This window comes from Epinephelus lanceolatus, chromosome 24 (genome assembly GCF_041903045.1).
Source record: "Epinephelus lanceolatus isolate andai-2023 chromosome 24, ASM4190304v1, whole genome shotgun sequence".
NCBI lineage: Eukaryota > Metazoa > Chordata > Actinopteri > Perciformes > Serranidae > Epinephelus > Epinephelus lanceolatus.
Genome location: NC_135757.1, coordinates 22,402,817 through 22,474,090, shown reverse-complemented (window position 1 = coordinate 22,474,090; position 71,274 = coordinate 22,402,817). Strand labels below are relative to the sequence as shown.

The 71,274-nt window shown below is 40.8% G+C and overlaps 4 protein-coding genes across 5 annotated transcripts in view; 3 read left to right on the top strand and 1 right to left on the bottom strand.

The window, feature by feature from the left end:
• The first annotated feature begins 27,676 nt into the window (after positions 1–27,676).
• LOC117249777 (uncharacterized) lies at positions 27,677–36,940 on the top strand. The gene is made up of 5 exons (XM_033615493.2): positions 27,677–27,742; positions 28,016–28,302; positions 35,759–36,025; positions 36,119–36,271; positions 36,362–36,940. The coding sequence occupies exons 2-5, from the start codon at positions 28,029–28,031 to the stop codon at positions 36,526–36,528; spliced, it is 861 nt and encodes a 286-aa protein (XP_033471384.1). The 5' UTR covers positions 27,677–27,742; positions 28,016–28,028; the 3' UTR covers positions 36,529–36,940.
• Positions 36,941–41,281: 4,341 nt separating this feature from the next.
• Positions 41,282–60,501, top strand: gart (phosphoribosylglycinamide formyltransferase). Of its 2 annotated transcripts, none has more exons than XM_033616283.2 (23): positions 41,282–41,418; positions 41,613–41,708; positions 44,071–44,220; positions 45,628–45,723; positions 47,645–47,819; positions 48,469–48,580; positions 48,994–49,062; positions 49,796–49,921; positions 50,020–50,107; positions 50,238–50,323; positions 50,404–50,572; positions 52,933–53,164; positions 53,401–53,495; positions 53,727–53,836; positions 55,016–55,214; positions 55,362–55,613; positions 56,035–56,187; positions 56,521–56,724; positions 56,827–56,985; positions 58,716–58,846; positions 59,028–59,169; positions 59,258–59,373; positions 59,469–60,501. In XM_033616283.2, the coding sequence occupies exons 3-23, from the start codon at positions 44,076–44,078 to the stop codon at positions 59,664–59,666; spliced, it is 3,057 nt and encodes a 1,018-aa protein (XP_033472174.2). In that variant the 5' UTR covers positions 41,282–41,418; positions 41,613–41,708; positions 44,071–44,075; the 3' UTR covers positions 59,667–60,501. The 2 variants fall into 2 exon arrangements, with proteins under 2 accessions (XP_033472174.2, XP_033472175.2); XM_033616284.2 differs by lacking the exon at positions 41,282–41,418 and adding an exon at positions 41,430–41,453.
• Positions 60,502–64,360: 3,859 nt separating this feature from the next.
• On the top strand, positions 64,361–67,271 carry LOC117249839 (THAP domain-containing protein 2-like). Its single transcript, XM_033615624.2, has 7 exons — positions 64,361–64,507; positions 64,961–65,153; positions 65,471–65,578; positions 65,677–65,906; positions 66,105–66,190; positions 66,350–66,484; positions 66,760–67,271. The coding sequence occupies exons 1-6, from the start codon at positions 64,428–64,430 to the stop codon at positions 66,364–66,366; spliced, it is 714 nt and encodes a 237-aa protein (XP_033471515.1). The 5' UTR covers positions 64,361–64,427; the 3' UTR covers positions 66,367–66,484; positions 66,760–67,271.
• Positions 67,272–69,661: 2,390 nt separating this feature from the next.
• The window catches only part of hemk2 (HemK methyltransferase 2, ETF1 glutamine and histone H4 lysine), a 2,097-nt gene continuing 484 nt past the window's right edge, over positions 69,662–71,274 (bottom strand). Inside the window, exons 2-6 of the mRNA XM_033615596.2 lie at positions 70,680–70,766; positions 70,472–70,562; positions 70,306–70,389; positions 70,087–70,228; positions 69,662–70,014 (exon numbers count right to left, since the gene is read on the bottom strand). Of these exons, the coding sequence (XP_033471487.2) occupies positions 69,908–70,014; positions 70,087–70,228; positions 70,306–70,389; positions 70,472–70,562; positions 70,680–70,766 (511 nt within the window). The 3' untranslated portion in view covers positions 69,662–69,907. The remainder of the gene's footprint in view (positions 70,015–70,086; positions 70,229–70,305; positions 70,390–70,471; positions 70,563–70,679; positions 70,767–71,274) is intronic.

Genomic DNA, 71,274 nt, shown 5'->3' with positions numbered 1-71,274 from the left:
ACATCCAACATTGTAACATTACATTTATGACAGAAAATAATGAAAAGCCTAATAGATCGCCTTTAATTAATATATTAAAGAATAATCACTGTGTGACCTGGCAAAGACATCAATAGTAATCGATGTTATTTAGATTCGAATCATGTCTATTCAAGTAACCTGTTCACTCACAGGCCAACACCTAAATGTTTTTACCTTCAAGGTATGTAGCTGTCTGTCGGAAGTGACAGTGGGTGAGCAGGAAGCGGTTCAGTGTCTCGCTGAAGGACATTTGGAGAGGATAAACGGCTTTTGATGGATACACACTGGCTGTCGGCTGGGATAGAACTTGTGACCTTTCCGATAAAGGAAGGTCTCTGTACCCACTAGGCCACCCGGCCACCTCATTTCTTTTTTATAGACAAGAACCAAGGTCAAGAACATGGGAATGTTACATCTGCAGTGCGTGAGCATGTCAAATTGAGGTAATGTGGGATTTTAACACGGAATCTGGCCATGATCTCTGCACAAATAGGAGGGATGACTTTAGGCAGAATGACTGTCTGTCCAGGTTTGATAGGATAGGTGTTAATTACCAGTAGTGGAAAATAACTAATTCCAAGAGTTCTCTTGATATAAATTAAGTGCTTGTTTCATGCACTTGTATTTTTAGAGTACACATTACTTCAACATAAGTACATTGACCCTTTCATTATGACCATATGTAACTTAGCATGGCCAGAGCTACTTTTTTGCTACTACAGGAGTAGTTTTCAACAGTAGTTTTGCTAATAATGACATTGCACTGACAAATATAACCTTTATGTCTAGTGTAAGTGTGTTAAAAATTCTTGCTTTCTACAATATCTATACCTGGCAACCAGGAGTGGACTGGGACTGAAATTTAGTGCAACACATTAAGATGTTGAGGCCTTTTGTTAGTTGTAATTTTAACACTTACACAGTTTTTATGGTATAAAAAGAATCTGATGACACTTCCAGATGTCTTGCCACCTTCCACCTGACACCTGCCTCCTCAGTTTGTATCTCCAATTAACCTCACAGTCACACAGTATTATGTTCTGTAGTGCACCTGCACATGGATCTATGCTGGTTTCTGCTCCCTCCTCCTGTATCCTTTTCTTTTTTTGTTCAGCGCCATGTTCACCTGTGGAGTAAGTATTTAGCAAATTATTTTTATTGCTGGGCTGGCTATCAGATATTATAAGTGTTATAGACTAGAATCCAAATCCTGTAGACATTACTGCTGAAAGTAATATGTTATTGGTCAAACCTGCACACATGTAACCCCAAGGTTAACAAAAAACATGTTGTTCTTTAGTTAGTTCATTTAGTTAGCTCATAGTATGTAAGCATGGCCCCGCACCTGCTGTTGGCTGCTCACTCTTCAGATGTTTCTGCCTCAGGCTCCTCGCGACTGTCCTCATCATCACCTGCTGCTGCTGCAGACTGCTTAAATAATTTGGTTACCTTTAAGCAATCTTTAAGCAAGCAAAGCTTTTTTCTGTCTTTGGCGCACCTTCTCTGCACCACATGTCGTTGTTTTTTTTTTTTTCTTTCTGTCCATGTTAACAAGTGCAAGATAGCCTACAAACTGCCATAGCCCTAGTAGTAACATTACTGTACTGGACCTGTTTTAGTTGGGATGGTAACTGGCCACTACCTGCTATTACAGATTGCAGCAGCCGTGTCATTGCTGCTGCTGTATAATGCTGGAGTCTATACAGTCAGGTCCTACAAATACCAGCCCACCAGAAAATTCCTCAAACCTTCCATTGGCCTGTCCGCGACTGATGGCAACTAACATATGGTTAGAGAAAGATTATGGTTATTGAGAATAAGCCATGGTTGTACTTTGGGAAGATTGTGGTTACAGGTAAAAAAGCAAGAGCCAGACATGCTGGATTCCAGGTCTGCAACATGGTGTGCTTCCATCGTTGCCTGATAGCAGACAGAATGAACTTCATTCCATCTTCAGTAGAACATTGTCTTTACCGATTTTCATGGGGCAGGGGGATTTGATTTCCCTAATCAGTCGCTTGAGACAGACCATAGCCTGAATAGCAGCCTCTGTCTTGTCTCTAGTGCTCACAGTTGTTGTTGTTACTTCTCATTGATTCCAATGCACTGCTTGACATTGCTTGACAGTGGCGTTAGTCCAGCTCATGTTGCTGATGGGCTCATCATTAGTCTTCCCCCAACACTTATTGGATTGATTGTTTTTCAACCAAGAAACTGATGTTTAATGTCACGATGCCAGAAGAATCTAAAAAACAAAACAAAACAGATGAATCAATCAACTTGATGAAGTGGGCAGATTCAAAAGTTTAGACCCAGGCAACGCTGATCCACCACCTTGACTTCCACACCATTACGCTGGGTTCCATTGACCTCCGAAGTTGGAGGTCAGAACGGGAATGATGTCACACCCAAGCTGACCACACTGCAGCACAACAAGTCGGAAAACCAAGATGTTGTTAGCAATACCAGTTGATAACAATGCATCACACTGCATTTTGTGCATACAGACCCTTAGCAACATGTCCACAGATAGAAGTTGGACTCAGTGCGACCCCCAAGTGCCCCTGAAGTGAGAAATGTTACCAACAACAAAATGTTACCATAACCAATGGAAATGATGGCGAAGACCATAAAAAATAGACCCTATCTGTAATAAACCAGTACTTTGAGAGGGATAATTTAGTACTCCTTTCACTCAGGATCATCATTTAAGACACCTTGATAACTTTGACCTTGAGGACTTGCTTTTCCCGCTCATACTCTGTTCTTGGAGGGAAAAAAAAAACTGCCACTCTGTGAAATGATCATACAGTCCCTATCTATGGGTATTCTGGTGACTCATTCTCTCACACACTTGTACTTGCAGGACATTTTAACTGACGACAATTGAGCTCTACATGCATGATTTGTGATCAATCACATCTTTTATAGTATCTCTCTGTGTTGATTATTTAGAAGCCTTATGATGCAATGCCTGATGGAGGCCAATAAAAGTCATAGATTATAGATGAGACTCATGTACAGAGTTTTGAAATGTCCATAGGTGAGTATTCCAGCAGACTCATCCCTCACCTGCTCCTGCACCGTAATGAGACACCCAGTGAGTGGAAAGGGAGGCAGCAGGGAGAGAGACAGCGCGCAGCAATCTTCCACTGAGCCAGAGATCTCAGCAGCACCCTGAGAGGCCTCACTCTTCTCATGCTTATTAATCCTGAGAATGAAATGAGGTTAATGGCGCTGAGTGGCTCAGAAACAGCCATCAGCGGTGTGGTGTGATTTTGATCCGCGGATAGAAGAGACTCTTGAGTTTTTGAGATTGTGACAAAATCAGAGAAGACTTGCGAAGCAAGATATCCGTGATTTGTTAAAGAGGAAGTGACATGTATTCTTCAAAAAGACTGACAGCACCCGATTAAAAGATGTGGTTATAGATCCCCCTCTTTTATTTGACAGATACTTGCAGCATCGTATTTACTTTTATAGCAGCCCAGTCACCAGGAGAAAATGTTGGCATTGCACATTTCTGCAAACCAGATGCATTGCATTTGTGTGTTTCATACATATCATATAAATGTTTCTAAAGTGACGTAGTTCTGCTGTATATGAGGTGATAGCTACCAAGCTGCAGGCCACTGTTTGAGTAAGACATCAGTGGCGTTTCCAGGCATGATTGTGCCACTAAAAGTGGGTATTTTTAGCAAAACACCCTTCACATTTCCAGCAGTTAAAGCCACCAAAGTCGGGTGTTTTTGGGTAAGACATCTGTTTCCTTTCCAGCTGTGATTGGGTAACCCGGAGTCGGTTGTTGTTGAGTAATTTCCAGAAATGATTAAGCCACAAAAATTGGGTGTTCCGCTTTTGCAGCTGTTAAAGCCACCAAAGCTGAGTATTTTTAAGACATTGGTGGCATTTCCAGCTGTAATTGGGCCACCCAAAGTGGATGTTTTTAGCAAGACATCTTCTGCATTTCCAGCTGTTAAAGCCACCAAAGTTGGGTGTTTTCAGCTTCAAGTGTGCCACTTAAAGTGTGTTTTTAGCAAGACATCGGCTGTGTTTCCAGTAGCAATTATGCCACTAAAAGTGGGTATTTCAGGCCAAAACCTGATCTTTTCCAAACCGTTTTTTGTGCTTTAACATTACCACACATTAACCACAAAGTTGTTGGAAAGCAAAGGAATGTTAAGTTTCAACATATCTGCTACATAATAACATACAAATGTTAAAAACATACAATGCTGACATTAATTGTGGCAGTTGGATTGCGTGTAGTTTGGTCTGTATCTAGCATTTTAATCTAAAATACATTCTCACCTCAAGGTGTTATTTTGTAGTGTCTGATCCTATCACATGAGCTTCATCAGCTGTTTCTGAGGTGAAGGATGAACTTTAGGGGCCCTATTTAGATGGTCTAAAACGCGATGCGCCAGGCGTGCGGCGCATGGGCGTATCCCAGTCACTTGATAGTTAGACAGCACGTTTTTAGACTGTGTGCCATGGCAGAGAGTCTAAAAGGGTTGGACTTACTCTGTGAATTAGTCACGGGTGTGTTTTGGGCGTATCATTCAATAAGCCAATCAGAGTGTCACCTCTCATTTCCTTTAAAAGAGGCGCGATTGGAGCGCATGGCAGAGAGCTAGTTAGATGGCGGACCTACCAACTGGAAAGAGTTAGAGCTTAGATTCTCTGCCCGAGCCCGGCCCGACCTGGCCCTCGAGCCCAAGCCTGGTCGGGCCGGGATCCCCCCACACCTCTGACGGGCCGGTCAGATATGACGTTTTTTTTTTTTTTATATATAGCTATGATTTGATAATGTTATAGTTGTAGCGACCCTGCAGTAAATGTTCTGTTATAATGTCAGTGTTCTGTGAGTTAATGGCATGTTTGGGATTGAATGAGGTGACGGGGATGAGGGCTGTGTGAGTGCGCGTGCTGGTGTGTGTATGAGCAAGCTGGAGGAGAAAGCAGCAGTGCACAGTTGGAGTTACAGCTAAGTTGTTGTTTGTTGGTTGTTTTGGCGTGGTTACGGCCAACAGTAACATAAGGACAGAGGGATGTTGTATGCTGTAAAGCCCTGTGAGGCAAATTGTGATTTGTGATATTGGGCTTTATAAATAAAATTGATTGATTGATTGAACAGTAACCTGTACTGTTCAGTAATAAACGGTGGTTTAATTGCCGAATAACTGTGTCATCCTTTCCACAAGTTCTGGCGGACGCTACAGTATTATAAAACGTAAAATTAAACCACACTTTGTATGACCCATAAAGTTACAACAAAGTTAGTTACAATGTTGCAACATTGTGCGCGCACAGCCCTTCACCACCTGGATCCTAAAATAAACACCTGTTTTATTAGCTACATAGGCTAATCATGCTTCCGTGTTGCGCCATTCATTAAGTTAATTATAACAGCCAACTTATTGAAAAATGTCGGGTTTAAATCAGGCTCGAGCCGTTAATTACAGTTAATTGGACGGGCCGGGCCAGTCCCGGACATAATGTGCATGGGCTCGGGCCGGGTCGGGCTGGATTTTTTGGGCCCAATCGCCCGATCTAAGCTCTAGAAAGAGTGAGAGTTTTACAGCTGAGGAGACGGATCTCCTTGTTTAAATACCTATGTGTGTTGCCATAATTGGTCAGATAGTTTCACAATTTCATTTGTCATTATTACAAATTATGATGATCATTATTACTGCGATTGGATCATTCTGATTAATGACTGACCATTAAGACGTGTTTCTGATAAATATTGTAATGTGCACAATAATAACCTTTCACATTGTAATCATATTTTTATTTGTTATCTTTTGCATATGTGTGGCTGCTCCGTGTGTGTCTGAGCAGAGTGCACGCGCATTGTGCACCCGCCTAGAGACGCATATTACTAACTTGTTTAACAGCGAAATACTGCACCGTTGACTTTAGACCAGGTTTTTGTTGGTCACTGGCGCATTTGCTTTTTATGTCATCTAACTAGCAACGCGCCATGACTGCGCCTGATCACTCCTTTTTAGACCAACACACCCAGAGGAGCACAAGTTCATTTGCTAGTTAGACGACGAGGGCGCAGGGCGTGAAAATGACAACTGCACCTGCATCTAAATAGCAATGACACTTGCGACATGGATTATGCACCCTCCGCCGTCTGCTTTAGACCATCTAAATAGGGCCCTAAATAAATTTTTAAGCCAAAATAAATGAGATGTTCCAAAGTACTATGTGACACCTGGGTGACCTCAAGACCTCTGAATTACAGCATACATCTCCAATAAATTCAGCCATTCAAATAGGTCTGATGTTGTGCTCATGACACTGATTTCCATTCAAAATATTTATTCTATATTATATATAGTTTGTTAAATATGTCACCCGTGATGTTCTCCTTTAATGTGCTTCTCATCTTTCTTTCTATAATTGTCTCTGTTAATCCAATCTGCTTTTCATGGACAAGTCAGGGGTTTTTGTGCAAGATTTGTATTCAAAGTGTCAGACTATGTTTCATGCTTCATTCTTATGCTCTAATGCTTCTTGGTTATTTGTTTTATGTTTCTTAATGCATGACATTAAGTGGAAATTTGCTCATCCAGGCGTGCCACTAACACCGCACAAATTATTGCTTCAATCATTTCACCCTTCTTTGATTTTTATCTGCAAGGTGGAAATGAAGGCCTATAATTTGGTGACTCATATGTGTCACTGTTTGGTTTTATCTGATATTAGAGTGTGGATTGTATTGAAGATTCTGACATTTGATTGTTGTTGGTTTGTTTTTGGTGGCAGCTTTGGTGCCAAAGATGTTTTACTGCATTGATTCTTCAATGAAACCACCTATCAGTCAAAACAAATGTTTAAGTGATGTTTTCTTACTCTTTAAAGCTGCTATAATCTATATTTTTATTTTAACAATTGATCAAATGGCTATATGTGCGTGAAAGGTGTCATCTGTCATAATAATCACCTGGTTGTATAGTTCTTCTCAGCTTATGCCTAGCATCCCAACTACTCTGGGGTTTTGTAACCCCTAAAACGGAGACCTTTGAAAACACTGCTGACATTTTAGTTCAGAAACTCTGGGGTTGTGTTTAGATGGGAATAAATGGAAGCTCCTTTTTTTGGGCTTGTATTGCCTTTTTACAGAGCAGCTGAAGAGTGACAGGAAACAGGGGGCAGAGGAGGGGAATAACGCGCAGCAAAGGCCAGCAGTTTGGAATTGAACCCAAGCCACTGCCAAGGACTCAGCCCACTTGGGGTGCATTTTTCGGTGTGTTAGTAGGAACGGAGATTATATAACACGCTTGTGTGGATGGAGATTGTTTTAGTTTTAAAACTAAAAAGTATTAGTGTGGATGTGGCTGTAGCCTGTTTCAGCTTACTGTTTGGGTTTTGACCTTGGACAATGTTACTGTTTTGGTTTAGTCTCACTGCTCTCATCAGTGTTGTTTCTGGATTTCAAGAGAAAATATCTGAGAACACTACTTGTCCTGCACTGAACACTAGACAGAGTTAGCAACTAGCTAACTAACATTGAGGTGCATTTAGCAGCTAAAGAGCCAGATGTTTCCCTGAGACCAAAACAGAGCTACAATCAATCATTAATTTCCATCACACTGAATTGTACAAGGTACAACTCCAGTTAAAAGCGATCCTGTCAGCTCCTTCAATTTTTTTACTTACATTGCTGACTGCTGCTGTATAATTGTACATATTTCCAGATGGTTCTGGAAATCAGTGGTTTCTTGTTGTGGAATGATTTAGTTTTTGGTCCAGTTAAATCAACCACAGACCCAGTGAATTAATTAATGTCATCAGTGACGCTGACAGTGGTGTCCTGGAAGGTGCTCCAGACTCTGATTGGCTCCATTACTGGGGGCATGCGTTGCAGTTTGTCTTCATATATTGACCTTAACAAGACAGAATCATGGTTGTTGTTGTGTTTACAGACGTGTATTATAATTGTTGTTACACTTCCTGACCACTATGCGTCACTGTGACAGTGTACACCAGAGAGATACAAGTGCTGAGGGAGGTGTGGCAGAGGAATATTCAGAAAAGAGAAGAATTACAGAGGTTGAGATGTATGCCACAAGTATTACGCAGTGTTAAAAATAAAGTATTGAAAGAGTACACCAGTCTCCTGGCTTCACCCCTCAACACCACAATAGTTCCTCCTGAACATGGGCAGTGCCACTCTGCAGCTGCCTCTGAATGGCATATAACAGTGATCCACAGCAGGAATGGGACAGCACCTTGCATTCCCACTGTCACACCAGTCCTTTTTCACCATAAATCACACGCCTCCTCTCCTTCTCTAGCCAGAGTCCTCTGCTCTGCCAGGTCAACATATAGACAAAGAGCCTCCTGGTTAATGGCCCTGTCCAGGATTTGGCCGAGTTTTGGTGAAATAAAGGATATGACAGTTCCTGATATCCGTTGGATGTGGCGCGGAGGTCGTCCAATGCCTGTGCAAAACCTGGACCTAGCCAGGTAGCAGAGTTGAAGGAGAGGAGAGTTTACAGACTGGTGTGTTGATTTCCTCATCCTGATTAGTGCCTTGCACCCACATGCCACCACCATCCAACAGCAACCTCAAAAAGCACCACCAATGCTTGTTATGCCAGGTTCACACTACACAGTATCAGCCCAATAATAGCCCAATGCAGAATCGTATGGTGTCAGCTTGGATCATGAACGTCAATAGCCATGTTTCCATCAGCCTGTTTAGATGCGCGTCTAGAAGTATCGCATCGGAAAATTATGATGGAAATGCCAAAATTCGAATTAAAATCCCCTGATTCGCACAAACTAAAATACGCTCGCTTTAGCCGGGTTTTGGTTGATTCGAAAAAATGTTGATTCGCAAAACGGGATGGAAACAGTTATGTTCGAATTAAGTCTGACGTAGCGCACCTCTCTCCATGGTGATATCCACACTCCGTGTCGGGAAGGCGGTAATGCATTTACAAGCTGGTTGCCAATCGCCAGAAAACGTAGAAGACCGTACATTTAATGGAAACACACAGGATTTCCCAATGATTCGAATCACTTTTGGATGGAAACATAGCTAATGAGTGTCGTCAGTGATAATCCATCATTTCATCTCGTGTAGAGCAACCCAGTGAGTAGTGCCATTAGCATCAAGCTAGCAAAGGATGTTGATTCTTCATGATAGAGGTTATAAAGGAATAAATTATTTTCAAAACTTAAACGGGCAGTGATTAACTATTCCCTCTGTATTTTTTTATTTTTACTTTTAATCCATTCCCATTTGCTGTGTTAAAGTTAAAGCATCGTACTGTCTTTTCAAACTCAACACTTCCTGTATCTGTTTAAAATTAAAAGCCCCTTATTGTTTTGGTTGAGAGAATCCCTTCATTTTCTAAATAGGCTTTTATTGTGAAACATTTGCAGGAACTTGTTGTGGAGGATTCAGTGAGTTGCATGTTTGCATACGGTACTTTAAATGTAGCTCCTGCCATCTGGTGGTGCTTTTTAGGTTATTACAGTAACGTTTTGGCTGGGATGTGAACAGACACAGTGACTGAAATGATGGTAATAATAATAAAAATAGGACAAGAATAACCCGATGACATCACACACGTCATGAAAGACGACCAGTGATGATTGGTTGTGTATCAAGTGTAGTCTGTCATGTCTGTCGGCCAAGTCACAGCACAATTTTATGACTCCATAATCATCTAATTTGACATAGTGACTGTCAGAGCAGACAAACTAGAAACGTCTGCAGATTGGACTTACATTTGTCATACGTCCAGAAATAATGACTTCAAATAAATGTTTGCTAAAACATTTGGAAATCAACTTTATAGGGTGTTATGTCAGTCAGCAAAACATTTTGCTAAAATAATAATGCAGTGGATTATTACTTGAAAAGTGACCATCCATCAGGAGAGCTGTTTCAAGAATAAATGGTAATAAAAAACACTTGAGCTCTAGATGAAGTTATTAAACATAAATTATGGATCCTGTCATCTACATGAACATCGAGGTAGTTCAGCAGCCCAGGACAAGAATATGTTTCATGCTGGAAAGTGTTCAAGGGCCACTCAGAAGTCTTTCATGGGCTGGAAGTGGCCCCTGAACGGGACTCTGAGTACCACTGATCTGCAGTACCATGTGTCAGCGAGACCATCTGAGCACGTAATTAACTGGAGGAGTTGGCTCCTCTCACTCGCCGCCATGGCAAGAGTACAGAACTTTTCCTTCAGTGCATGTTTGCATAGCGATAAGTAATCTTTTATTGGAGGTGTGTGATATGGCCTTACCCACAGAGGATGGTAGGTAGACTCTGCTTAAATCAGAATCACACATAACAAATGCAGGGCAGTGCATTGCCGGTGCTGCAGGCGAGATTGCTTACGCTCCCTTCAGTGTCTGAACTCATCCAGGAACACATAAGTGAAATAGGGGTCATCACACTCCTCTGTAGTCACACAAAGTTCCCTGTGTGTGTGTGTGTGTGTGTGTGTGTGTGTGTGTGTGTGTGTGTGTGTGTGGGCATGAGTGTGTGAAGGACGGCGAGTGAATGAAAATGCGAGGCAGCAAATCTCTGAGCAAATCCTTTGCAGTCTATTTATATATTCTTTTGAAAATCCTAGAGCTCCTCTCTCTTCCGCTTTCATGCTTGATGCAGCCTAGAAATGTAGCGCCGCTGCAATTCTGCTCACCCAACTGCTCTATACTATTTTTATGGGCGACAACAACAGCTAACCATCATGGCCAACAACCATTAACAGCAATGGCACACATGGTTGTGTGCTCCGTCCCCTGCAGCGCTTGATGAAAGGTGCTGAAACACTGCAGCCGGCAGACGGTGATATTCGTTACCTGAATGATGCTTCAGGGCTTCGGTGTAGTGGCCAAGAAATATGAGCATCCAGGTTTCTGCCCCATTGGCTAAGAGGAACATTTCCCCTTAGTCCCACGATTAGTTTGCTGGCCTCTCCCCCCCCCCCCCCCCCCCCCCCCGCGAGGTGATTCTCCCCTACAGCTGTTTGTCACAGCCGCGTGAAGTATCGCCCTCCAGTCTCGCCCTGCACTAAAATGCATCAAACGGCAACTTTGTCAGTTCAGGAAATATGAGCATATGCGGTGCTTTATGTGTCGGCCGGCTCGCCGCGGCTGCTGAGTGTTACGACACCTTAAGCCAACCCTGCCTGCCCACGCCGAACAATGGTAGCTTCTCAAATCAGGTCGTAGCATTTGCATAGAAATTGCTTCTAGATTGGGAGATGGGCCCTCAAAAACTCACTCTCCTTCCTCCTCTCTTTCTGTGTCAAACACACACACACACACACACACACACACACACACACACACAGTCATATAGACTGTCTGTTCCTTTAAGGCCCAATCACTTTGGAACATGGAGTGCTCCTCAAGGAAGTCAGAGGGGAGGATATGATGAGAAATAGATCTGAGGACGATCCTTCATGTTTACCAAAAGGGTGAGTGGCAAACAGAGAGGATTTAACATGCAGAAATTCTCAGTACGGCATTCTCTTTTAAGATATCTGTAATTTACATGCCTTTGGTCCTCCAAACTCCATTCCCAGTTGTTTCATATTCATATTTTGATTATATAAGAAGGTCCTCAGAGTTTATCAGCCTTTAACAGCAAATATCCTTGTCATTGCTGCTTTCTTGGAGAGTAAATAGAGGAGGTGGACTGGGCAGAAGAGGGAGTGTGGCTTGAGCAGCAAACTTAAACGACATACACTCACTGGCTACTTTATTAGGTACACCTGTTCAACTGCTCATTAACACAAATAGCTAATCAGCCAATCACGTGGCAGCAACTCAGTGCATTTAGGCATGTAGACATTGTCAAGATGACCTGCTGAAGTTTGAAATCAGAATAGGCAAAAAAGGTGATTTAAGTGACTTTGAACGTGGCATGGTTGTCTGTCTCTGGGTGAGAATGCCTTGTTGATGCCAGAGGTCAGAGGAGAACGGCCAGACTGGTTCAAGATGATAGAAAGGCAACAGTAACTCAAATAACCACTCGTCAAAACCAAGTTATGCAGAAGACCATCTCTGAACCAACAACACGTTGAACCTTGAAGCAGATGGGCTACAGCAGCAGAAGACCACACCGGGTGCCACTCCTGTCAGCTAAGAACAGGAAACTGAGGCTACAATTCACACAGGCTCACCAAAATTGGACAATAGAAGATCAAAAAAATGCTGTCTGGTCTGATGAGTCTCGATTTCTGCTGCAACATTCAGATGGTAGGGTCAGAATTTGGCATAAACAACATGAAAGCATGGATCGATCCTGCCTTGTATCAACGGTTCAGACTGGTGGTGGTGGTGTAATGGTGTGAAGGATATTTTAAACACCACAGCCTACCTGAGTATTGTTGCTGACCATGTCTGTCCTTTTATGACCAAGGCTATAGACAGCAGCTGTTAGCTTAGCTGGAAACAGAGGGAAGCAACAAGCCTTTGCTAACCGGCTGCTTGTTGTAGCTTCATATTTATCCTATAGATGGTGAGAGTGGTATCAATCTTCTCATCTTGTCTTAGGCACCGAAACTAGTTTTTGAAATGGCCCAGTATTGAGTGAGAACATTGCAGCAAACAGGGTGCAATGTTACCACTAGGGGCATCTGTCGCACCATTTATTTACATCTAATTAAAGTGTTTTTGCCACTGACAGGCTCAGATTATTAAGTTAATAAGTTAATTTTTTAAAGATATTTTTTGGGCCATTTTAGCCTTTAATTGGTAGGACAGACAAGTGTGAAAGGGGGAGAGAGAGAGGGAGTGATATGCAGCAAAGGGCCACAGGCTGGAGTCGAACCCGGACCACTGCAAAAGCCTTGTACATGGGGCGCCTGCTCTACCACTAAGCCACTGACGCCTTGTTAATAATTATTAATAAGTGTATGACAATGTAATAGAAAGGATCCCCACAGAGATAAACCTTTGTGTTTGTTTCACCAGAAACAGCCCTGAAATCCATATCGCCAAACCCACCAGACTTCACCGCGACTCGAACACATCCCATGTCCGCCTAAAGTATTTAAGCACACCTGATGCATTCTCTTTGTCTTTGACACATTTCTCACATTGACAGACAGAATGCTCAAAGCCGAGTTCATGAAAAGACAACTCTCCCTCACTCATCTCTAACTCCCTGGTTCCCACAACCCAGAGACCCATCCTTCATTTCGTCATCCTTTTAACCCTTCATCCATTCATCCCTCAACCCTCATCCCTTCATTCCTCATTTGTTGGACCGTCAACTCTTCATCCCTCATCCATTCGACCCTCATCCCTCATCCATTCATCCCTCGCCCCCTAACCCTTCATCCCTCAACCCATTGACCCTCATCCCTTCATCCCTCATCCATCATCCCTTCATCCCTCAATCCATCTACCCTCATCCCTTCATCTCTCATCCATTCAACCTTCAACCCTCACCCCTTCATCCTTCATCCATTCGACCTTGTCCCTCATCTTTTTATCCCTCAACCCATCAAGCGTCATCCATTCATCACTCATCCATTCATCCCTTGACCCTTAACCCATCTTCCCTCATCCCTTTATCCCTTATCCATTCGACCCTTGACCCTCATCCATTCATCCATTGACCCTTAACCCTTCATTCTTCAACCCCTCATCCCTTCATCCCTAATCCATTTGACCCTCATCCCTTTATCCTTATTCATTCAACCCTCGACCGTCATCCCTTCATCCTTCATCCATTCATTTCCCTGACCCTTAACCCTTCATCCCTCAACCCTCATCCCTTCAGCCCTCATTCATTTGACCCTCATCCCTTTATCCCTCATCCCTTCATCCTTCATCTCAAACACCTATCCCTATATTCCTCGACCTTCCTCCCTCATCCTTTACCCTTCATCCCCCCATCCTTTCATTGTACATTGTATCATCCCTTCATCCCTTGATCCTTATCCCTTCATTCTCTCATCCCTTCATCCTTTCCTCCAAACCCAATTCATCATAGGATATAAACCATTCTAAATCTTTATCTTATTGGCCTGGTCTGTATTACTGAAACAGTAATTTTAGTGTATAGTGGCAGCACATTTTCACATCTGAATAAAATTCATCATGAAAAAAAATATTGTTTATTTAAATGGAGTCTGATGGGTTTGGAGATGATGATTTTTGGGCTGTTTCTGGTTAAACAAAAAGGATCTTACTCTTTCATAAAAAGGAAAGGTCTATCTCTGTAGGGCTCTTTTCCATGGTGTTGTCACACACTTAGAACAATAACCTCAACATGGCAGTGGCAAAAGCAAACACTTTTGCTGGACGTAAATTGAAGGTGAAAACACACCCTGTGTGGTTACATTGCTGCCTGTCTCCTCAATACTGGATCAGTTTCAAAAACTGTTGTTCCCATTAGTCACACAAAATAATGTGAACATAGGGCCCAGGTTGAAAAATACCAGAGCTGCCCTTTAAGACTAGGAAACAATCCAAGACACGCTGTAAAGAAAACTACACTGACTGTTGGATGCCGATGGTGTTCACCTGTGTCAAATAAACATCTAACCATGCAGCAAGACTGACTGAAACAGCACTGTGGTGTCCAAATCAAGTGGACTGACTGTGTCGCCTTTAAATACCTGTACTTAGCGTACAGTGAGTGAAATGTGGGAAAAATACAGAGAGCTGTACAATGTAAATGTAATGTTACCTTATCAGCTAATGCTCAGCAGGGTTGCCGACGCTCATGCTTTTAACATGAGACATATTATATTCTTCTTCTATTTCAATCCCTTTTTATTGAATTAGTCTTGTAAAGTGTGGCTGAATGGTTGATGGTGGGTATTGTACTGTAACTCCAGGTGGGTTCTGAGGGGCCGGTCTGAGCCAAAAGTCCAGGTCTGTTTTTTTTTTATTCCAAGTCCGACCTGGGAGAATTTCCACCTTTTTCTTGGCAGCTACCTCCTAAACAAAAGGCTTTGTATGTGGACAGCAAAAGAATGAAACAACAAGATTTGATACATGGTTAAATTGGGAGTGGGGGCTTTATTTGTATTTATTTTTTTATTATAGGTTTATATTTTCCATTAGGTTTTATTTGGACTTTGTTTTTGTTTTCAATTCAGTGTAGTTTCAGTAAGTTCTTTCAGGTTTACTCGTTGTAAATGTTGAGTTTTTGGTTTAGTTTATTGGTTTCAGCACTAATTTTAGGTTTTCTTCTTTGTTTTTTTTATAATAATAAGGCGGGCATTTGTCAGGGGCATAACTGAGTAAGTTCAACATCGTTATTACAATACAAACACAACACACTGTGAAGGCAGTTGACTCACAGTCATGTAGACTTCCCAGTCTCAATAAATATACACACCAGTGCCTCCTTGCGCTTGTTGTATTGACAATTTGACCAAATAGACAAAGACTAAAACTATTATATTTCCTATGCATATATATTTTTTATTAATATAATAATAATAATAATATTAATATCAAATGCAAAGGATTTGATTTAAATCCCTCTTGTAGCTCTACACCGCTCAAATATCAATTTCAGGGGGACTTTAAGGGGTCTTCTGATGTCTCATTACTTTGCTTTTCACAGGAAACTGAGCCTACAATTTACACAGCCACTAAAAGACATAAACATAGGTTGTTACAGGCACTTGAACAATCACTGCTGTAGTTTTTCTGGTGAGGACAGCCTTTGCCTTGGTGCACTACAGACAAGAGTGAGCATGAGCCACTTTCCCAAAACCCTTTACTGCTGCCCTCATCTGTTGCCCTCATTGACAAACTCTCACAGCCAGGGCAGATGAAACAGGAGAGTGGGGCATCGTCCTTCATAAACTTTTCTGAAGCCTCCCTGAACTCTCACCATTTCTTCCTGGCTAGTGAAAAGGTGTTTTGGAGGAGCCAGGGTTGGAGGAAAGCTGATAAATGTCAGAGGTTGATGGCTAAACTGCGGACCGAGCAGCAGGGGTCTGAAGAAACGAAGAGGGGAAAATAGCATTCTCTTGCAGAGACGCTCAGCTGTAGTGACAGCTACCACAGCGGCATCATGAGCTAATGCCAGGCTGCTTGATGCAGGTGTCTGAACCTAAAGAGCACCTTTCAGTCACATCTGCTATATCGGCATGTGTGATGGCTACCCCGCCGCCGCCGCATCTCGCTCGGCCACGTCAGAGTTGAAGTGAAGCAGCAAGTTAACAGATGGAAAGTTTTCTCCTCACTTTGTGAATGTCATGTGCGATTTAGAATGTCAGTGCGACTATTTTAGGCTGACGTCTTCAGAAAAGAACTCATCACCTTTGTGATATACGAGCAAGGAGCAGAAATTGTCCCGGTGTCAGAGAAACCTGACAAATGTCTCGCGGAGAGGAAAATCAGCCAGCTCAAGCAACTGTATGGAACATTATCTGCCAAGGACAGTTTGTTTTTGCAGTAAGGTGGTGATGTATAACACTTCACAGCTAGCTTATACAAGTCTTTCTTCAGTTGTCAAGGTGGGAGCTGACTCCAATCCTGATTTGACGTGATAATGGCCAATAAAACATTTTTGCAACAATCCACCTCAACAACAGCTCCGCCTCAGCTACATGCAGCATTTATTAATAATGACTTAACACTGGTCTCAGTCATGTAATGCATGGGATACATAACATAGTATTTGACAGTAATGAAACATGTCACAGTGTTTCTTGAGGACGTAATTGAAAGTGGCATCCGTTTTGATTTGTATTTATGAACGAGACATGCAGCTGTTACAATTCTTGTTCATGGAAGGTTTAAGTGTTTGGAGCTTTGAGAAGCCATGTTTGATTATTAATTGAAATTGTAATCCTTTTATATTCCCAGTGGGTACATATAATCACATTATTATGTGGACATTAGCCAAAAAGTGGACAGGAATGAAGCACTGCTAGGAGAACATTCTCTTCAACTGGTTGGATTTTTATTGGTTTTAATTTCTCCTTTCTGTCGACACAAATCAGCCCAGTGGCCAGAGGAAAATGTTGATGTCCATTTTTGCAAACCATGATTACGTTACATTCGCACATTTCACACATATCATATTTATGCTTCTGAAGTGATGTAGTATATGAGCTGACTTTGTCACCCGGAGGTGGTGAGGGATGGTGTGACACCTGTCACACAATGAAACTAATTGTGTTTTAGGAAGTCATTGCTTGTTTTCAGTGGCTTTTAAGGCTCCAAACGTGGGTGTTTTGTAGCAACCCGTCAGTGTGTTTACAATGGCTTTTTGGCTCCAAAAATAGGTGTTTGTTAGTAAAGTGTTCATGTAGTTCCATTTGCTTTTAGGTTGCAGTTGTGGGTGTTTCGTAGCGACCTGTCAGCTTGTTTCCATCAGCTTCAAGGCTCCAAATGTGTTTTTTTTGTAGTGACCCATTGTTGCATTTCCAGTGGCTTTTTAGGCTCCAAATGTGGGTGCTTTGTAGTAACCAATCTGTTGCTGTGTTTCCGTCACTATTTAGGTTCGGTTTTTAGCAACCTGTCTGTGTTTTTTCAGTGACTTTTTAGGCTCCAAACATGGGTGTGTTGTAGCAACTAGTCACCATGTTTCCATCAACTTTTAGGCTCAAAATGTAGGTGTTTTGCAGTGACCTGTAGGTGTGTTTACATCAGTTTGTAGGGTCCAGACATAGGTGTTTGTTAGTGACCTGTTGACATGTTTCCATCTGCTTTTGAGCTCCAAATGTGGGTGTGTTGTAGCAACCTGTCAGCATGTTTTCATAGGCGTTTTTGTGCTCCAAATGTGGTTTTTGCAGTGTCCCAAACCTGTGTTTATATCAGCTTTTAGTTCAAACATTGTGGGGGGGGGACTTGTAAGCTCCAAATGTGGGTGTTTTGTAGCGACCTGTTGGCATGTTTACATCGGCTTTTAGGCTCCAAACATGGGTGTTTTGTAGCAACCTGTCTGTGTTTTTCCAACGACGTTTAGGCTCCAAACTTGGGTATTTTGTAGCAAACTGCCGCTGTGTTTCCATTGGCTTTTTATGCTCAAACATGGGTGTTTTTTAGTGACCCACTGGTGTATTTCCAGGGGCATTTAGGCTCCAAACATGGGTGTTTTGTAGTAACTCTTCTGTGTTTTCCAGTGGTGTTTGGGCTCCAAAAGTGGGTGTTTTGTAGCAAACTGTTTCAGAACCAGAACCAATTGGTTTTTCTGCATAATCCTAATCACCCATTAACCACAGCATTGTTGAAACATAAAGTTCAATGGTGTTCAATATGTCTTTAGTTTCTGATAATGACTTTAGTTGTTCTTTTATCTCAGACATGTTAGGATGTTACATACCTTGACATGTTTCAGCGGAAACTTCCGCCTTCCTCAGAAGTGTCACTTGGTGGTGGTTGTGACGCGTCTTTATCAGCTGATCTGTCAATCAGCTGATATTAGGGAGGCGTGACACCACCTGCTGTCAGTCTGCCCCCTGTCCAGGATGCTGCTCCAGGTGTGGGAGAGCATGAATGCCCCCTCGTCCCTGTTCATCGTAGACAAGATCAAACAAAACAATAAATGCAATGCCATATACGAGAATATCAAAAGGAATGCGAGAAGGAGATGAAAATAAGACACACAACATCATTAAAAGAAAAGACACAACAAGAAACCTACAAATCAGCCATAACAGATCACTGCAAAAGGGAAAATCATCTTATGGACTGGGACAAGGCCAGAGTCATACACACCGAGGACAACAAATACTGGCGCTGGATCAGGGAGGCTATTGAAATAAGGAAGCAGGGCCCAGGGACGATGAACAGGGACGAGGGGGCATTCATGATCTCGCAGACGGACAGCAGGTGGTGTGACCGTCAGTTTTTGACTGATCCAGCGCTGGTATTTGTTGTCCTCCGTGTGTAATATCAGCTGATTGACAGATCAGCTGATAAAGACGCGTCACAACCACCACCGAGTGACACTTCTGAGGAAGGCAGAAGTTTCCACTGAAACATGTCAAGGTATGTAACATCCTAACATGTCTGAAATAAAAGAACAACTTAAGTCATTATGTTGAAACATAAACATATCCTCTACAAAACAATGAGCAAATGTAAGGTATCCATAGTTTGCAGAAATGTTTCATGCCAACATTTTTTCTGTAGATTGTGTCGCACATATGCACTTATTTCATCTCAGACAACTACGCTTGTTACTGTGAGTAAGTGTGATAAAACCTCTGCCAGCCAAGCCAATACTTTATCAGTACATGTGATCAGCATGTAGAAAGCCATATTTCGATCTCCTCTGTCCACAGTCTCTCATTCACCGCTATTATGATTTACGATTGCAGTCGACACAAGCACATCGCACTCGCGGTGCTAACAGCAAACTCTTAAAGACAAATTAAAATGAAAGCTGTATGAAAGCAGTAACAGCACCAGGTCACCATCGGTCGAGCATCCCTCCTCCTCTTTCAGCTCTCGCCAGCGTGTGAAAGCCGGGCCAATATTAATCCTTGTTCAAGCTCTTGTTTTATCGCTCTCCCCGTTTTCTTTGCCTCCTCGCACAACATCTTCACCTTCTTCCTTTTCTTTGTCGCTCCAGCCATGACAACCACGTCTAACTTTGTTCACCTCGGTTCGGCTACGCTACTCTAAAGAGAGGAGGGGGATATGATGTATGCCGTAAAGCAGTCAAATTTTGTATTCTTTTTTGTGTCGGGGTTCCTACCCGAACCCCGAAACTGCATAGTGCCAGTGCAAGTGAAACAGACGCTCTCAAGCAATGACGGAGGTGTTATCCAACCTATTGTGAGTTAATGTACCATCACAAGGATCTTGGATATATATTTTGAGGGCTCAAAAACTCTATGTTGATGTTTTTATCCTTCAACAACAAAAGCACATGGTTGGGTTTGGGAAAGAAGTTCAGGGTTTGACTTTACAATCTTACAGGAAATGCACACCGGCCTCCTGGGTAAAAGTCGGTGGTTGTTGGACTCATCCAGCAGCCCTTCTGTCCGCCCCATTTGGACTTTCGCTGCCTTAACTTTTATTGTTGTGCTGCCGAGTTTCCCCTGATGCTGCAGAGCGGTGTTCAACAACAGCGACCAGCTGCATATCATGCCACTGTGAAAGGATGACTTTTCTTTGTCAGTGTCTGATGCAGCAAGTCACCAAAAAGGTCCCGTTTTCGATGACTTCAGAGAGAGACCGGGTTCTAGTGTGGGTGTGCTGTTTGAATACAGTTGGAGTGACAGATTTCAAAGGCTTATCAGGCACCAAAAAACTGCACAACTTTGTCACAACGATCATAAGATTAACAGTAGAAATACAGTGTTCACATTACTGAGTAATCTGCCGGGAATGTGTTTGCAGCCAGGTTCAACTTTTTTGCCTTGACAACCCTGCATATTTTTGCCTGAGCCCACTGTGTTGGCACCCCAGCTGTGATTGGCACTGCCTTAAAAAATGACCAATGAGCACTAGGCATGTCACAATACCAGTGAAATTCCACAGTTTTCGATACCCAATTTTAAGACCACAGTAAAAAACAAAACAACTGTAGTTAAACAAACATTCCTTTATGTAATACATTTAAATTTAATTCAGTTTAAATGTTGTTATTAATCCCTGATGATCTGCCTCAATTGCAAAGTATTAGTCAGGGGGGTTCATGAGATTTTGTGGGTGAGGAAACATTATATAATTAACATATTCCACCTCCACTATTGTTGTTGTACAGCACTTGTACATGTAAGATGTGATGGTTAGTCTTTGTGGTAGGCTATTTGTCCCACCCCTTTTCAACTGTGATTGGACGGCACAGTAAAAAGTGATGGTGACACTCAATTTAACCAAGGTTTAATGCTTTTCAACTATTGACAAACAGAAAAAAAAAAATTAACGTGCAGCTCTCATTGCAGAATAGACTTGTCATGCTTCTGGTGTCTGTAACAGTAAATACATGGTGCTCCCAATGCAAAGAGTTAAAAAAATACCCCAGCCTTTCAGTGAGTTGAGTTGGAGCTGTCACTGCAGCTGCACTTGTCACCGTCTCCCACATGCACTTGTAGGCATATATGCTACCCTATCAGGTCCAGGAGTCTCATTTATAAACACTGTGTACACACAGAACGAGGCCTGAAAGAGGCGTACGCCACTTCCCACACAAAATTTATAATCTATATATACATACACTAAACGTCTGAAGGTGTTATTTACCTTGAGTGATTAAACTAGATTCTAAATTTCTCGGAAAAGAGGCTGACACCCAGCATGTCGACTCCAGATGCTCCATCTGACTGAACACAGTGTAATAGGCTCCTAAATAAAAGAACAGAAAGAGGCAGGAAAGCTTCTGTTTGCCGTTGAAAGAACAATCTGTGCTGTGCGGTACTCACTTGAGAGAACAGACCATTGATGGGATTTTGAATAAACCATAAAAACTCAGTTTTTGACATCTGAGCTTGGCAGGTATAGAACTGTGCCTCACATCCGGCTCTGCTTCCCTCTATAATTTTAATTACCGGCATAACGTGATTTTGCTCTTATGTGACTTGAGCGCAGCCCCATAGAGCTGCCACTTAGATGTTTCCTGGAGTGCAGAATTCACATTACGTGTTCGACAAAAGACAAAAGTGCTGTCCTCGCAGAGACTGAATGTTCTTATTATTTATGCACTTGCCTTTTGAAATCCGGAGAACTTTTACGGCAGGTAAGGGTGCTGGACAGGTTGCCTGCTGTAATGGCCTATATAAAGGTAAGAAATGTTTTACAGCCGGTTGAGGTGAAGAATGGAATCTCACACACCTCGTGGCTTTGCATTAAATTTTATGTCGAAAAGTCTGCCATGGATGTAGCGAATAATGTGCAGCGAGGTTCAGGTGAATTCTTTCCAAAATGGATGGCTTCCAGCTCTCTAAAGAAATTCATCCCCTGCTCCTCTGCAAACGAGCCGGGATGTTAACACTATTGACATTAGCGATGTAGGCGTACGGGGCCGAGGAGGGGACAGCCAAGTGTGTGCTGAAGTCCCTGCGGCAGTATTCAATGTTTGTCTCTGTGACCCAGAACTACCTTCTGACAAAAGTGCTACCTCATTTCAATGCTAATGTGCTGTTATGGGTATTTTCAAAGCGTTGCTGCTATTTATTATGAATCAGCTTACCTGAGAGGCGCCGGTTAATCCTGTAGATCCCTGCACAGCTGCTGTGCGCCAAGAGGTCATGGAGATAGTGTTTAAATAGACTCTGCCTCCCTTATTATTCCAGGGGGACAACTACAGGCCTGTACACAGCTGACAGGTTCACTATTTTCTCCCTTTTTACTGCATATCTACTAAGTGGCAGCAAGGTAAAGATCACAGGATCAAATAAGATGCTGTTTTTTTACATAATGACACTCTTGATTATTTTTTTCATCTCAGAAGAAAACAGTTCGGGGAACAAGCTGTCACAACCTGGAGGCTTGCAAGGAGCAGGTTTTGAATAAAGGACGGCAAAATAAAAATGTATTTGGAATATGGACCCTATGTAATGGGAGAGAAAACAATCTCAAAGGGCCTCCAGCCAGACATGAAGATATTAGAAAATGTATGTAGCTGCGTCTGTAACATAGAATAGTGAAATATGTTATCTTATGGCGTGAGGTGAGAGAACAAATTCAAATAATTTACCAAACTAGTCACTGTGTTTGATGTACCATTCAGATGGCACCAAATGTAAAAGGAGTTCCTCATTTACGTCTTCATCCACCAGGAGAAGATTGGTTTTGCCAACATTTGGTGACGTTCATGCATTTTGAAAACACATGTGCGCTCATTTATGATCAATGTAAGAGCAATTACACCATTTCCTCTTTATTCTGTATTTGTGTATTTTGTGAACAAGTGCAGTGCCCATTCAAAACGCACCTTCCTTGACTCCTGAGCAGTGCACCTGCCATAGACATGTTTGCGTCCTCAAGCAATGCTAGAGTATATACACTCACCGGCCACTTTGCAAATAGCTAATCAGCCAATCACATTGCAGCAATGCATTTAGGCATGTAGACATGGTCAAGACGACCTGCTGAAGTTCAAACTGAGCATCAGAATAGGGATGAAAGGTGATTTAAGTGACATTGAATGTGGCATGGTTGTTGGTGCCAGACGGGCTGGGTATTCTGAGTATTTCAGAAACTGCTGATCTACTGGGATTTTCACACACAACCATCTCTAGGGTTTACAGAGGATGGTCCAAAAAAGAGAAAATATCCAGTGGGCAGCAGTTCTCTGGGTGAGAATGCCTTGTTGATGCCAGAGGTCAGAGGAGAATGGCCAGACTGGTTCAAGATGATAGAAAGGCAACAGTAACTCAAATAACCACTGGTTACAACCAAGGTCTGCAGAAGACCATCTCTGAACCAACAACACGTCAAACCTGTCCATCCCTTTATGACCAAGGCTACAGACCAACCCTGGATAGCCTGCCAACTGCTGTGCTGCTTCCGATGCGGTGTCACCTCGCCGCTTCTGCTGGTGCTGCTTCCTTCGCGCTCCCTCTGCTCTGGTCTCCGCGCTCTCCTCGAGTCACACTCTGGGCTTTACTCTCTAGCCATCCTCCTGGATCCGACACACCTTGCCTCTTTATTCCTGCACCTTAAATATTAATGTTATGTTGATTGTCAATAAATGTAGGCTTTTATGTTCCTTCATAAGTGAATTTCAACCTTTTCCACAAATGAACCGGCACTTTAAGATGGATGAAAAGAGTCGTAGAGTAGAGCTTGGATCCTCTGAAGATACACATAAATGTCTTCTGCTGGTTTGAACACATTTTCCCCACTTAAAAGGTTAACAGCTCAGCAGCCATCCACCTGCAGCCATTCAGACTCATCTGATGACTCAGCACGCATAGATTTGAGGATTTGGTGTTAAAGATGTTTGTAATGAGATTGTCTCATTCTCTGCTCGCTCTTGAACCGCTGCCAGTCGGCCAGTGAGCTTTGATGGGAAGGTTCAGCATCCTTTTAACCGCTGTGTCAAAACAGTTCAATCAGTCCTCTCCCCCAGTCTTGTTTGTTTGTGTTTTGGTAATTGTGGCATTGATTTGGAGCCAGCCTTAAATGTTTGAGGCCTTTAGACTTGTATGTGTTTAGTAGTACTGCACAGACAGGAGCTGCTGCTTTACCTCCACTTGCTTGTGTCTGCCAGAATGATTAACAAAGCCACATTTCAAGCTCATGCCCACAGTATTCACATTATTCATGCGCCTTTTCACAGTAGTATTGATCTGTATATTTGTTGACAAGTATGATGACTAATAGCTGATGACTTCATAGTAAAAAAAATCCCACGCCAGTGCTTTCAACTTTCCAGCTACTCCACGTCTGCAGAAAGCACAGGGTGATGCCAAGGTGAAGGCTGCCCGTGAGAAGCCGAGGCAGCCTCTCTGTTTCTATCTTTCTTCCCAGACGTGTGTGTGTGTGAAGACTTTCCCCTCCTACCTCATCTCTCCGCTGACGTGCTTCATATCGGCTGCCGGATCACGTTCAGGAGAGAGAGCCCAGTCAGTTTTAATCACACTCTGCTTGTGGTGCTTCCAGCGGCCATCGCTGCAGCTGTGGAGAACCAGGAGAAGAGCGGAGGCGAGACGAATACCAAGTTCATGATTACATGCGCTGACAACTGATCCCCAGTCCTGTGCTGATAAAATTGCAGAGAGGAAGATCAAAGTGAGGTGGTCAAGAGCATAAAATATGACTTTCTTAATCAACCAGAACTCTTAAAGTCTGTGTTTCTTATATCCTGTTTTCACCACCAGATGGTGTTGTGCAGTGAACTGAATAATTCAGCCTGTTTGGGCTGTCCTCATAAAAATAATTATACAAACTTTATTTACATTCTTTTTTAAAACAAAGTCACAAAGTGCTTTACAGAAATAATGGTACACAACTATTAAAATGGTTTAAAAATTGTTTAAAAGTCATACAACATTGAGAAAAAGGAGCAACATATGAGTGTAAAATAAGTAAAATTTAAAAAATAAAACAAAAATTAAAATGATTTAAAAATCAATGAAAAATAAATACATAAAATGTTGGAGGAAAAATAAAGAAAAATAAAATAAGATAAAATAAAAAGTAAGAATAAAATAATTAAAATAAATAAATGTTCTTAGATGAATGAAGCTAGTGTTGCCTGTTTAAGTAAAAGAAAACAAAATGAAATTATTAAAATATATATATAATAATTCCAATAAATACAATGTTCTTGGAGGAATGCAGCCAGGGTTGCCTCTTTAAATAACAAAATAAAATAATAGAAAAATAAAATAATTTGAAATAAATTAAAAATAAATAAATACATAAAATTCTCATGGAGGAATGAAGCCAATGTTGCCTGTTTAAATATAACAAAACAAAATTTAAAAAAAAGGTTAAAATAAAAAAAAGCAAATAAATAGATAGAATAAAATAAGTAAATAAATACTTAAATAAAATGTTCTTGGAGGAATGAAACCAGTGTTGCCTGTTTGACTGAAATAAAGTAAAATTAAAAAAAAAAAAAAAAAATTAATTAATTACTCAAAAATTATAAATTAAATAAAATGTTCTTGGAGGAATACAACTAGTGCTGTCTGTTTATAATCAAATAAAATAAAATAAAAATAATAAAAAATAAAATAATTTAAAAAATAAGTCAGTGTTTCCTGTTTAAGTGAAATAAACCAAAATAAATAATAAAATATATATAAAGTATTTTATTTGTGCTGCACTAAACTATTCTGGCCCAAATTTAAATTAATTTGGATTCCTAATATAAAAAGAAACTTAAATATACCAAATTCACTACAAACTTACACACTTAAACTAAAATTGGTGTTAAAACTGAGAACTGCAGTAAAAAAAAAAAAAAAGAAAGAAGTAAAACTAGTTAAATATCATTAAATGATTTTTAGACCTGTCTTGTAGAGCTTTTGTGCCTCAGGAGAACCAAAGACTCCAGGTCTGCAGTTACCTGCTGCTGCCCTCTCCTCATGTGATGCCCCGGCACGACTCGGAGAAGGACGTGGCCATCAGCAACACACCTCAGGCTGATTGACCAGGCATCAGCCGTGGTGACGACACATATAGTCTCTGCTGTGTTACCACAGAGGCTGCCCTGCTGCTTTTCGGTGTAGCAACACTGACATCTATTGGCCTGATGGAGAACTGTCGCAGGACAGGATCCTGTGCCTCAACAAATTACACATTTTTATTTACTAAGAGAAAACTGTTTTGCTGTGAAGTGGATGGTTTTGTTTTTATCTTTGGACACAACTGCCGGCTGTTAGTTGATTCATGTATTGTTGAGTGAATAAAACATTTATTTTGGAACAGAAAGCATAATGAAGTCTGCTGTGCTCCTGTAAACATTGCTTCCTGGTTTTCCCCCCATGAAAGACCCTTTATATGAAATGTCAGTTTACTATAATGGAGATATTATGATTGCTATTACAGATTTAAATTAAGACTGAAATTCAAAGTTAAAATAAGTTGGGTGAATTCGTCACATTTGTGCCCAAACCAAACAGAAAAAGCTAAATCTACACCTCCATAGAATTTGTTTATTCTAATCCTAAAAAATACAAAAACCAAGATTCAGTCATTATTTACTTCTGTTAAGTAATTTAACATCAGCCTCCCCCCGTGAACAAATAACCCTAAAAATGTATTTCTGAGATGCAGCTTCTTATGCAGCAACACTCTAGGGCAGGAGTCAGCAACCTTTACTATTGAAATAGCCATTATTGGCCAAAAAACAAAATCTGTCTGGAGCCACAAAACATATTTGAATAAAGTAACAGAATATTAAGACTAAATAAGCCCATCAACATTATGAATAGGTCTAAAGAGCATTCAATAATATGATGATTCCCATTTTGGATTTGGAATTCATATTCATTTTTTAATACTAAACTTGTACAGATATGTTTCTACACTCAAAGAAATTATTGATTGCAAGGTTACGTATTTCAGTTACATACAACATTTCCATCCAATTAAATCAAGTAAGTCTAACACAAACCAAAAAAAAAAAAAATACTACTTATAAAATAAGATAAAATAAAACTGAGTTAAATGGACTGTTATAATGTAACTATAGCTAATAGAAATGACCTTATTGACTTGATTAAAGTCTATATAATTATTGTTAATAAATTCAGTGTATTTGATATACATTGGATTTACTTTCATAAAGTTTATATTTATGACACTGTTAATTAATTCTGTAGATTTCAAGTAAGCTGAACTTACTTTAATATCATCTATTTAATACTGTGAATAAATTCTATGTATTTTGTGTTTGTGTATAGTGGCATAGTGGTATAGTGTGTTGTTTCTGTGCATTTCAAATATGTTGATTTGAAATGATTACAAAACTTAAATAAATTAAAAAACATTATTATTATTTACTATTTTTGTAACAATAAAATTATTTTATTAAAAAATAATTGACTTAATTGGATGATTTTTTTGAGGTTATTAAAATACGTATACCTGACAAAAAAATGACTGCATAATTTATTTTGTGTGTCTCATGTGTTTCCACCACAGTCTAATGTTTCAACAGTGCATCTCTCCCTGTTGTCATGGCTGAACGCGGCCAGCAGAGGCGCTAGTTGTCACTTTGCCTTATTGCCCAACTTGTAAACAAAGCACCGAAGGTAAAAACCAGCTTGCTATGCGCATGCGCAGTGCTCATTTGCTAATGTCGCCTTCTCTGTCTGTCTGTCTGACACTCTGGGAGATGGTAAGAAATGATTTATTATAACTCTGTAAATGAAAATATGCGAGGGAATTTAGTGCCTATTCAGTTTAAAACAATAAAGCGACATTTGGCAGCTCGTTGAGCGGAATTAGCATTAGCAACAACAGTCATGGTTTAAGAGAGGCTAGTGGGAGTTAGCTTTATAGAGACAGGATGAATGTTTTAAACCATTGAAGTGTGTAATTAAACTTTTTGTTTACATGTAACCTGATATAGTGTGTGAAGTTTTAATCTACTCTTTAACTCTTTCCTCAGCTGAGCCTCTCAGATGGAGGCTGTGTGTGACCAGCTCCATGGAGATGATGATGAGGAGGAGAAGGAGGCAGGAGCAGATGAAGCCATGCTGTGGTCCATCCAGGAGGCTCTGGAGAGGCAGACCCTGCAGATAGGAACATCAGCCTGCGGGGCCACAGCTGTGGTGGACGTGCTGAAGGCCCTCGGGGTGGATGTGGCCCCTGAGGAGGCAGACCGCTGCGTTCAGACACACCTGAGGAGGAATGAGTCACCGCTGCCTGACTACCTGCTGTCCCGCAGTGAAGCTGGTAAACGTCCCGATTGACAGGAGGGACTGTAGTGGGCCCCTAGATTTGTCTCCACCTAAGTACAGACTTAAAGTACTTTATCTGATGTTTCCATGTCCATTTAATGTTATACTTAAACTCCACTACATTTATTTCACAGTTTACAGATAGCAGTTTTTCAAACCGTGTATCTCCAGATGTGCCGATGTTCAACGTTTGCGATTAATTTATGGATAAAGTGTTCCTTTATATGCCGTGGAAATTCTTCTTCTCTTTCTGACATGACATTTTAGAGATTTGAGATTTTTCACATGACAGCAACACTACAAACATTCTTATAAAATGTGATGCATAGCTGTAGATTAAGCTATCCAGGATCAATTTATAAACATCATATGCAATAGTAAGACAGTGACTTTTGTTTTAATACCTTGAGTAAATGATTTTGGCAGAGGCACCAAGAAAAAACAGGATAAAATGTTCTTGGAGTAATGACACCAGTGTTGCCAAATTAAGTAGGATAAAACAATAAAATAAATTATAAAAAAGGAAAAAATAAAATGTCCTTAGAAGAATGAAGCCTGTTTAAGTTAAATAAAAAAATAAAAAAAAATATTTTAAAAAAATTATGAAAATATGATAGAATTTTAAACAAAATAATGAAAAAAGTAAAATGATTTTAAATAAATTAAAAATAACTAAATAAGTAATTGAATAAAATGATCTTGAAGAAATGAAGCCAATGTTGCCCATTTAAATAAGATAAAACAAGAAATAAAATAATTTGATAAAATAATTTTAAATAAATTCACAATAAGTATATAAATAATTGAATAAAATGTTCTTGGAAGAATGGAGCCAGTGTTGCCAAATCAACTAGGATAAAACAATAAAATAAATAATAAAAAATAAAACAATAAGATGTTCTTAGAAGAATGAAGCCTGTTTAAATAAAATAAAAACAGTAAAAAATAATGAAAATATGATAGAATTTAAAACAGAGTAATAGAAAAAGTAGAACTATTTTAAAGAAATTAAAAACAAGTAAATAAATAATTAATAAAATGTTCTTGAAGAAATGAAGCCAATGTTGCCCATTTAAGTAAGATAAAACATAATAAAATAATAAATAAATGAAATGTTCTCAGAAGAATAAAGCCTGTTTAAGTAAAATAAAATAATATTATTAACAAATAATTTTAAAAAATAATGAAAACAAATTAAAAAAAATCAAATAATAAGATAAATTAAAATAGATTTAAATAAATTCAAAATAAGTAAATAAATAATTTAATAAAATGTTTTTGGAGGAATGAACCCAGTGTTTCCTGAGACAAGTCAAAATAAAATATAAATATTTATATAAAATGGCAGGGGCACACAACTGGTTAGCTTAAGGTTGTTCTCTGTGCATAGTGTTCAGGCTTTCGGGTTTGAATGTGCAGGTCGTACAGTATCTAAAAACATAACTAAGTAGTGCACCTCCCCTTTTTACTCAGTGCCACCTGACGATAATACTGACTTTCACTTCAGTAAGATTTTAAATGCAGGACTTTTACTTGTGATACTTGTTTTCACAGTGTGGTATTAGGACTTTTACTTAAGTAAAGAATCTGAAAACTTTTCCACCACAGTGTAGAGACCGATTAAATGCATTTTTTTTCTGCCTTTCATGGTTATAAATGTATCACTGAATTACCTCTTATGCAAAAAGAAAATAAATGCAGTTTAATAAAACAGCTGCAACATAACATAACAGATGCCTGTGTCGTATTAGGAGATGAAGCCAGAAGTGTCATGTATTTCATATCTGAAGACCTTTTGATTGTTAGATCCTTAAAAGTAATTTGGAGTGAAACATTTTTAAGATTTTTACATTCAGTTGTGGAAGAGGAATTCAGATTGTTGACATAAGTTAAAGTACAGTACTTATACCACACAGTGGAAATACTCCACTGCAGGTCCTGCATTCAAAACCTCACTTACATAAAAGCATGTTTCAACAATGTAAAAGTATTAATTATGCAGTAAAATGTTTCCTGTCAGTGTTGTCCTATTTCATCTGATGTCTTTGGGTTAATATTACTGCTGCATTAATGTGTGTGCTGCATTTTCTTGCCCTAGATGTTTAAGGCTGTGCTCTCTTTAACTCCTTAATAGTATGTTTACATGCACAGTTTAATTCCACTTTTAATCGGAATGAAAGGCCATTCCGATTAAAAGTGGGCATGTAAACGGTCATTCCGATTGAAAATTAAATCAGATTAAAGGGGGTGGTTTATTCCGTTTGTCATTCCGAATGAAAGAATTCTGTGTGCATGTATACACTCATTCCTCTTTAAATTCATTCCGGTCTTTCTGCGCATGCTCGTTTCCTTGCCCTTCTGGCGCGATGACGTATATAGCGCGCATAGCAACGGGCTGCATAGCAACAGGCTGAGATAGAGCAGTCGGACTTGTTGCACTCACTGGTTTCCATTCGCCACAGCACGGTCTTCTACCTCTCTTCTTCGACCTTCTACCTCCCTTCTCCTCCTCAACAGACAAAGCATTAGCAGAACAAGGTTGTTGTCGTACTGCTGCTTCAAGAATATAAGCAAAACACGCCCGAAAAAGGCACTAAGAACGGCGTCGTCAAGCATCTTGTTATCCGGAGCGAGGACTACAGTGTTTTCTTCTGGTAAACGTAAACACGTAACATCCGCCCCGCCCCCTATCCAATCAGAAACGTTCCCTGCCCCAAACCTTGCGCAGACCTGAATAAAGGCGAGTGAACTGATCTCCCATGTAAACCCTCATTCGGAATAAATATTTCCCATGTAAACTACCTGGAAAACTTTAATTCCCAATGATTTCATTCAGATTTATTTCATTCCGAATGAGAAGCCATCATGTAACTGTAGGGTGCTTGACTCTTTAGCTAAGGACATTGCAGTGAGAGAATAGTCAACCTCTGCTATGTCAAAAACTCTGAAATCCGTCAGGCCTTACTATTAATTTTGGTTATGGATATTAATTTGATTATTAATCAAAATTCCTAATTGATATTTTAGTAAACTTTATGAGATTGATATCTTTAACTGCCTATGATTTCCCCTTTTCAGGAATGGTGCCCCACAAAGTAAATTTAAACCAGTTAGAAAATAAATTATAGCTGCTGCGCAGCAATGGTCGGGCAATTTTAGGCAAAATTAGGCAATTCTGAGCAACACACACACACACACTAAAACAAAGCATATCACAACATAGAAGTTACATCATATAATTATGGCATGCCCTTCAAATTGTGGATGAGTGGCTGAAGTGATCAGACTCATAATATACTAAGGAAAGAAAAAACTCAAGAACAAGAAAGTAAGAATAACATTAACTGCTAGCAATTATGAACAAACTGGCCTGATCTAGCTTAAAGCTAAACAGTATCCATGGTGACAAAGATGAAAACATTTTTTAAAATGTAAAAGTAGCTATTGGATAGACTCTGCATATTGACTGATAGCTAAGCCAAATAAACAGGGAAAAGAGACAAGGGATAACAGAGAAAAGTGTTGATAAGGAGTATTTTTGTCTCTGCGAAACTTACCTTAGTAGTCTCTAATCCACATAGCATGATGCCTGAACATAGGACTTTCACATTAGAATGTCTGTTTTGCCTTAGCTGAGGCTTGAACTCACAACTTCTGAGACTGAGGTCCGTCTTCTATCTCACTGAGCTAACTGGTAAGTGACAGTTCATGAGTGGCTTCACAAACTGACTAAGCCAAGCATCAGGGTGCCAGACAGTAGCCATCCATGCCATGGAAAAGCAAAAAAAAAAAAGTGAAAGTTCCAAAGCTGTAGCACATATGGTTGATTTGTTATGAATTTTCAAAGTTGTGAAATTTAGAGGCTTGCTGTAGCGCCACCATCAGGACTATTGTCTTGTGTTTCCAGTTGAGGACATCTGGCATGGGACTGGACCTTTATGAAAAGTATGGGTAGATTTCTCATATGGAAATGTTGCACAAGCTGAGGCTTGAACTCACAATCTTCAACACCAAGAACCATCCTCTATCTCACTGAGCTTATTGGCAAACAGAAATATCACATGTAGCTTCACAAGTTGACTAAGCCAGTCACCTGTGTGCAAGACAGCAGCTGTTAGTGTGTAAAGGCAGATTTCAAACGGCTGTCAAAAATTCAGTTATTAAGACAAAAATCCGAAAATACACAAATTGCATCTAGACAGCATGGAGATGTTGGTCATTTGCATTGACTCCAGTTGTTCGCATGAGAGCGAAATTCAAAATGCTGTAAAAAAAAAATTCAGTTTTTGAGATAAAATTCTGATATTTTCCAAACATCATCTACCATGACTCCAAAATTTTGTCCTTTTTTTTAATGAACATTGAAAATGTATTTAGCAACAATTTGCAAGTGTATGTTTACAATACTGTTTACAGTCAAACATTTTGATGCACTGTAGGCTCAATTTTCGATAAATCAAAAATCTGTGTGGATTGTTTGTGTAGGACAGTCTGAAGATGCTCTGTAGCAAGTTTGGTGTCAATTGAGCAAAAATTGTGGGAGGAGATAGGTTTAAGAAGTTTTACAGTTTTTGAAAAAAACAGAGTGATGGACTTCATAATTTGCAATAGGTTTAAATGTACAAAAGTTTCTTCAGTATTGGGGCTACATAATTGGCAAGTGACAGTTCGTGTGTGGCTTCACAAATTGACTAAGCCAAGCATCAGGGTGCCAGACAGTAGCCATCCATGCCATGGAAAAGCAAATTTCAAAGTGAAAGTTCCAAAGCTGTGGCACATATGGTTGATTTGTTGTGAATTTTCAAAGTTTTGAACTTTAGAGGCTTGCTGTAGCGCCACCATCAGGACCATTGGCCTGTTTTTGCAGCTGAGGCAATCTGGCATGAGACTGGACTTTTGTGCAAAGTTTGGTGAGTTTTGCGCATGGGAAGTATGATTTCCTTGGAAGAAGAAGAAGAAGAAGAAGAAGAAGAAGAAGAAGAAGATGAACATGCAGCAAAACAATAGGGTCCTGGCAGCTTAGGCTGCCCGGCCCCTAATAAAGCAGTTTTGTGTTAAAAATCAGTGTTTTTCCAACACTGCAGGGGCTGGAGCCAACCTGATAACTTACGATCCAGACGTTCAGGAGGTTTTTACCTGGAGCTGAATTATCCACAGAAGTCTCTCACTCGCCAAAACAAACTGACTCTGGGATTTAAACCGGTAAAACAAAAATGAATAAAGCAGTTTTATGTTAAAAATCTGTTTTTCCAACATTGCTTGACACAGCAGGGTCTGGAGCTGAGCTGCCACTAACGTTTGCCCCTCTTTTTTCTCTGATAACTTAAAATCCAGATGTCTGATGACTAAAATCCTTCTTCTGGTGATAACATATAATTAAAAACAATCAAAGATCTAAAAAGGTTATTGTAATAATGTGGCTTAAAACAGGACAAAAATCCAACTCATGACAACAACTCTGACGCAAGCGCAAAGGGGGATATGACACCACTGACAGGTGACAGCGACCAGATGACACACACCATGTCCTCGACTCAAATTATAGATTTCTCTGGGTTAAATATTGTTGAAAACATTTGGGGTAATGTAAGTTAACAGCTCAACCAAATATATGACATTGGTTAAGTCATTTTTTTTAAAGTTTTATTGCAAAAAAAGTTACATATTACATTTTATCACATATTACATTTGGGGCAGCAGTAGCTCAGCCCTTAAGGACTTGGGTTGGGAACCGGAGGGTCGCCTGTTCAAGTCCCCATCCGGACCAAAAATATGGAGCGTGGACTGGTAGCTGGAGAGGTGCCAGTTCACCTCCTGGGCACTGCCGAGGTGCCCCTGAGCAAGGCACCGAACCCCCCAACCGCTCAGAGCGCCTGTCATGGGCAGCCCACTCTGACATCTCTCCACTTTGTGCATGTATAGGTCCAGTTTGTGCATGTGTGTGTGTTCGGACCTGTGTGTTAATGACAACAGAGTGAAAAATTGAATTTCCCCTCGGGGATTAATAAAGTATATTAAATTAAATTAAAATTTCCTCTGTTTATCACAACCATTGAACATCAACAAATCTGGAGATACATGGTTTTCACAGGACAGGAAGGGGATGAAGACTAATCTGTAACTAAAGCTGTCAGATAAATGAAATATAAAGTACAATATTTGCCTCTGAGAAGTGGAAGTATAAAGTTGCAAAGAATGGAAATATTCAGGTTAAGTACAAGTACTTCAAATCTGTATTGAAGGGCAGTACTTGAGTAAATGTATTAAGCTACTTTCCAGCACTGATTACATTGTTTGACTTCACTTAAGTGGCAGATATTACACCTTACACACCTGAGCTCCCCGAACTGTTCTGTGACATTTCAGGTAATGACATACAAAGACATAAAGCATGACTTTGTGTAGGTATCATATCTTAACTGGGCTCTGCAGACAGTGATATTTCAGGTGTCACAGATGCTCACGGAGACGATAACTTCCCCGCTGAATGGGGCTCTGTAACGCCTTGAACCCATAAGTGCGCTTTTCCTGCCAGCGTGACAGCTGGCTGCACTGCCAACCAGGCAAATTCAAAAGTACCCTCTTGAATTAGACAAAGAGTTTTATGTCTCTCAGAGGAGCCACTGTAATTGACTTTTTCAGCTCTGTTTCACAATTTTTGCATTGACATTTCAGCTGTTTAGCTCAAGCTGTCATCGCAACATACGGTTCTGAGTGGAAAGGAAACACACTTGTAATCATTGATCTCAGACACGACAAGTAAAACATAACGACTTCCTGTATTTCAGGGCTGTTCCTGGGGCTTGAGGAGGGGGGGCTTGGCTTGGATCTCTGTAGGGTGGTCTAGGATAATCCGAAACAAGACTCTGTTATGTATCTTATTTACATTTACAAACATATATGTTTCTGCCACAACCTTAAGAGTACAGTAACCACAATACACACAAAAAATGCTGAGTTTTGTGAGTTGTTGTGTCTTTGCGGTCATTTTTGAACCTCAGAGGACATTTTGTGTCTCTTTTTTTTGTCGTTTTGTGTCTCTTTGAGGAGCTGTTGTGTCGTTTTTGGTCATTTTTTTTGTTTCTTTAAGGCCATTTTGTGTCTCTTTGTGGTCTTTTTGAGTGGTCGATACCTGTTGACTTGAGTGATATTTCGCAGGTGAAGTCCTGGGGAGCCCCTGACACTTTTGCCCACATAGGCCTGTCCAGTAATCCATTCATAGACCAACCTGTCAGCCAATAAAACGAGAGTATTTCCACATATTTTCTCCTCTCTGATTGGTCTCAGCTTGCGTCCGTGCTGTGTACAGATGCAAAATTACAACACTGCCATTTTCTTTAGTGACAATCAACTGCTCAAAGAGGAGAGTTATTCTTTGCCTGTGCTGTATTCCCAGAATGATCTTATCAGTGATGAGAAGAAACTGAAATGAGGATTACTTCTTCTTTTAGGTGCGACTCACGCTCAGCTCATCCAAGGAGCACAGGAGGCCAGTAAGGGGAAGGTGATAGGTCGCTTCTTCCACTTTCACCCTCGGCGGCTGGTCAGACTGGTCCCCTGGCTCGCACGCTGGATCCGAAAAGGTGCTGTTCCTGTGGCCACCATGAACATGCAGCTTGTTGTGCCTGAAGGAGAAGAGGTGCCTGACGCCTGGCACCATCAGCTCATATTTGGCGTTGCACCAAATGCTGTTTTCATGACCAATCCTTTAGATGTAGGTGAGTACCGTAAAAAAAAAAAAGAAAAGAAAAAGCAACTCATTTCAGGAGATTCGTGTCTCCTTATGCATTTTAATTAAATTTCTGTTTCAGGAAGTGAGGGAGAGGTGCACCAGAGACTCTGCAGTGAGTCTGTGCTGCTGATTCGTCGAGAAGACGTCCTGCAGAGACTGACGCCAGATTGCTGTCTGTCCAGCTTATCAGACAGCCAGTCTGACCCACGGTGGAAAGCCCTGGATGTCGAGGGTAGGCGCAGCTAATTAGTTTGATTAATGCAGATTTATGCAGATTTTTCTTCCGTTGTAAGTGTTTTCATCCCTATTTTCTTCCCATCAGGTCAAGTGAGGCAGATGGCCCTAGAAGAGGAACAGGAACAAAATCGACCCAAGTTAACGCACATCACGATCCCAGCAGCGTACAGTTCAGGCGTCACACTCTTTGCTCTACGAGAGTCAGATTTAGGACAAGAACTCCTCAAAGCTCCTGAGCTTCCTTTGCTGTGACCAGACTCATGAACTTATAGCTTGAAGATTAATTTATTATAATCAGAAGTAAAACACTGATGATGCAGTTGTTGCAGATGGCAGGTTGGAGACATATGAACCACATAAACATTTGCACAGAAAGTGAATATATTGCAGATGTGTGTAAGTGATATGAAGGAAAATTAAACTGTGCATTCACAGGAAACAAAACCACAAAAATCTGATGTTTAATACATCTTTTGTGTCAAGTGCCCTCATGTGTGGCTTCATTTGCCAGCTGCTTTCTGCCACCAAACAGCTACAGATGTTTCCAACAACTCACCACCATCATCCATGAACATTTCTCTCACTGATGCCTGTTGTTTTTCCCATGCATTATAAACAGTTTCATGTCAGTGAATTACTTGAATAAAGTATGTTTCAAATATTAAGCAAGCATTCTTTGAGAGCATTTGTGTCTTTTTAAGGTCATTTTGTGTCTTTCATTGATTTTGTGTCTTCACTGGTTGCTCTTTAAGGTCATTTTGTGTCTTTTATAGTCATGTTTGTGTCTTTAATGTCATTTTGTTACTTTTATAGTCATTTTTGGTCCTCTTTAAGGCCATTTTGTGACTTTTTTTGGTCATTTTTGCAACTCATCGCTTTTTATGTCTGACACCTCCCGTCTACAGCGGGCTTGAGACGCTGCCTTGTGGTGGACTTGGCTCAGATTCCGGAGTCACTTTCTTATCCTGAAGCCTCCTTAAGGAATCCCGTTTGATTCAGCGGTGGGAACCTCTTGCCACGGCATGTCTTTGCTGACGTCGACCCCAGCAGGATTCAACACCTGGATGTTCCACATGGAAGACAAGTGCTAACCACTACAGGGAGGCCCACTCTTGGACATTTTTGCATCTCTGAGGTCAATTTGTATCTTTCTTGGTTGTTTTTGTGTCTTTTTACTCTATCTATGCCATCATGTACTCCTGCAGTGTAGCTCACTGTGCAAAAGCTTCCCCTCATCTGCTCCTCTCTGCATCCAGACTTTTAACTAGAGCTAACAAAAAAGCCGATCCCATCAGTCCCTATTTGGCCACTTTACGCTGTCTCCCAGTTAACTTTAGGATTGACTTTCAGAATGTATTGATTTTTTTCAGAGCAATAAATGGCAAAGCTCCAGCTTGTATTTCAGAGCTGTTAACATCCTGATGGTCAGAAGCTTATATCACCACACTAAACTCCTCTGATTGCTCCAAAGGCCACATTAAGCAGTGACGGTGGTGGAGTCATTACAGCCAGGGTACTTAGATACTGGCACAATTTAAGAATGATATCCATCTGTTTATCCTGCGAGGCAGCTCACTTTTCCATACTTAAAGTCAATGCTATATTAGATGTTGTAGGACCGATTTGCTGCATGTACAAGGGTGATGTTATGTTTCATCACTGCAGGGGCACATATGAAACAGAGTTTAGGGGGTCCTTTACCAGAAACTTTTGAGCACTAAACACTTAATTTCCTGTATTCCAGTGATTTTTGTGCAACAGCTTGTGCCTGTACTACAATAATTCATGGTGTAAATGGGGGACAAATGCCCCCCATGCCCCACCCCTGAAATCCACCTACAATTGGAATAAATCAGTTTTATGGAGGTTTGAATGGTGGCTGTTGGCCAGTGGTGGAAGACATATTCAGGCCATGTATTTAATTTTTAAATAGCCACTCAGTAAAGATATCCAAATCTTATTAGATCAAGCAAAAAAATCTGTATAACATAAAGTAAAAGTTCTCAGGGAGCTTAATGCTGCTGTTATCTCATTATATATTTTTATTAATGGATAATTAACAATGTATTTAGGTGTAAGCAGCTTTTTACTGTTGTAGTCAAAGCTAATTTAAGCTTAGCTTAACTATAACCCTGCATTAGTATTTTATAGTCATGTTAGGTTTAGTATGTAATCTGCAGAGCGGTGCTGTTAATGTGGGAAGTGAAGTGAAATTTTTTTAATCAAGAATATAGTAGAATTAAAGCTTGAAGTAACACAAAAATACTCAAGTACCTCAAAGTTATCAGTACTTTAGTAAATGCACTTGGTTACTGTTACGCCCCACCCTTAGGCGGCCCTATGGGGCGAACAAAACTCCAACACTGACCCATAACAATCACATGAATTCCATGGGAATTATTAGAATTGAAACAGGCAAACAAAACAAAAATCCCTCAGTGAGAGGCAGCAGGACCTGCAGTACCCACACCAGAGCCTCTCTCCTCTGCTGCTGCCACAGGAGCTCTTAAGCACCTCCTCCATGCCAGGTGTGCTGCACCTCATTCGGTAATGCAGCACACCTGGGTAGATCTACAAGGAAGGGAAAAGGGACAGCAGCACAGTCACACTGTCAATCTCAAGTACTGAGGCAGTTAAAGGTTAATACATTATATAAAAACACTCCATAGTTCATTGACAAATGACATTTATTCATTGAAAGTGTAAGAGGAAATGAGTGCTACTTACCAAGGCTGTATGTTAAGATGAACACAACTAAACACCCAGATTAGTAGCACTGATAAAGTGTCACCTTTGGGTCAAATTTGGATCTAACAAGATCAAATCATAAAAAAAGGGCCAACTAAACTGATGTCACTGAGTTCAAAAATAAGCAACAGCTGCACAAGTAGCCAACAAACCAAAAAGGATCATACAAGTAGTTGCTGCCATACAGACAGCAACACAAAAGATCCAAACAAAAGTGAACTGCCACTACCACAACACAAAATGGACACCATTATGGTCTTCAACCACACACACACACGTTACTGTGATGGATGCAGGAAACCAGCAACACAAATGGACCTATTGAATTGGGAAGCCACACCCACCACTCCAAGATCCAATGATCTGTGGGGGGGTGACTACATCTCAAAACCACAAAACAAGGTCACAATGAATTTGCTACAAGAAATACCCAAAAGCAGTAACACACAAGTGACCACACCAAAAAGTGGACTGCAACAACCACAGAACAAAATGGTCACAATGTAGTCAACCACTACACAAATGTTGCCAACTTACACCTAAGCAGCAACCCACAAGTGACCCACCAAATGTGGAGTGCAGTGACCACCACCCTAACGGTCATAAACCACAACTTACTGCACACAAGTATTTATCACAGCTACACAAAACTGTGACCAAACAGAAACTAGTCATCTCAAGCAAAACAAAATCACAATCAAGTTGCTCTGTAAAGTGCCAAAAACTAGGAAACAAGTTGTTGGGGCACCCCAACCCTGACGTACCTAATCAGACAGCTAACCAACCTAGCTAGCTTTCAGTGGCCTGCCGAGCTCGAAGCAGCTTTAAACGCTGAACTCTAAGTTCGTCACAGAAGACTAAGAAGTAGCCAACTGTAACACCCTGAAGCGTGCCCCCACTCATGATTACCACCAAAAATGAAAAAAAAAAAAGGCAAAATAACAAATTGGCAAGATCTTACCTGCCCGGTGACTACCTAGTCAGGGTGCTCAAAACTAAAGTTTCAACTAAACAACCACAAAGAGTTTAATAGAAGAGCTGACCTCTACACATAAAGATGCCACGAGATACACACAGAAACTTACATTTCACCTTATGGATGTTCTCTCCCAGACGAGCCCCCATTTGTTACACCCCACCCTTAGACGGCCCTATGGGGCGAACAACCCAAAATACAACCCAAAATAATCACATGAACACCTTTAAAGCACTCAAATCCATGGGATTTTTTAGAATTAAAACAAAAAAGACAACAAAAACCCATGGTGAGAGGCAGCAGAACCAGCAGTCCCCACACCAGAGCCTCTCTTCTCTGCTGCTGGCACAGGAGCTCTTAAGCACCTCCTCCATGCCAGGTGTGCTGCACATCGTTAGGTAATGCAGCACACCTGGGCAGATCTACAAGGAGGGAAAAGGGACAGCAGCACAAAACACATACACAGCCGTAACAGTTACACTTCAATGCTGCTTTCAGCAGTACAAGTGACAAACAAAAGTTTCTCCCCATGACTCATCCTAGCTTACAGTTTAATATATTTTTCCCTTAGTTTTATATTTTGAAAATATGGTTGTAATATATTTTTTACAACGTGTATAATGAGATCCCTGGACATAAATGAATAGTATTAATGAAAGTATTCAATAAAATTGAATTTATATTTCTAAAAAATAAAATTAAACAAAATAAAATAGATTAAAAAAATATATATTTTGTGCTAGACTAAGGCGAAGGTGTGCACTTTTCTGGAAGCTTTTGTATCATTATTATTTCTATTATTATTTATTTAATAAATTCAACTTTATTGAAATTATTTATTACATGGAGTATATATGGTCCAAATTTTCATTCTAAAAGCTGTAGAAAATATATATTGATAATTTAAAATAATGTTAAAATAAATTAAATTTTATAACAAATGAATAAAATGTAGGAAAAAGTTAGAAACATAAGGAAAACAAAAACCTTTGTGGTTTGCAAAACAAATAATCTAATAGTTTTTGCTGAAATAATGTAAATATATGTATATGAATAAATGTAAATTAAGAATAATGAAAAATACAGGGAAAAGACAGACACAAAAGAAAAACCTTTGGGGGCTGCTAAACAATCTAATAGTTTTGTTGTTGTTTTTTGTGCAAATTTAAGTTTCGAGTTTAATTTTTTAATAACGAGGTACGTTTTAATTTGTTATCTTAAACAACATGTCATAATATATATAATATGTATATGTTTTGCGCAATAATTATTAAGTTAGTTATGACATTTCTGGAAACTTTGTACACGCCATTGCTAATTGACTACATTTCCCATGATGCACTGGACAGTAACACCCCGCGGAAGTTGAACAAACTAAAAAACTTGCCAAAAAGCAGCAGTTAGGGCAGCAGATTAAGGTAAGACACATAACAAGAAACAAAGACGACTGTAGGTGTGTTTTTAATGCTATTAGCATTGTTAGCTTTAACTTTGCGCAGCGTTTATTTGCGTTTAGCGCCGTTATGTACATGATGGTGTTATCTTGGATCCACGTGGTGTGTGTAGTGTGTATGTGTGTGTGAGTGATTACTTTCTGTGCATCCATGGTCAGTCAGCAGGCTGAGAGCAGAGGAGACACTTCTGACTGCTGTCCTGTCCTGAGCTGGGCTACGGCTAATTCCTGCTTCACACAAACACTAACACACAGGTGAGTGTTCAAACAGTTCATTTCACCAGCGGTTTATCTGCTAATGTTGCTGCAGAAGTTATACTGTTCATTAGACATGCTTTACTAACATAGACAGAGCTGAGGTTAGCCGAGGTATTGTAATAGATGCTTCAGGGTGCAGACAACACCATCCATCTTGTTAAACTGCAGAATAAGTGCATGTACAGTTTATTTCTGCACGTGCAGCCATGTTTATGATATATGCTGTAAGTGAACTGCTTGTACTAACTTATCTGACATCTTTTACACAACTAAACCAAAGTAAACTGAGTTTTAGTTGGTGCTGCAAATGCAGTTGAGTATAAAATAGCTTATAACACATTTTCTTTAAGGAGTGTTTTAAAAATCACATTGTTGGACTCATGCATTTGATTTGCTCTCTGACATGTGAGTCACATGAGCGGACTGATTTCAATCAAAGCCAGTGATTTTACTAATTGTGTAACATGTGCACCCAATGTGAGACACTTACCCCTTTGTACTGTGTCTGCTCCCAGACAGACGCATGCAGGTCTTTATTATAGTAAACTATGGAGTTTCCCAATCCTTAAATCAGTGCAGACCTCTGACCTGGGTACGTTTGAGTTGATAGGGGTTAAAGTATGGAAGACAGGAAAAGACACAACTATGAAAAAATAAATAAGTTGCAAGAATAAATAGATAAATGCTGAAGTAAGTAAATTAATGCAAAAATCAAGAAATAAATGCAGAGGTTAAGACCTCCTACCTCATGAACATACAGACCCAAAAACATAAATAGATAAATGTGGTTGTACAAAAATGTAGAAATAAATTTAAGATATTTATTTAATTATGCTCTGTTTGATGATCTACTGTTATTTATTTATGCATTTATTTTTTTTTTATTTCCATATTTATTCTTTCCCATTTATTTATTTCTGTACTTAGTTATACATTTATTTATACATTTATTACTGCATTTGTTTACACATCTATTGTCTGTTCCATATTTATGTATTTATTCCTGTATTTATTGACACATTTATTTATTTACTGCTGTATTTGTTTTGTTTATTTCTGTCTATATTTATTTTTTACATTTACATTTTTGTTAACAATTACATTTGTTTTTTTTACATTTATTTAGTTAAACATTGATTTATTTCCATATTTATTTATTTATTCCTGGATTTAGTTTCATATTTATTGATTTTTGTTTTCATATTAATGTATTCCTGGATTTATTTAAACATTAATTTATTTATTTCCATATTTAGACATTTATTTATTTATTTATTCCTGGATTTATTTTTACATTTATTTATTTCCTTTTTTTTTTTTTAATTCCTGGAGTTTCATATTTATTGATTAATTTTCCTATTTATTTATTCCTGTATTTTTACATTCATTTTAAGTCATTTTCCATCCATATAAAAGGTATTTCTGTGTGTTTGTACATAGAATTTTGTAATTGTAATGTTAAATGTTGGAATTGATTTTTCTTGAGCTACACTTTATAGTGAAGGTGAATATAGTGTTTTTGTTTTTGTTTTTTTCTTACTAGTTTAGAAAGTTAAGGACAACAAATATGTTCCAAAACCAGTCAAATAATTCAGTTTTTTTCTGACAGTGATTAGAAATATTGATCCAAATGTGTCATGAGGGACACTGGTGTCTGTTTAGTGGATTTACATTGTGTGACACTCTGAGATAAGGTCTTTCCAATGTGAAATCCTCTCAGATACAGTTACTTGTTCAGTCACAGACACTTTAGGTTGTCACAAAAGTCATCACAAATAAGAACACAGTCTTTGCATGGTTCTGTATATTTCTAAAATCATAATTTTCTGTCCCTTATGTGTGCAAATAAAATAAGAAAAACTTGTTTTACAGAACATTGGTTTGCTTCAGAAACAAATGTAACTCAGTCATTATGTTTGGGAAATAAAACCCCCACAGAGAGAGACGGCAGAGTAACTGCAGTGCCAAACTGAGGCTGAGGCGAGCAGTTTACTGTATATCAACCTTATAATGGCTTTGTTTTTCCATGCAAATGAGGCCCGGTTGGTGGTGATTTGGCCTTGCCTGGTGACCATGCCATTTAATTGTTGACTTGTGTTTGTGTTCTAGCTGATTGGATCCGTGTAAGTGTGGCATTACAAGATAATGTAAGACCCCAGGCCTGAGAAAAGGTCAGCACTTCCACACAGCTTAGGGAACTCCTTTCGTTATAGGTCAATCTCTGCATGCAATTAAATGGGCACTCTATGAATGGTTTAAGGCGAATTAAAAGTGCTGGCTGCTCTGCTGAGTATCCGAGAATGGTTTCATTTTAATACTACACACTGAGATTTCTTTTTGGGTCTTTGTCGTCTCTCAGGTACCATGGCAGAGAGGGTGCTGGTGGTCGGCAGTGGTGGACGGGAGCACGCGCTGGCCTGGAAACTGGCCCAGTCGCCGCAGATCCAGCAGGTCCTGGTGGCCCCGGGTAATGCAGGCACGGCCAACTGTGGGAAGATCAGCAACTCTGGTAAATACAGACACAAAGGCTCTTTAATTCAGTTTACTCCTGTCAAAAGTACATGTAAAATCTGGGCTAAATCTGGCATCCAGAAACATTATATTACACCTCAAAGTTCATTACGTGTCTGTTTACACAATGCAGTTATATGGTACAAGAAAAAAGACGACACTGAAACATTTAGGGCTGCAACTATCAGTTCTTGTCACTTTTAAATAACAGGTAGGTTTGGTATATTTTCAACCTGGATCCTACTTTACTATGTTTTTGTGTCTAAGTGACCAGTAATGAATGAGACTGCCACGTCCTGTGGCAGAGAAACAGGCTGAAATGTCACCACCCAGGGCGTGTTCACACCGTTTTTGCCACTGACAGGGTCAGACTGTTATTATAAGTGTCACACAACACTATTGAAGGGATACCTACAGAGATAGACCCTCTTGTAAAAGAGTAAGATCCTTTTTGTTTAACCAGAAACAGCCTCAAAATTGCTATAACCAAACCCATTTAAATACACAGTAATTTTATCATTGTAAAACACACTTTATTTGAAGTGCCATCTTGTTTTTTTTCCCACTGGGACAGTGACCACCAACTCTGGTTTGGTTGGAATAAACCCTTAATTCACCCAGTTAGATGTGAAAATATGCTGCCTCTATACATGCTAAAATTAATGTTTATTTAAATGGAGTCTGGTGGGTTTGGCTGAGGCAATTTCAGAGCTGTGTCTGATTAAACAAAAAGGATTTTACTCTTTAACAAAACCTTCTATCTGTGTAGGGATTCTTTTCATAATGTTGTCGGACATTTGGAATAACAATCTGAGCCTGTCAGTGGCAAAAACAAACACGTTTACTGGACATAAATTGCATGTGACATATGTGCAAACATACCCCGAGTGGTTACGCTGCAGCCTGTTTCACTGCCACTGGCTGCAGCCGGCTCAATACTGGACCAATTTGGGGGAAAAAAAAAAAAAATGTTGTTCCATTTCGTAGCTTAGACACACAACATGGAAAAATAGGATCCAGGTTGAAATCCTGGCTGTTAGATTACTAACTTTATACTCTCTAAGATTTTAGTTTTTAATCATTTTGTTATTTTAAACTCTGGACTAATACAATATAATCTTCTTTACACCACAAGTTCTCTCTGTAAAGAGGAGGGTTTGATTCTGTATTTCGTAATGACCATAACTACTGTGTCTATTTAGAGTTTTGATAAATGTAGTGCTAAATACATGCCACCCTTGTGTGAGGTGAAGAGAAGCACGTTCACATAACAACGCTCGTTAATTAATGCGCTGATTACATTAACAACTTAATTAGCTTAATGGGATGTATTAAATATGCCACAGTGATATTAGCATCACGCTGCTGAAGAGCGTAAATGAAACTTGAAACTTTCTCCATGCAGAGGTGTCGGTGAGTAACCACGCCATCTTGGCTCAGTTCTGTAAGGATCATCATGTCGGGCTGGTTGTGGTCGGACCTGAAGTGCCTCTGGCGGCAGGTAAGTTTGCTCCATCGTATTTACTGGTGTCCTTTCTCCATAGACTCTTTCACTCAAAGGGTGACTTAGGTATTTTTCAACCTGGATCCTCTTGTCCGACGTTTTTGTGTCTTTTGACAACTTTCAGAGTTCTTGTTCTGGCTTCAGGGGGCGTTCGTGTGGATTTAAATAGGCGGGAACTCATTTTTTCTAATTAATCTGACAACACATGAATGCAGGGTAAAACCTTAATTCTCCTAGTTAGATGTGAAAATATGCTGACTGCATACACGCTAAAATTATTATTTGATTATTATCTGAATGGAGTCTGGTGGGTTTCAGCAATGGCGATTTTGGGGCTGTTTTTAGTTAAACAAATAGGATCTTACTCTTACCTAGAAAAGTTAGGGTCAGGGATCCTGTAGGGATCCTCTCCACAATGTTGTCAGACACTTAGAAAAACAATTTGCCTGTCAGTGGTCAAAACAAGCACTCTTAAGCACTATTTATACTTCAGCGTTGAATCGTCGCCATACCTACAGTACAGAATCTACGGTGTAATCTACAGTGTAACCTACACTGTAGCCTGACGTGCACCTCCCCAGAAATGTAACTACACGTCGCAATGACACAGACCTCCTTTCTATTTTTTAGGGATGTCCCGATCACATTTTTTTTGCATCCGATCCAATACTGAGTCCTTTATTTTGAAACCAAGTCTGATACAGAGTCCGATCTGATACTTTGCAAAGCATTAAGAAAGAAAGAAAAAAAAGAATGCATCCAAGTTGTCCCATAGGGTTTGTTTTTATTTAAATAGTATCCAAAAAGCTTATCGGTGGTTCAGCAGCACAAAATGTAAACAAATTGTTGCTGTAGGCCTGTGGTAGGTGAGGTTCCGCCATTAGGTGTGGCTGTGTTGCTCGGAATAAAGAGAGAAGCGGTGGCCGCTGAACCTGTTGTCTTGACTCACGTCCGTTTATTGCTCATTAGCTGCACTCAGTTAGGCAAACCCAGGATGCTCGGTTACAATACACTGGAAAGCGGAGGCAACAATGAACAACATAGATGAAAAACATTTTTGTTGTTTTGATGCCTCCGATTTTTTATTACTTATTCCGATTTTGTAAAAATAATGTGATCTGTGCAGATACTCCTCAGATCGGGACATCCCTACTATTTTTGTAAGCTGAAACCATTTCCCTCAGTGGAAACAAAGCTTTCATTTACTTTTATTTCACATATAAGAAACAATAAATTGTGTAGACAATAAAGCCTCCACAGAAATAGCATTTAAAGTCTATGAGAAGAAGAAATCTCTGCTAGCCACTAGGCTAACCTCTACAATGTAAAATGCCATAGGCTTGTGCTAATAAAGGTAGTATGCTATGTTTGGAAAACGTGTTTAGTATAAGACAGTTGTTTTGTTGGTGAATTTTGTGAGTTGTAATGGAGCTGAATTTTGTAGCTTTACCTTTGTTAAATGTTGCTGTTGTCCCTGGCTTCATATGAGAAGAGGAAAAGTCCGTTAGCTGCTAGGCTAATTTATACAATGTAAAATGCCATAGACTTGTGCTAAAAACATTAGCATGTTGTATTTGTGAGGAAAATGTGTCCAGCAAAAGACAAGTGCTTTGTCAGTGAATGCTGCGAGTTATAGTGAAGCTGATTTGTGTACTTGTGTTTGAAATGGTTACTATTAAGCCATGTTTAATGTGTGTTTTGGGTGTGTTTTGAATCAACTAAACTTTACAGCACTTCACAGAAACCTCCGCCGCCGACTAGTGTTTTGTAGGTGTGACTGCAGAGTGACACAGACACACCACCGCACAAGTATAAATGCTCACAGCGGCGTAGGCTACATGCATAGAGCTGACGCACAAGTCAGAGATCCAGGCTGAAAAACACCAAACTTACCCTTTAACTTCAACATCTCTTCCAGGTATTGTCGATGACCTGACGGCTGCAGGAGTGCCCTGTTTTGGCCCCTCTGCCAAAGCAGCTCAGTTGGAGGCCAGCAAAAGCTTTTCTAAGGCCTTCATGGAGCGTCACGGCATCCCCACAGCCCGCTATGGCTCCTTCACCGACCCCCAGGAGGCCTGCAACTACATCCGCACGTCAGTACAGTAAAAAGACACAAAGTTTGGATCTCTGCAAGTGTGTTTTGTGCACAGATTTATCGAAAACAATCAGCTAATTAATAAACTGAGTAATTGGCAGAAGTAAAAAAGTTGCTAAATGCATCTGTCTGACTGTTTATGGTCAAACAATAACATCATTTTTTTATCAGTTTTGATTTCTAGCAGCAAAGTTTTGTTTTCAGAGCCATTAAACACAAAATTTGCACGGTAATAGAAAATGATATCTCCACTGAAGTTCTGTTTCTCAGATGGTTTCATGAGTTAATGATCTAAGATGTGATGATTGCCTTTCACATGAGAGCACCCTCAAACAGAGTTTTATAGACAGAGAAAAAAAAAAGCTTTATACTCAGCGAAAGTCATTTCTTTGGTCATATAAACCATCGTGGGCAGAACAACAGCTGCCATATTCTGACAGCCTTCATCTATATGGATCCCAAATTCACATTCCCAGACAACATCGTGCACTGCAAATGTTAAATGATCCACACACACACACAGAAAAAAAAACATTTCATGGTCTATATCCGCGACGCAGCATCTGTTCCAGATGTGTTTTCTGTGAGAAGATGTTGATTCTTACTGCGCATTACTGAGTTGATGTCATTGTTTCGGGGGTCTCAAGGGCCGCCTTTCCAGCGCTGGTGGTGAAGGCCAGCGGGCTGGCAGCAGGGAAGGGAGTCATTGTGGCTAGAGACCAGGACGAGGCCTGTCAGGCTGTGATGGACATCATGAAGGTACGAGACATTTCTCTGTGTGGTCACTCATTCATCAACACTGAGTGGAAAGAGAAGAAAATGCAACATTTAGCTGAATGTTAAATGTAAAATGAGTGTAGCTGAGCCCACCTTCTCTATCAGTCAGTCACACATTGAGATCTGGCAGCTGACCACAGATCAGTCCCACTACAACAGCACTGGATTAAATGCAGTGGACAGAGGAAATTGTATTTAACTTTCCCCACCATTTGTCGGCTGCAGTTTATATATGATAATGTAGAGAATGTTCTTTTCTAGACAGTAATTAATTGCTATACAAGTTGATGCATATATTGTTTGTGTGAATCTTCTTCTTGCAAGGTAATTATGTCCTCCAGTTTCCACAGTTTTCCCATGTTGAAAAGTAAATCTGTTTGAACACTGTGCTACAGGACCGAGCCTTTGGAGCTGCAGGGGACACTGTGGTGGTTGAAGAGCTCCTTGAGGGAGAGGAAGTGTCTGTGAGTTGAACATTTTTAGTGAAATCTATAGAAAACCTTCAGAAAACATTCAAACTTGATTACAATCTAATCTGTAAGGATAAACGTGGTCTGAAAAAATGTAAGCCATTTTAAATTGTTAAATCACATTTTTCAATGACTGAAATCGAAATGTGTGGTACTTGCCACATTATCCTACAAAACGGGTAGCAACATTTAAACGGCTAGGCGACTCATGGTGCACGACCCAAGTAGTTACATTTACTATTGATAGAAATATTGAACTTACCACAAATCAGCACCCTACAGCCATTAACGCTATGTTGTAATAGACAAGCATGTTTAAGTGAATTCTGTGCATGTTTGAAGACACTACAGCAGCACAAATGTTAGTCAGCACCATTAGCCAGTGTTTTGACGATGTGCTGTAACATTATCATTACTCAGGGATTTGCAGCCTTAAGAACTACAGGTCCTTGGAGGTTCATTTTTATAAATGCTTAAACAATCACCAACAATCCCCAAAACCATCAGACTCCATTTAAATAAACTGTAGCGGTTTAACGGAGTTAAATACCCTTTAACTCTGGATTTTGAAGTAAATTTGACATGCAGAAAGCCACACGGCAACTCCTAAGTATGGATGTGTGCTTGTTTCCCCCCCATCAGCATATACAAACTGTATCTGTACCTGGGAGATGTGAATTAGCCCAAAGTTGACAGGATGTTTATCCCGCTTCATCTTGTCTTGTAGTGTCTTTGCTTCACTGATGGCTGCACAGTGTCCCCGATGCCTCCAGCACAGGATCACAAACGGCTGGAGGACGGCGACCTGGGGCCAAACACCGGCGGTATGGGGGCCTACTGCCCTACCCCTCAGGTACACACCTCCTCTTCCTCTCAGCCTGGTTCTCTGCAAAGTTTTGTCACGTTCTTTCTAAGCCATCTTTAATGCTGCTTTCTGTTTATCCCGTGCAGGTGAGCCAGGAGCTGCTGCAGCAGATCAGAGAGACGGTCCTTCAGAAGACTGTGGACGGGATGAAGGAGGAGGGCACTCCGTATGTGGGTAAGTCCTCCTTTTTCTCTCTGGAGTCCAGAGAGCTTGCTGCATCTGTTTTTATGTTTGCTGAGTTTCTAGTGATCAATGAAACATGGCCTACATCTTATGGAATATTTTCTTTGTTCCTGTGTTCCAGGTGTGCTGTACGCAGGGCTGATGTTGACCAAGCAGGGGCCAAAAGTCCTCGAGTTCAACTGTCGCTTTGGAGACCCAGAGTGTCAGGTGGGTTTCTTTGACTCCAGTCACCCGTCACTGCATCCTCTCATAAGATAAACATCAAATATCCGCTGTCGCCGTCTCAGGTGCTGCTGCCTCTCCTGAAGAGCGACCTATATGAAGTGATCTTGAACACACTGGACGTCAAACTGGTCTCCAACGCCCCCGTGTGGCACCAGGACAGCTCTGCAGTCACTGTGGTCATGGCCAGCGCTGGTTACCCCGGCTCCTACAAGAAAGGAGTAGAGATCACAGGTATGCATGACTCTGTAGCGCAGCAGGGGAGGGGGTTTATTCAGTCTGCCAGTTCAGATTACACATTACAAATTAAATCCTTTTTTTCTGCTTGTCAGGGCAAAAGTAGAGGCAGAATTGGAATCTATAAATGCAATTTCCCTGCAGTTTATTTAATTAATTATCTTACATGTAAAATATCTATTTTAACAGTGTTTTGTCTAAAAATGGCCTTTATGTTTTCTCAAATTTATATCTTTAGGTTGTTTTTTGTTTTGTCAAACAAGCAGTCAAAAATCTAAAGATTCAGTTTATTATCATGGAAAACAAAAAAAAGCAGCAAATATCCACACCTTTAGAAGCTGAAAACAGGGAGTGTTTGACATTTTTATAAGTTGTTATAATCAGAAAAAGTCTTAGATGCACTTTAAAAAATGGTAAAGGTCCAGTGTGTAGGACTTAGTGGGATATATTGGCAGAAATTGAAGATAATATAATAAGTATGTTTTCTTTAGTGTATAAAATAAGAATCGTTGTGTTTTCGTTACCTTAGAATGATCCCCATCTACATAGAGAATAGGTCCTCGTCTTCAGAGTCCACAATGTTGCACCGCCATGTTTCTACAGTAGCCCAGAACAGACAAACTAAACAATGGCTCTAGAAAGGGCCAGTCACGTTTTGCGTCTGCCAACGTAGTTAGCAGCCCCTCCGCAGAGAGCAAAACAGCATTGCTCAAACACTGATTTTAATATCAAACTGCTCTATTATTATTTCTTAAGGTTTAAGAATTCTAAACTGGAGGTCACACGTGGTACATGGGAAACGTTCTTGCTGGTTGAAATCTTCGGTCCTCACCACTAGATGCTGCTTAATCCTGTGAATCCTACACGCTGTTCCGTAACACTTAGCCATGGTACACTTGGTTGAGTTTTTTTTTTTCTTCACGTAAAACAACAAAGTTGTTCCAAAATGAGAAGAGGCAACACTATAGACACATAACTGACGAGCAGTTGCGCGAGATTATATATTTAATCAGTTTATTTGTTGGCCAACAAACTGGCAAACTGTGCTCTCCGTGCTGTTACTAATTCCCTCTTTGCTTTTTGTCACTGGCTTCTTCCAGTCTGTCACCGGGGAAGCTTTTGGAGTATGTAAGTCCACAGTTTGCAGGGTTGTGCATTCATTGTGAAGTTTTCCAGAGTGGAAACAAGATGTGTGCTCCAAACAGTTTTTTCCTCCATTGCTGTCTTCTCCAAACTGTGTGAAATCATAGATGAACTTGTGCACATTCAAGCCCCTGCTGGACATGAGGATCTGGTTGTGAACAGAAAGAACAACCATTCTTAAATGTACTTTGTAGAAATTGTTTCCTCTTCACATATCCAGTATCAAGTAGTGATGGCCAAATGAAGCGCCGTGAAGCATTTTCTTTATTTTCTGAGCCCACTAGATGGCACTTTTTGTTCATCAAAAGGTTAAAAGCACACTGAATTGCCATTCTTTGAGCCTCTCTCTTTAAGCCATGAGTGCCATCTAGTGGGCTCAGAAGAAATTGCTTCATGAGGCTTCATTTGGCCATCACTAGTATCAAGTAGTGTGAGCTTATCTTCCCCAGTCCAGTCTGGTCTTCTTTTCCTTTAGTTTTCAGACATTATGAGCTGTTTTAACATTACAAGACAAAAAAAATCTTGGGTCTCAGCTGCGTCACCTTTAGGGATGCACGATAATACTGGCATGTCATCATTATCGGCTGATAGTGGCTTTAGAATGAACTATTAGAATCGGCCAACATGGTTTTTCTCAATTTGCACAATGAATAAATATTACATACATTGAAAAGTATTGTATTTCATGTGTCCATCTATTGGTGGGCCATTATGATAAGAGTATGCATGTATAATATGATGTTAATTCCACTACAGAAGAGACTTGATGATCCTAAAATTAGGGGGGGGAACAAGTGGATATATTGGTATTGGTATCGGTTATTGGTCAAATTAGTTGTTACATATCAGCATTTGTTTTTTGTTTTTTTTAATTTTAATTTGCACAGTAAAAAAGAAAACAAGCAAACAAAACCGACAGAATACAGTAAGCAGATTGTGCAGGTGAGATTTAAAAAACCCCGAGAGGCTTATAGAGGGAATCTCACCATATCAGCATTAAGAACATATATTAATAAGTCCATAGCAAAAAACAGACAAACAAATATAAAAACATGGAATCAAAAAGCAAAGACAACAACAAACAGAAAAAGCAAAAAAAGAGGCAGGGGGCAGGTGGGGATTCACATGAACGTAGAAATGATGAATTTCGCTTATTATTGCTCCTTTAACTAAGGAAACTGAATACTTAAAGTGAAGTCTGTGTTCCCCCTCAGGTTTGTCCCAGGTTCAGGACTCAGGGCTGCAGGTTTTCCATGCCGGCACCGCTCTGAAGGACGGAGGTGTGGTCTCCAGCGGTGGGCGTGTCCTGACCATCACTGCGGTCAGGCCCTCCCTGGAGGCGGCCCTGCAGGCGGCCAATCAGGGCGTGGCGGCCGTAGGCTTTCCTGGTGCCGTGTACCGCCGCGACATCGGCCACCGGGCCATCGCCCACCTGAAGCAACACAGGTGTGTGTGAACGTGGTACAGGCTGCATACCTAAACATTCCCTTTCTGCTTTGTGTTTGTACAGACATGATTCATGATTAATAAACTTCACTTCAGATGTACCCGTGTCCATGTATTTCTTGAAAGTCCACAGCCAGCCTCCTCCTCCACAACTCATTGTAGCTTTAGCTGCAGACAGGGACTGGAAATAACAGCTCATCAGCTGAGTGAGTGTTATTTCACTGTGTCTCTGACAGAGGTCTGACCTATAAGGACAGTGGAGTGGACATTGCTGCCGGTAACAAGCTGGTGGACATGATCAAGCCTCTGGCCAAGGCAACATCCCGCCCTGGTAACAACTCTCATGAGCAAAAACTAAGCAAAAAAAACCTGTAGTACATCCAAACAATGATTAAACGCTTGTAACTTTACAGCTTGTTTGATTATTTTAAGCAGTTGAGTGAAACCGTTTTCTCATTAGGGAACAAACTTGCTTGCTGAGATAAATTCAGCAGCTTTAATACAAACAGTCAAATTAAAAAGGACAGATAAAGATGTAATTGGGTGTTTATTTTTTCATCAGGGTGTAACGCAGAACTGGGAGGCTTTGCTGGGCTGTTTGACCTGAAGGCAGCAGGTTTTGTCGACCCAATCCTGGTGTCAGGGACAGACGGAGTGGGGACCAAACTCAAGGTGGGATTTCACTTCCTTCGTTCCCTTTTTTGAAGGAGAATGTGGCAGCCGATGTCCATCAGTCTTGAGAGTCAAATAAAAGTACTAAAACCTTGGTAGATGCTGAGAAATAACCATTCAAAACTAGATCCAATTTGGCTCCGAAGTAACAGAGCAGCAGGGGAGATGTGCTTATCTGTAGACGGATTCAAAGGCTTCTGAAAACCTCTGAACAGAAATACAAATTTCATTAATTTAAAGTGTGAAGGATCCAAGATTATTTCATGGACTCTTAGAAGCGGGTTCAGCTCATTGATTTTTTTATTTAAGTGACCAAACCTGAATTTTAAATCTCCAGTAAAATGTCACTTAGATGAATTCTTCTGTTGTATACTATTAATGCATTTTACACAAGCTTACACAGCTTTAAAGGGATAGTTTGGATTTTTATAAGTGGGGTTGTATGAGGCACTTATCTACAGTCAGTGTATTACCAACAGTGGACGTCAGTCGGCACACCCTCAGTTTGGAGAAACAAGCAGGCGTCCGACATGGAAGCAAAGCAAAATACTGCTGTGGACAGGGGCCAGCAGCATGACGGATTTAAGCAGCCTAAAAAATCTATAACAGTTAAAGTGTATGTTTTATGTAGAATATTTTCACTGCTTTACTTTGCAACGGACAGCCCGTTCTGATGGAGAAGCCACTTATTTCCCCATTTACCAGACTCCATTTACAAAAAACAGTCATTTTAGCTCGCTGAACACGGAAGCTGCTAGTCTGCCTCTACCTCAGTCAGTTACGGACTTTTCCGCTGTCACTTTTGGCCTCACCGAGTCATACCACACACATTTGCTCACCAAGCTACGCCAGAGATGGACCTTCTCTGGGGTAGGCCCAAAAGCCGGGCTGCCCACTCTCAAGCGTGTAGCATTGATGTCTCGCTGACCACAGACAACCCCCGACGACTGCGTTTCTCCTCCTCAAACCAGTTGTGTGTTGCGAGACTCTCCTCCCCTCTGTCTGCAGGAGAGAGAAAGGCGTCTTTAAAAGTCTCTGTGTTCAGCTCTTACTACTTTTGTATCGTCTAACTGAATCTCTGTGGTTTGGAGTTTAGTTTCTCTCCTGCGTCCTGTTTTTACTTTAGATATCTGCTTTATTTTACTGTTTCCTTTGATTAAAAACACTTTATATCATCAGATCGCCCAGGCGTGCGGCCAGCATGGCGGCCTGGGTCAGGACCTGGTGGCCATGTGCGTAAACGATGTGCTGGCTCAAGGCGCTGAGCCACTCTTCTTCCTTGACTACTTCTCCTGCGGCAGCCTGGACGTGGACGTCGCCGCCTCGGTGGTCGGCGGCATCGCTAAGGCCTGCGAGATGGCCGGCTGCGCTCTGCTGGGTGAGAGAGGATCCATCCTGTTTAAGCATGATAAAAAGTCTGTTTATTCATATTTTGGTGTCTCTGTCCTCCAAAATAACTACTTTGGAGGTAGAGATGAGTGTAGTGTATCTTGACTTCTCTCTATCTCGATCTTTTTGCATCCAGGTGGTGAGACAGCAGAGATGCCGGGCGTCTATGCTCCAGGAGAGTACGACCTGGCTGGGTTCTGTGTTGGGGCAGTGGAGCGTGGAGCCCTGCTGCCCAGGATGGGGGACATCGCCGAGGGGGACCTGTTGATAGGACTGGCCTCCTCTGGGGTCCACAGCAACGGCTTCAGCCTGGTCCGCAAAGTGCTGGAGAGGGCCAACCTCAGCTACAGCTCCCCTGCTCCTTTTGGGAAGCCGGGACAGACAGTCGGTAAGTCGCTTTCAGGTCACACAGGTGGGCTCTTAATGTATTTGTTTGAGGTACCACATTTAGGTGTTTTGCTCTTAGTTCACCTGGATAAGTCAGGCTCAGAGCCAAATAAATAAACATACAAATTATAACCTGTTGCATTTATTTACTGGTAATGAATAATGCTTGTAGAACTACTGTATAAAGCAGTATTAATTTGGTCATAGGCACGAGGCCATAGCACAAAGTGGCCGTCATCTTTGGCATTGGGACATTTGGGCATTTTGCAATATATTCTGATATTTTACAGACCAAACGACTGGTTAAAAAAAATATTCAGCAGATTATTCGATAATGAAAATAAATGTATCTGCAGCCCTAAAATATGTCAGCATAACTTTAGCCTTTGCTGCTCACTGTTTGACTGCAACTCTGCTTCCAGGCGAGGTTCTGCTGACACCAACAAAGATCTACAGTCGTCTGCTGCTGCCAGTTCTCCACAGCGGCGCTGTCAAAGCCTACGCTCACATCACAGGGGGTGGGCTTCTGGAGAACATCCCTCGGGTGCTGCCCCAGGAGCTTGCAGTCGATTTAGGTGAGATGAAAGCACACGCGGACACCTCATCTTCAAATGAAGCATGTGAAGTGTTGACGTCAGCACTCTGGGTTGGTTTTTTTTTTTTTTTTTTTATGATCACCTCGCGTGTGAGCGGAAAAAGAGGAATGAGTGTTTCCTGTATAAACATATTTATATGAGATGACCCCTGTGCACACTTAAGTCAATGCAAATGTGAACATGAATAAACAGCCTTGTCTTCATATTCAGTACAGTTGTAGTCGTCCTGGGATCATTTTCCTCTCTTAAAAATGCAGAGGTCGCTGTGTGTCTCTCATTAATATTTACACTTGCTGTTTACACATGACTCAGATGCCTCTCGCTGGAGCATCCCCCCCGTGTTCTCCTGGCTGCACAGGGAGGGGGGTCTGAGCGAGGAGGAGATGTCTCGCACCTTCAACTGTGGCCTGGGGGCAGTGCTGGTGGTTGCGCCCCCGGATGCTCAGAGGGTCCTACGCCAGCTTCAAGCACACGAAGAGGCCTGGATCGTGGGCTCACTGGCGCACAAGCAACAGGGTGAGAAACTAAAACAGATACCTTAATGAAATTCACCACAGCAGGGTGGTGTTGTTATTATTTATAGACTGGAAATAAAATAGTGAAATGATGTTTCTGCAGGGGCAGAACCTGTGGTGGTCCGCAACCTGAAACACAGCCTGCTGAACACAGGATCTGCTTCCAGTGGAGAGCTGGGTGTCGAGCAGAATGGTGGTTGCCGTGGTGACAGCAGCACACCACGCAAGAGGACCAGAGTGGGTGTTCTTATCTCTGGCACAGGTGTGTTCTTTTATTGATCTTGAAATAAAGATTGGCGGCCTGTTCAGAACGAGCTGACTGTTCAGCCTGTTGCATCGCTGCCTTTCTTAAGAACCGCTCATGCAAACTACTTTACGCTCGACACTGCACTTCCTTGAGTCCTGAGCGAGAAATCTTGGCCCAGAACAGCTATAGATTCATTACGATGTTTGATATGAAATATATTTAATTATGTTGCTATTGTAACTCACTGTGACCTGAAATAATGTACAAAAGCCCCCAAAACACCCTAAAGTATGCAACTCAGTTGTTATTGTAGTAAAATGTGTTGAAAGGAAGACAGACTGACCAACACCATCCATAAAACCGTCAGAAATGCTGCATACACCTGACAGACTAAATTGGGGGCAGATTTAATGCAGTCTGCGAGGCCAGAGTAAGAACGTGAGCATAACACTTCACATGAAGTGAACAGCAACACCAATGTTATAGAAGCATTGTCTGTTCTATTCTTGTGCTACATTTTGCAGGAGGTCTGCAATGTTTGCTCCTGTGTAACTTTCATATACTGCTCTAGTTTAGAGAACGTGAGACATAGTGTTCCTAGAGCATCTTACTCTCATGACACTGCTTGCAAATCTCATGTGTCACATCCAAGTCCTTTTCTTTTGTGTTATTAAATCCAAAATAAGTCCAGATGTTTGTTTTGATGAACTTCCTGCCAAATGCTGCTGACTGAGACCTCTGTTGACCTCACCAGGAGAAAAAAACATCAGCACCATCTAGTGGACCCAAAAAGCAATTGATTTTATTATTCTATCACCAACAGTTGTTGCCCCACCATGTACAAACGTTTAGTCAATGTTAATACATTGTGCTAATCAGGGCTGTGCACAGACATTTTGTGAGCCAGGTGTTGAAGTGCACTTTTGCACATGGAATTTTTTTTTTTTGTTCCTTGCAAAGTGCTCCCCGCCAGGTTTCTATGTGTCTGCCGGCACCAGAAGAGCTCTTAATGCCGAAATACATACAGTGCATTTGTGAGAGAGGTGTGTTTTCTCTGCCTTAGGCTTTCTGCGTAGGTCCAAGAAAAGGTAAGGGGCCCCAGAACATTGCCATACCGCTAACTAGAAAAGCACTCAGAGAGTGCAGACCTCTGCCAAGTAGGTGATATTCCCTCCCCCTCTGCATCAGATTTTGCAGCCTGTATCACAATTAGGTTATTTGCGTCACTATCATTATTAGGTTATATATGCCTTCACCATGGAGACACTGTAGTGTATTTATTTCGTTTTTATTTTGTACCAACACAGAATATAATGGGGTTTTTTGTATTTTTCACTTTCTTTTTTTCCAACACAGAACATTAATTTCAACTTTAGAATTACAATATTTAGCAAGTAGAACAAGACGTGCTTTCCGGCCACCAGATGGCGCTATTTTCACCGTCTTTAGAAATTGGAATTTCTGCTGAGGCTGTCAGATGATAGACTTTTTTATTATTTTATCCACTTTGCTTCAACCAATCACCACCAAAATTTTATCATCTGTTCCTTGTCCCATTATCCACCTTTCTTGAAAATTTCATCAAAATCCATCATTCATAACTTTTTCAGTTATGTTGCAGACAGACAAACAGACAAACAGACCAACGCCGGCAAAAGCATAACCTCCTTGGTGGAGGTAAATATAATACTGCAAATGGAAATAAAGTTGTCTTCGACTAAAGTGGTCTTGATTGTTTGTCTCAGGCACCAACCTGCAGGCACTGATAGAGCAGGCCAAGCGTCCATACAGCTCTGCAGAGATTGTGGTGGTCATCTCAAACAGACCTGGAGTTCAGGGCCTGAAGAGAGCATCGTTGGCTGGGATCCAAACACGGGTAAAGAAATATAAATAATGAGTTTATTGGTACAAAGCTCTCAAAACAATTGTGACAGAGTGTTAGACAAAATAAAAGTAGCCAGGCTCAATGCAGTCCACTTTAGAAGATGTGATATCATATTTTTTCCTTCGCCTACATTCTGTTGATGCGGTTGTTTGTGTTTCTGATGGCAACTTAGGTAGTGGACCACAAACTGTATGGGAGCCGAGCGGAGTTCGATGGCACCATTGATCGTGTGTTGGAAGAATTTGGGGTGGAGCTGGTGTGTCTGGCCGGATTCATGAGGATCCTCACGGGAACGTTCGTCAAGAAATGGAATGGTGTGACAGTAAATTCCTTACATTTGCACATAATTATGATAATGTGTCAGGTCACATGGGGGTCTTTTTCACTGCGTGTCTGTTACAGGAAAGCTGCTGAACATCCATCCATCCCTGCTGCCCTCATTCAAGGGGGTGAATGCCCAGAAGCAGGCTCTCCAGGCTGGGGTGCGGGTCAGTGGCTGCACAGTCCACTTTGTAGCAGTAAGTACGACATACTGTGGAATCAGCAGACATCAAACCAAGAGGCTTTTACCTGAGCTAGTCATACAGCTATTGTTTTCCTCATCTGTGTTTAGGAAGAGGTGGATGCAGGAGCCATTATCGTGCAGGAGGCAGTGCCCGTGCTGGGCAGCGACACAGAGGAGAGTCTGTCCGACAGAATCAGGGAGGCCGAGCACCGAGCCTTCCCAGCCGCTCTGGAGCTGGTGGCCAGCGGCACGGTCAGGCTCGGAGAGGACGGACACATTATGTGGAAGTCCAATGCACAGAGTTAGAGAGCTGTACATTACTGCCAGCCATTTCAGGAATACTTCACCCCCTAAATGATTATTGGTATATCAGTTATTCACCTTGTGTTAGGTTGAAACTGCAAAGAAATCATGGTTTTTCTCTCATATCTCCATGGTGAACGAAGAATCCAAAAACAGAGAAAATTCTTGAACTGAAGTCATAGGAGTCCATGTTTAACAACAGCTTGGATTATACTGCACAAGTTGTGAGTTTGTAAAGAGATATTTTGATGTAGCTCTCACTTGTTCAGTGTGGACACCTCTAACTTCAATTCATCAAGAATTTTCTCCGTTTTTGGATTCTTTGTTTACTGTGGAGGCTTGCGAGAAAAACAAAGTGTTCGTCACTAATTCAACATAACACTGGGTAAGTAATTGAAATAGAAGTGGTCATTTAGAGGGTTTAAGTATTCCTTTAACAACAGTTTAGTTTTATCACATGAAACTGGTCTTATTAACACAAGAATTACACTAACAAGGCATCAACTTAGGTCAAAATATTAACTTTTTACTGTTCCAATGTCCCAAACATTCCTTTTTCAGACTGTCATGCCCAGTTGAGTTCATGGGATGCTTAAAGCTTGCAAACATACTTAGATTTATTAGCAGCATTTCAACTTATTGTGAGTAAAGAAGCATCATACTTGAAGAAGAATTACATTCCAATTGTTTTTTTTTTCTTGAGAAATGCGAGGATCACACTGGAATTTAAAAAAAAGGGTACTGTCCCAGTGGAGTATAATTATGAATATTTGAATGTCTGTGTAGCTGAAACTGTGAGTATATAATTAAACCTGCCTGGGTGGATGCAAGGAGTCAATTTATGTGGTCTTTTTTTGTCTTTACAGGCTTACCAGTGCATCGGACAAAACATTCAAAGTCAAAGCAAACTGAAAAAAATGCAGTGTATATTATTTTCTTTAAAAGCATGACATTGGACTGGTATTGAGTAGTGATGGCCAAATGAAGCCTCATGAAGCATTTTCTTTATTTTCTGAGCCCACTAGATGGCACTCATGGCATAAAGAGAGAGGCTCAAAGACTGGCAATTCAGTGTGCTTTCAACCTTTTGATGAACAAAAAGTGCCATCTAGTGGGCTCAGAAAATAAAGAAAATGCTTCATGAGGCTTCATTTGGCCATCACTAGTATTGAGCAAGAAGACTGAAGCCGACAGTGGCGAAACAGGCTGCGATGTAACCATGCGGGGCAATTGTGCACCATCAAATAACGTCTACTGAAAGTGTTTCTTTTTGCCACTGACAGGCTCAGATTATAAGTGTGTGACAACACTATGGAAAGGATCCCTACAGAGATAGACATTTTTGTTAAAGAGCAAGAACCTTTTTGTTTAACCAGAAACAGCCCTGATAAAACAATCTCCAAACCCAGCAGACTCCATTTAAATAAATAATTTTAGCGTGTATAGAGGCAGCATATTTTCACATCTAACTGCGTGAATGAAGAGTTCATTTTAACCAAACCAGTGTAGGTGATTGTTGGAACAGTGGAAAGATGAATTAAGGCATTTTGTGAATTTTATTTTGTCCCTGTCGACTTTGAATTAAGTGTGTTTTAAAATAATAAAATTACTGTTTATTTAAATGGAGTTTGGTGATAGTGATTTCAGGGCTGCTCCTGGTTAAACAAAAAGGATCCTAACATACCACTATTAAACTGAATGATCATCGAAACTTCAATGACTGAAGCTGCAACCCAAATTTCAAAAAAGCTGGGATGCTGTGTAAAATTATCCTATGGCATTTTTTGACATACTATGTGACAGTCATGGTTGAGACACATTGGAGGTGCAGATCATTTGTTTATTTGTACCTTTATTCTCATACTTATTTATACATTTCAAGATGTTTGCATCACATACAGGTGTATATCTTACAAGATGTGCACTTATGTATACCCACAATTACAACAAAATGAAGAAGGCAGAAGTTCTCCAAAAAAAGCAATGGCTGCACCTCTGATCAGATAGCTCAGTGTGGAAGGAGACATGTTATGAGACCAAAGGTTAAGGGTTCAAGTCTTGTGAGAAGAAGGAGAGAAGGAGGACGGAGCCGCCAGATCATCATGCAGTTTTTGAGGAGACACCACCGGAATGTGGTATGGAAAGCAACCAAAGACTCTCCCGTGTGCAAGGAACAAGAGTTTCGCTTTGTGCAGGATTTCACCAAGGAAGATCGGCAGGCAAGAGAACTATGGCCAAAAATCAAGCAAACTAGATCACTGGGTAAGGTCTGACCTACCATCATAGGTCCTACCCATGCCAGAAGTAGATCTAAGCATTTTAGAAGTCATTAAAGCGTGTGATGACTCTGCTGCTGACCTTGTTAGGAGGAGACTAGAGAGTAGTGATGGCCAAATGAAGCCTCATGAAGCATTTTCTTTATTTTCTGAGCCCACTAGATGGCACTCATGGCTTAAAGGGAGAGGCTCAAAGAATGGCAATTCAGTGTGCTTTCAACCTTTTGATGAACAAAAAGCGCCATCTAGTGGGCTCAGAAAATAAAGAAAATGCTTCATGAGGCTTCATTTGACCATCACTACTAGAGAGTAACTGGAAACAGTACCTTCTGATTTACACAGATGGGGCCCAAGACCCTCTACCTTGGAAGTCAGGATTTGTCTCTTGTATCGCTGACCTGGAATATGTAAAATACAAGCGACTGTCTGAGGGGGTTTCAGTTTTTACCACAGATTTAATAGCTATTGTATTTGCACTGCAGTGGATTGAAGATGTGAGGCCGAGCCACACAGTTATCTGTTCAGATTCTGCATCTCTTCTGTCAGCCCTCAAAGAAAGCAGTCTAGGAGCCCGACCAGACCTTGAAGTTGAACTGTTGACAACTGAACTGAACAGGCAGGAAGTACAGTGGAGTTTCTCTGGGTGCCAGCTCATGTGGGGGTAGAAGGGAACGGGCTCGCTGACAGGTTAGCTAAAATGTCTTTAAAAAGAGATTGTAAATGCTGAGTGTCGATCAATAATTAAGAGAAAGATAACAGAGATGTGGCAGAGAGTGGGAGAAGGAGACGAAAGGGCAGTATTATTTTTCTATTCAAAACAGGGTTGAAAAGCTGAAGTGTTACGTAGAGAGAGAGAGAGAATAAATACTGTTTTAATGACTAGACTGAGACTGGGACATTGAGGACTTGCATGGGACCTGGCAAAGATTGGAGAGCATGAAGATGGACTATGTAACAACTGCCAAAAACAACAAACTGTTAAGCATGTTTTGTTGGAGTGTGGACGCTTCCAGGAAGAGAGAGAGAGAGAAGCTGTTCGCTACAGTCTTCCCCAGATGAGGAGGATATTTCACTACGGAGCTTGCTGAACCCATCAAAGAATGAGTCAAGGACTGTGAAAGCAGTTGTGAAGTTAATCACACTGACAGGACTCATACACTTTTAAAATGGGCCTTGAATTAATCAGTGTGCGGATCTGACCTGTGGGAGGCAGCAATGTGCCGAAAGGCATCGAGTCTGCCGGAAAGCAATAATAATAATAAGAAGAAGAATGCATTTCCGAATTGGCTAATTTGAGGGGACATGATGGAAGTCATCCAAATCAAGAGCTGCTAGAACCCTGTCAAGAACTGGAAAATAAAAAAAAAATCAGGAGTTTCAGCTGGGTTATACAGACAAAGGTTGCAGATATTGGCATAGCTGATAAGGTGTTGAGTCCCACTGTGCCACTCTTTGTCACAACACCATGGACTATAGAGGATGCAAGAGTTGATTGCAATCTATTGAATGAAGGAAAGCGGAGGATAGACATAAATGTTGTGGGTAAATACATAAAAATAAATTATTAAATCATTCTGGCCTAAATGGTACATTGAAAATAGTCAACAAACATGCTACAGGAAAGTGTAATTATTCCAACACACAAGAAACAGTGGAACATTACAGAAGCGTATTGCATTCACTTGAAAAACTGTCACTGTTTTTCTGAGTTTTTTTTTTTTTTTTTTGGTTTTTCTGAGTAATATTTTCTGGTTTTCGGGGTATTTTTTCTGAATTTTCCTGAACGAAGAGACGAGATACTTCAAAATCTCGCGAGAAGCTCCCACCTGGCACCTGCAAGTGACCGATGCCTGCATAAAGTCGACTAACTAATGATAACACCATCTATATGACTTAAAGACAAGAGTATCTCCCAGTGTCTCAAACCCAAAACAAGGTAAAACTGGATTAAACTAAACAAGTCATGTCTGCTTCCATTATATCAAGCTCTCAAGAAAGGAATGAAAGCATCTGTGGTTCTATTGCTCTCTTTACTAAAATACTCAGAAAAACAGAAAAAAATTACACCGAAAAACAGAAAAATAAAAATTTACTCCGAAAAAACAGAAAAAATTACTTAATAAAACAGATTTTTTTTATTTGTCAAGTGAATGCAATACGCTTCCGTAGACATGTAATGTTAGTGTCCAAAATACCATCAAGAAAGACAAGTACTCATTGGAGCACTAGAAAGAAATAGAATTACATTAAATATCAAATAAATTCTGGGGATGTAGGGTACAGAGCCAATTTTAGGTTTTTGGATAAAACAGGATTAAGCAGGAAAATCTAGCATAACAAGGGGTTTACTTATGTGATGCAGATCCACACTCCTGTCCAGAAGGTGGCGGAATGCACCAATAAGTTGCTTGCCAACCAACATTAATCATACGAAGAAGAAGAAAAATAATAATATCAGAATTGAAGGCTTGCTTGACCGCAGTTAACAATGCCACAAGCTTGTGCAGCATTTGGCTGCAGCAATCGACGAACGGTCGAAAATAGAGGCCGTGGAATAACTTTTCACAAGTAAGTGTCAGTTTCATCGTGTTTTAAGTTACAGTTCACTGAGTTAGCTAATGAAAGCGTGATGATCACTTCAGACATCACAATGGTGATGGCTAGGCTAAAGCCAGCTACCCGATCTTTCCTGCTCTGGTTTTGGGCGGAGAGTGAATCGGTAACGTGTCTTTTTGCCAGCTAACGTTATTGTATTCCTTGTCAGAGCAGTCTGCTGTGATGAACTCGGCTGCTGTTAGACAAGCTAGCTAGTGCTAGATAACGTTTCTGTCTTTAGTCAGCTCTGACTAGAGACAGTGCGCTCAGCAAACTGCTCAAACTTGTTGAATGTTAGCTAGGCTAACGTTACTTGCTGAGTGTCCATTCCTGGAATGTCAAGCCATATATTACATCTAGCTAACTTCACGTTATGTTACATGCTCGTTAACCTAACTTTGAAATGGCATTGTTTTTGTGTCAAAGGTTCCCAAAGGAACCGGGAGCAAGAAGAACGTGGGCCAAAGCTCTCCGAAGGCGTGAGTTCACGCCCAGTGACACAACAGTTGTGTGTAGTTCTCATTTCCTTCCAGAAGATTTTGACAGAACTGGACAAACTGTCCGTTTGAAGGAAGGTGTGGTCCCTTCAGTGTTTGCTTTTCCAAATCAGCTGAATAGAGTAAGTGTCTTTTTCAAGCAATGAGATTTAATAAATAAGTCTCTCAAATAAAATAAATTAAATAAATAAATTCCAGTTTCTGGGAAATTCGCTTGTGTTTAATGATAAAGTTCGGTTGCCATTAAGGCGCCCAGGGAGCAATTGGGGTTCAGTATCATGGTCATGACACTTTGACTGCCAGTGTATGTATGCTAGTGGTGGGAATTGAACGGGGAATTCCCAAGATGGCATCCTTAATACTAAGATATCCTGCCACCCAGGATATTGGGATATTGATATTAAACATTGGTGTTAAATGTCCTTTGCTTCATGTAAAGGTGCCCAATAAAGCTACGTCAACCAGGACATCACTACAGGCCTGTGAACCAAGTTATGATCCTGTACCTGTGTCTGATGTTCCAGAACCGCCAATTCCAGCAAACTTGGTAAGTGAAATAAAGCATTTTTTTAATCCATGGGACTTTTCCAGCATACTTGGAGTTTTGTTGAATAGTGCTTTTCCAACAAGTGTTATATTTCATAGGATCATCCTTATGCTGTTGACCCTGACCACGTTAAAGATAAATTAACTGAGGCCCAAAGAAGAGCTTATGAGCTGCAGAGGCAGCTGAGAAATGCCAAGGATCATGAGAGAAGAACTAAAAGAATTGCGGCGTCCCTGGTAGATGAGTTAAGAGAGAAAAATCAACGATCAACGACACAGAGAGTGGCCTCGTGCTGGACGAGGGCTGGCCAACCACCGTCAAGAGATCTGTGAGTGGACACCCCTCTGTCTCTCTCCCCCTGTCTCACCCTCTTCACCCCTGTCTCACATCTGTCTCTCTGTCCGCCTCATTCTGTCTCTGTTATTCAGTCTATCCTTCTGTCTTTTTGGTCTGCCTGTCTGTCTTTCAGTCCGCAAGTCACATGCTGACATTCTGATGTTACTTCTCCCTGACCTTACTCCTCCAGATCCCCTTCTTCAAAGACTGCGGCGAGGACGACGTGTGCACCACCGACCTGGTTCTGCAGGTTCACATGGACATCTCTGGCACGGGGTAGGACCAGACTCCTCCTCCCCCTGGGTTCACTCTGCAACACACTCACACCACTGTCTTATCACACCTCACGTGGCAGTCTCAGCATCACTGTGTTCATGTCATATTGAATAGTATCGTGTTGTTGTTGTTGTTGTTGATCAGACTCTCCTCCTTCAGACAACAGCCCTACGTGATCCGCAGTCCTCGGAGGCGACTGGTTGTGGAGGTGCAACTGCAAAACAGGCTGGCTACAATACCAGCCTCACGCTGCACTACTGACGCAACCCTCACTTCTCCAGTCTCAGCATACGGGTATAACACACACACACACAGGCTTACAACATTTACCTCTCTCACACTCACTCACACCTACTCTCACTCTCACTCTCTCACTCACATACACATACAGCCCTCAGCACAAACAGCCACTCCTGCAATGTCTGCTACCCAGTCTTCCGCTCCCAGTCCAAGGTCGCTCCGTGGCACCCTGTCTGCAGTACACTCCCATTCACATCCAAAAGTTTTTCTAACAACCCTTTCTATCATCACGACCACCTTTCTCTCTCTCTCTCTCTCTCTCTCTGCAGGTGAACTTCATGTTGGAGTTTGAGTTCAGCTGCACACAGTTGCTCAGTGAAGTGCAGATTAAACTCCATGCTGCTAGGTATACCTAGTTTCTTCACACTTCTACAGAGTATCGCACAACGTGAGTCTGGTTGTCTGTGTGTGTGCACCCCGTGATCCCTCGCGAGCACCAGACCTCCACGAGTCCTCCCGTGCTCCCTGGCCCTGGACTTCCTCTCGAGCCCTGCCCACAGACCATAGACCTTTGCGCTTCTCCCCGGATTCCTCTCCGAGCTTCCCATCCCTGGACCTGGCCCGGACCATTGACTCTCTGCACGGACATACTTCCAACACCCGCTGCCCATACTCCATTTACTTGCCACACAGTCTCCATTACATAGCACCTTACACATAGATAGATAGATAGATAGATAGATAGATAGATACACATTCCATATCCTGGCCTCGATGCACCACACTCTCCCACACAGTCCCTCCCCTTTTGTAAATAAATATACTGCTGAAGGCTAAAGATTTCCCAGTCTCTGTGATGCCTTCCTGGATCTCTCAGTTGTACATGAAGAAAGTTTAATTTGAAGGGGAACCTCCCCTTTACCTATTCTATACCAGCCAAATATAGAAGATTTGAATCCAGTTATTTTAATATGAGAGGTAGGTTATGTGTGCAATGCGGATGCATAAAAATGGATGAATGAAAATAAAAATACAAAATTTAGCGTACAATATGACATTGTTAGCATAATGGCAACTGTCTGCAGAAGCCAGGTTATCTTTGAGGGGTAGGCTTGTTTATTAATGAATGAATTAAATCCACTTACAATAATAAGCATAGCCTCTAGAACTATGTATTTCACAATATAATAAAAGTATATGGGAAAACCTACACACTGTATTGCACAACCAGTCAACCAGGGTTTCAACATGTTTATAATAAACCCTTAATTTTATTAAGTTAGATGTAAAAATATGCTGCCTCTGTACATGCTAAATTACTGTTAATGTAAATGGAATCTGGTGGGTTTGTCAATTGTTTTATCAGGGCTGTTTCTAGTTAAACAAAAAGGTCTATCTCTGTAAGGATCCTTTCCAACCTGTATTGCAAAATACAAGTTAAAGTGCCTGAAGATGCAATGACAAATAAAAACCAGAGTGAGGCAGCAATTCACTAAAACTGCCTAGTCTGCTGGAAGTCAAGAAGAAGAAGAAGGGATCCTTTCCATGATGTCAGACACTTGCAATAATATTCTGAGCCTGTCTGTGGCAAAAGCAAACACTTGTAGTGGATGTAAACTGATGATGTACATGATTACTTTGCAACGCGTTTTGCCACTGTTGGCTGCAGCCCTCTCACTCGATACCTGTCCAATGTTCGGCTTTTAAAACAGCCATCCATCCATTTTCGTAACCGCTTATCCTCTTTAGGGTCGCAGGAGGGCTGGAGCCTATCCCAGCTGACATTGGGTGAGAGGCAGGGTACACCCTGGACAGGTTGCTAGACTAACACATGGAGACGGACAACCATTCACACCTATGGACAATTTTGAGTCAGTCAATTGAACCAATTAACCTGCGTGTCTTTGGACTGTGGGAGGAAGCCGGAGTACCCGGAGAAAACCCACGCTGACACGGGGAGAACATGCAGACTCCGCACAGAAGGGCTCCCTCCTGGGAATGAACCAGGAACCCTCTTGCTGTGAGGCGACTGCTAACCACCACACCACCGTGTCGCCCGCTTTTAAAAAAAAATGAAACATTATTTTCTTTAGTTACTTTAGTATCCTGCCTTTTTTTCATTTTTCTGATTGAGCTATACCAAACAACTTTTTTTGTTACTTTTTTTTTATTTATATATATTTACCTATTATAACTTAGATTTGTTACATTCTTTACAATTTTGACTTTACTATACCTTTTAAGCTACCCTACCCTACCTACATATTCTCTGGACCTAGCTACCTTGCGACCACCTCCTCTGAATGGCCCAGGCTCAGTAGGAACACCAGTATTTTATTTATCTATTAGCCACTGTGTATGTAGATGATGATGACGACGACGGCGACGATATCCCCACTTTGGCCTATCGTCCTAGCTCCCCCTTGCAGTAGCGTATTCCTAAGGTCTGAAGTAGGCTAGCAGCATTGGTTGTGTTATCTGCCGTAACCAGGATTAAAACCCCAGTCTGGACTGTTGACCTGAGTATTGTATGTCCAAAAAAAGCCTGATGTCTTTAATTACATGTAGCTCACTCCTCCACACTGCCAGCAACATATTTTAGTGTTCAATGAGTGTTTGCTTCTGCCGGCGGACAGTGCTCGGTTTTGGCGTGACTGTTTTCATCATGGCAGCCGGGTTACAAACTTTCTCATTTTACAGCTAAACAGTTCACTAAAATATGTCTCTGAAAACATTTGAGGTGAGAAATCGTGAATCCTGATTCATATTTGATCAGCGGTTATGGAAAGGTAAAAAAAAAAAAAAAAAAACCAGCCTTCAGCACAGAAAGCCATGTCAAAATAGCCTGCAGACAAAATTCATGAAATTGCTCAGAGAGGAGGGACACATCATGTGGAAGTCCAATTCACAGAATTAGAGAATACTAGTGATGGCCAAATGAAGCCTCATGAAGCATTTTCTTTATTTTCTGAGCCCACTAGATGGCACTCATGGCTTAAAGAGAGAGGCTCAAAGAATGGCAATTCAGTGTGCTTTCAACCTTTTGATGAACAAAAAGTGCCATCTAGTGGGCTCAGAAAATAAAGAAAATGCTTCATGAGGCTTCATTTGGCCATCACTAGAGAATACACATCCAACTTTACATTACTGCCAGCCATTAAAGGAACTGAATACGACTGAAAACTGAAACTGGTCTTATTAACACAAAAATGACACTAACAAGGCATCAACTTAGGTCAAAATATTAACTTTTTACTGTTCAAACATCCCAAACTTATGTTATCATTCTGTCACATAGACAACCTTCAAGTTTGTTACTCAAGCTGTGTTTTTTTGGTGCATCACTTCAATCAGAAAATGTTTTTCACACCAACTGTCTGATGTATCTCTTGCAGTTTTCTTCCTTGTAGGAAATACTGTCCTGTTTCCCAGTCAGTTCAAAGGTCCTGTAATCCTGTCAGGAGAGGTCCATGTTTGTCACGTCCTTTGGAAGCGCAGGACGGACAGCCTCTCATTTCCAGCTCTCGTCGACAAGCATGACTCTCCCCTCAAGCCACATTTGCCCAGTAAACAGATGATCTCCTCTGTTGATTAAAGGAAAATGACAGGACTGTTTCCTGCACTGAAAATATTTTAAGAGACATAGGTAAACTCACCTGGATCGTTCTCAGCGATGGTAATGAGGTAGAATAACCCTTTACTAGACAGTAACTGCGCCACCACAGGCAGCAATCTGTCGGTCACCTCTCGTCCTCGCTTCCCGCCGGCCCAGGCAGCCTCTATACCTGTGCTGCCAACCTAGAAGAAAAGCGCACATTGATCAAATGCTCCTCATCTGTGAGGTGAAGAATAGCTGCAGTACAGAGCTGAACCACCTCTTCTGAAGGTGTGACCACATAGGGAGGGTTGAAGAGAAGAACATCCACTTTCCCACTTAAGCGAGGCAGAAGACTCTCCACCTAAAAGGAAAGCAGCTTTTAGGAATCTAACCCTTACATCAAAAGCATGCAAATACCTAAAATGTGAATTCACAAGTCTCACCAGGGATGTGATGATGGGCTGCAGTGAAACGTTGTTACAGGAAGCTGTCTTCGCTGTGCACTGTGCTGCTGCAGGATTCACATCAGTGCAGCTGAAACACAAACATATACTCAAGATTATATTTTATATATTTTCTCCCATGCATTTGCAACAAGTAAGCCCATTTTTATTGGCTGGATATGGAGGAAAAAATATTTATTTAACTCACAGATACAGAGCTGAAGGTCCAACCACTGATGCCAGAAAAGCTGACACCACTCCTGAGCCACTGCCCACCTCCAAACACACACACGGGCTAGAACAAGCAGAGAAAATTAAACATTCAAAGTCACAGTAGGCTAAAGACTAAGGCTAAGAAAATAATGTGTTGCATTTTTTTCAAAGCCTAACATTGGACTGGTATTGAAGGAGAGGGCTGCGATGTAACCATGTGCATCATCAGTTTACATCCACTAAAAGCAGCTGGCAAACCCACCAGACTCCATTTACATTAACAGTAATTTTAGCATGTATAGAGGCAGCATATTTTCACATCTAACTGAACGATTTAAGGATCAGTTTCAACCAAACCAGAGTTGGTGATTGATGGAACAGTGGAGATATCAACCAAGATGGCTTTTGTGAGTTTTATTTGTTTTCTATTGACTTTGAATGAAGTCTGTTTTACCATAATAAAATTACTGTTTATTTAAATGGAGTCTGGTGGGTTCGGCGCAATTTCAGGGCTGTTTCTGGTTAAACAAAAAGGATCTTAACATACCACTATTAAATGGATTTATCATTTAAACTTTGAACACTGAAAC

What these genes read in the sequence shown, in the direction of transcription:
- gart (XM_033616283.2), top strand. Translation starts at nt 44,076, where the DNA reads ATGGCAGAGAGGGTGCTGGTGGTCGGCAGTGGTGGACGGGAGCACGCG. An exon ending in TTGAGGGAGAGGAAGTGTCT is followed by an intron (nt 49,063 to 49,795) that starts GTGAGTTGAACA and finishes CTTGTCTTGTAG; the next exon opens with TGTCTTTGCTTCACTGATGG. An exon ending in CCTACTGCCCTACCCCTCAG is followed by an intron (nt 49,922 to 50,019) that starts GTACACACCTCC and finishes TATCCCGTGCAG; the next exon opens with GTGAGCCAGGAGCTGCTGCA.
- LOC117249839 (XM_033615624.2), top strand. Translation starts at nt 64,428, where the DNA reads ATGCCACAAGCTTGTGCAGCATTTGGCTGCAGCAATCGACGAACGGTC. An exon ending in CGTGGAATAACTTTTCACAA is followed by an intron (nt 64,508 to 64,960) that starts GTAAGTGTCAGT and finishes TTTGTGTCAAAG; the next exon opens with GTTCCCAAAGGAACCGGGAG. An exon ending in CAACCACCGTCAAGAGATCT is followed by an intron (nt 65,907 to 66,104) that starts GTGAGTGGACAC and finishes TTACTCCTCCAG; the next exon opens with ATCCCCTTCTTCAAAGACTG.
- LOC117249777 (XM_033615493.2), top strand. Translation starts at nt 28,029, where the DNA reads ATGGAGGCTGTGTGTGACCAGCTCCATGGAGATGATGATGAGGAGGAG. An exon ending in GCTGTCCCGCAGTGAAGCTG is followed by an intron (nt 28,303 to 35,758) that starts GTAAACGTCCCG and finishes TTCTTCTTTTAG; the next exon opens with GTGCGACTCACGCTCAGCTC. An exon ending in GACCAATCCTTTAGATGTAG is followed by an intron (nt 36,026 to 36,118) that starts GTGAGTACCGTA and finishes TTTCTGTTTCAG; the next exon opens with GAAGTGAGGGAGAGGTGCAC.